At 41.5% G+C, this 72,089-nt stretch overlaps 1 protein-coding gene across 2 annotated transcripts; it reads right to left on the reverse strand.

Annotated features, from left to right (window-relative positions):
• Positions 1-29,823: 29,823 nt before the first annotated feature.
• LOC148646796 (uncharacterized) lies at positions 29,824-38,278 on the reverse strand. 2 transcript variants are annotated; one of them, XM_088608915.1, is made up of 5 exons: positions 38,163-38,278; positions 34,898-35,374; positions 33,486-33,962; positions 32,254-32,548; positions 29,824-30,126 (listed from the first exon to the last, which is right to left on the reverse strand). In XM_088608915.1, exons 1-5 carry the CDS (start codon positions 38,172-38,174, stop codon positions 30,092-30,094), a joined length of 1,296 nt encoding a protein of 431 aa, XP_088465041.1. In that variant the 5' UTR covers positions 38,175-38,278; the 3' UTR covers positions 29,824-30,091. The 2 variants fall into 2 exon arrangements, with proteins under 2 accessions (XP_088465041.1, XP_088465040.1); XM_088608914.1 differs by lacking the exon at positions 29,824-30,126 and having other exon boundaries at positions 31,325-32,548.
• Positions 38,279-72,089: the final 33,811 nt, after the last annotated feature.

Genomic DNA, 72,089 nt, shown 5'->3' on the forward strand with positions numbered 1-72,089 from the left:
ATTATATTCCTGTACTGCGGCAGGGCTGTGTAGGGCTGTTTCGCCTGCCTGTTCATGCGAGCTGTCTTGTAGCCTACTGGTCTACGTGCCTGACTAACAATACACAGGTTGTGTGTTCAAATCCAGCTGGTGCTGGACTTTTCTTTTAACAAACATTTCTTCGAAAAAATAGAATAGCGATATTATGGACAATCAATTGACTTTTATATTTCAAAATATCACAACATGATCGATTTTAAGTCATTTTTGATAACAATGAATAGTCACCTTCTTCCCTTCTGACAGCGGTTCCTGCTTCTATTGTGTGTGTGTGTGCAATAGAGTAAATTTTTATAGAGAAATGGAGGCTGGGCAGTATGCGTTACAATATAAACATTTATATTGATTTAAATCGTGTTCTGATTTAAATCGCAAACGCGTGTTTAATTATGTGTTTTTTAATCATAATCAGGCTAATGCATTTCTACATTTCTGTATGAACCAGCTTAGAGGTTCATACAGAAAGACAGCTTGTGTTAAATTGAGTGTAAGTTAATTTATGCTTCTAAAGTCATGGTCAGCATTTATTATTGTACTGTGCTGTAAACTTGTTCTGTGCCTAGTCACATTATTTTATAGCGTTTTTATTGCGTTATTAAATCCGGTGGCGCTGTGTGTTAGTTTCCTGACTACCATGTCACATGGTCTGTGATTGAATCCCATGGAACTATGACTTTATTTTTTAACAAACATTTCTTTGAAAAAATGAAACGTTTCCCTTGGTCAGAGATTAAATAAAACCTCACTCGCACCAAACAAATTTATATTTCTAAATATCACAACATGATCGAATTTAAGTCTTTTTAATAACAATGAATAGTCACCTATGCGTTACAAAATATACATTTATATTGATTTGAATCGCATTTTGATTTAAATCTTAAACGCGTGTTTAAATATATGTGTTTAAAGGTGATATACTGTATAAAAGCGCTGATTCTTATGGAGTGTGTTTTATTTATTTATTTTAAATAAGCTGATAAAGCTTAGACTAACTGTATTCTAGCCTGTATTACAACAGAACACTGGACAATGCAACGTAAATTGCAAAAATGCACTTGGAATCTGTCCAAGCCCTCCTACAAAACTTATTTAAACTGCGACACTGATCATTCATCTCTAAATAAACTTTATTTAATATAGCATTTTAAGCGAATAGGTAATTAGATTGCTCATAAACCTAATCGCTTTTTCTACATAAACACAGCGTGATTGCTCTCTGAAAATGCTTTTCCTTTTTTATTTAGGCTCAGATTTCAACTATAGATCGTATTATTATAAACTTTCTTGGAAAAATGTATTTTATGTAAACCATGTTTGCTATTAATTCATTTAGGGCTAAAAAACGTTCATTGTCTTCCAATTGAGTCGAGTTGACATTGGAAGCTTGCCACACCCGGACTGTTAAACCAACGCATTAGCAGGTCAAAGCCCATTGAGGGTATTGAGCCAGTATTGGCTTTAGTATTAGCCATACAGAACATTAAAGTGCCCCTTTTCCATTCAGCGGGTGCCTGAGCCGCTGTGTCCTATCTTCTGACAGTCGCCGTTGTGAATGTCTGTAGCGTGCATCTTATTTTTAGTACTATATTTTTGTATTATATTCCCTATTAATCAAACTCTAAGAGTATGTATCGGCTTGTCCCCTCCTCCCGCCCCTCTCTGTGTGCAGTGGAGCCTCCTGTCCAGCCAGCACGTGTCCACAGACATTCACAACAGCGACATACCATAAAACGTTTGCACATATAGTTAAATTATTAGTTGTTTTTCAGGAAGTTAAAAAAAACACTTGAATTACTTATCCAGTCTCTCGAAATAAAGTTATTTTTCAAGCAATGCAACAAACGTCGGGCAATGTGTTTTTTTTAATTCAACATTGACAGCCACATCTTAAATCTTGTCAGTCAGGTCTTTTTTTCTCTAGTTGAATTGTGGTTTACACATCGCACGACTTTAAAAGCTAGAAAGATAGGTTTCGATTCACATTAGCTGGCGAGTCTTGTTAACAAAAAAACTAATAATAATGTAACATGCCACTGTTTGTTCATGAACAAAGTTAAACTGAGATTTCCTTAGATACGCGATTAAAAAAAAATTTGAATCCACATTCCATAAGAATCAGCGCTTTTACAGTATATATTGCCTTTAAAGGTGGCTTCTCAAAACGCTTTACAGGATAAAAACAACCAAAACAGCAACAACAACAATATTGTATTTCATTGCACTTTGAAAACCAAGTAATAACTTAACTATATGTGCAAACGTTTCATACGTTAACTATAACTTAACTATACGTGCAAACGCCTGTGTACCCATAAGTATCTTATTTGCCTTGAGTCCTGGCTATGTCTCTCCCCCTCCATAGCCATCTCTCCCTCAATTCAATTCAATTCAAGGTGTTTTATTTGCATGACAGATGGGTACAAGCAGTGTTGGGTATGTATATTTTGATATTTACACCCGGCGCGGCACCGAGGGAGCGTCTGCATTTATAACTTAGTTTTTAAAATTAGTCAAGCAATATGAAGCATCTCCTTTTACTTTTAAGTCCCTTAAATACATTGAGCACAGCTTTCTCACCACTTAAGATTGCTTTTGATACCATCCTTACACAAAGCAGAAGGGAAGCAGAAGGGAAATCTTAGTGCCTGGGCATAAAAAGAATAGGAGCATACTGCAACCCGTGTGAAGTCCATAAACGATATTAATTTTGGAACTTAAACATACAGTACATGGCTGGTCTCGGTACTTTAAAGAAAACATAAACACCAGTATTCCATTTCTCCCTAAACATTTTAAGCATCAAAGTCTTTAACTAACGTGATACCGGAGTCAACAAGCATACTTTTAGAATTTGATTAAAAGGGAATATAATATGGAATCACGTATCTCAAGAAATTAATAACGATATACTGTAATTATATTCATGTTGCAAAAGAACTGCAACGGACATAAAAACTCCCTTGCTTTTAACAGAGCGTTCATAATTTCTTATGAACGAATAAAAGCATCTTATTAAAAAACGTGTTTGCTTTTGTCTGGGTATTTACTTTGTAATCTGTGGTTTACATCTACTGTATTGTTTTGAGATGCCACTTTTAAAGGTGATATGTAAAATAAAGTTTTTTATTATTGTTATAGAGAAACATGATCAGATTTTCCCTGGTTCCGAAAAAAGACGATTAAAATCTGTAATCTTTCCAATAAGTTTCTGCTTTGTGCTAAGACATTAACAAGTACAACCCCCCTCTCTGCGGGATGGCTGGCTGTGACGAATTAAACCGGTTTCACGGGTATTTTCAATGTAGGAAGTACAGTAGGACAGCACAAAAAAAACAGACATTGTGTGGTACAGCACGGAGCTCAGTCAATTCAAACAAGTTCAGTTTCAAAAGAACTGCAACGGACATAAAAACTCCCTTGCTTTTAACAGAGCGTTCCATAATTTCTAACTACGAAAATGATTTAAACTGCGACACTTATCATTCACCAAGAGCTCGAAATATCACAAGGATCCTCTAGAGCACAGCAAAGACTGTATTAATAGAATCGCGTATCTCAAGAAATTAATAAGATATAATTATATTCGTGTAATTCGTATAAATATATAATGCCAGCGAACTCTTGTTTTTATGTCCACTATAACTACGCTGGGCAAACGCCCAGTTCATCTGGCATTTTCTTTTACGCTGTGGGCATTCTCCTGGTCTGTGTCTTCTAGGATATAATGCCAGCGAACTTGTTTTTATGTCCACTATAACAGACAAACTCCTTTGCTTTTAACCGAGCGTTTAATAATTTCCTAAAATGAAAATGATTTACTTTATTTCCCTCACGGGATCAATAAAAGTATCTATCATCTGTCTAAACTATGGGACAGAATTCTGGGGTCTCCCCATACCAGAGATTATGGTAGGGCTTCAGAATGGTGATTGGCTGACACCATCTGACACCCCTCTGATTGGAGAAAAAAGACGTGCTGGTTCGCTATACATACAGTACTGTACCAGGAAGAGGATTTCTTTCTGTTCGAAACGTGTATTTTAAAAGTTTAAGAAGTAAAAACCTTACAGCGTACACAGATTTCGTTATCTTTGTCTTATGCATAATAATGTTCACCGCTCTGTCTAGCAAATTAATAATAAACTTTATTTTATATAGCGTTTTAAACGAATAAGTAATTAGATTGCTCATAAACCTAATCACTTGCTTTTTCTTTTTATTTAGGCTCAGATTTCAACTATAGATCGTATTATTAATAACCATAATAACAACCAACCAACAAAAACAACCATATAAACATAATACCAACCAAAAACATAGATAACAACCACAATACAAAATCAAATATATCAAACCATTATACTCTCGCAAATTCCTCCAATTATCATAATCCCCTTATGCAAAACCAAACCCTCCTCCCATCCCAGTTTATCCTCTTTATCATCCTCAAAATCTACCTCGATTTTCAACTTAAAGCATTACTGCTTACTGGGTTTTTGAGGGGGAGGTGTCTTTCGCTGGAAATCTCGCCTGCTTCTACTTTACTCAACCCCCTCTCTGCCGGAGTGCTGGCTGTGACGAATTAAACTGCTTTCACAGGTATTTTCAAAGTAGGAAGTACAGTGTTAAGTGGTAGCTGGGCTCCTCCCTCAATAGAATCGCTTTAACATGCTAATACGATGGTTTAACAGTCCGGGAGTGGCAAGCTTCCAATGTCAACTCGACTCGATTGGAAGACAATGAACGTATTTTAGCCCTAAATGAATTAATAGCAAACATGGTTTACATAAAATACATTTTTCCAAGAAAGTTTATAATAATACGATCTATAGTTGAAATCTGAGCCTAAATATAAAGGAAAAGCATTTTCAGAGAGCAATCACGCTGTGTTTATGTAGAAAATGTATGTAAAATTTATGTAGCCTCTATGACAGGCTTGCAGGAATGAAGTGCACGTTCAACAATAGACTGATTCATCCACGGTGCGACAGGGAGCGCTACAGGAGGTCATTCTTGCCGTCTGCCATAAGACTGTACAACGCATCCACCTTGCGTCTTGGCAGAGGCAACAGCGACAGTGACCTGTTTCTGGACTAAACGCATATACACATCTACTGCTACATCTGTTCTCTTTCTTTTTCTTTTTCCCGTTTACAACCACTTTTGTGCAATATATGCCAGGGACCTGTGCAATACATTTATATTTATATTTATATCTATGGTTACATCTATATTTATATTCATACGTGTGATACGATTTTCTGTGTACTGTTCTGTTCTAGTTTCCTCTTGTGTGTCCGGACTGTGAGTAACTCTTGTATTGTATTGTATGTATTGTACTATTAGTATATAATTCGTTACACTGTGGCTGTGTTGTGTGTGTTAAGCTGCTGTTGCACTGCAATTTCCCTCACGGGATCAATAAAGTATCTATCTATCTAAAAAGCGATTAGGTTTATGAGCAATCTAATTACCTATTCGCTTAAAACGCTATATAAAATAAAGTTTTTTTAGAGATGAATGATCAGTGTTGCAGTTTATATAATTTTCGTAGGAGGGCTTGGACAGATTCCAAGTGCATTTTTGCAATTTACGTTGCAATTTAGAGCTTTCTGGCAAGAGGAGACACCCAAATTATAATGTAACATGCCACTGTTTGTGCATGAACAAAGTTATACTACAATTTCCCTTAGATACGCGATTAAAAAAGAAATTTTTTTTGAATCCCCGGCGGAACACACCCATAAGAATCAGCGCTTTTATACAGTATATCGCTTTTAAACACATATATTTAAACACGCGTTTACGATTTAAATCAAAACGCGATTCAAATCAATATAAATGTTTATTTTGTAACGCATAAGTGACTATTCATTGTTATTAAAAAGACTTAAATTCGATCATGTTGTGATATTTAGAAATAAAAATTTGTTTGGTGCGAGTGAGGTTTTATTTAATCTCTGACCAAGGGAAAAGTTTCATTTTTTCAAAGAAATGTTTGTTAAAAAATAAAGTCATAGTTCCATGGGATTCAATCACAGACCATGTGACATGGTAGTCAGGAAACTAACACACAGCGCCACCAGATTTAATAACGCAATAAAAGCGCTATAAAATAATGTGACTAGGCACAGAACAAGTTTACAGCACAGTACAATAATAAATGCTGACCATGACTTTAGAAGCATAAATTAACTTACACTCAATTTAAACACAAGCTGTCTTTCTGTATGAACCTCTAAGCTGGTTCATACAGAAATGTAGAAATGCATTAGCCTGATTATGATTAAAAAACACATAATTAAACACGCGTTTGCGATTTAAATCAGAACACGATTTAAATCAATATAAATGTTTATATTGTAACGCATACTGTCCAGCCTCCATTTCTCTATAAAAATTTACTCTATTGCACACACACACAATAGAAGCAGGAACCGCTGTCAGAAGGGAAGAAGGTGACTATTCATTGTTATCAAAAATGACTTAAAATCGATCATGTTGTGATATTTTGAAATATAAAAGTCAATTGATTGTCCATAATATCGCTATTCTATTTTTTCAAAGAAATGTTTGTTAAAAGAAAAGTCCAGCACCAGCTGGATTTGAACACACAACCTATGCAGTGTTAGTCAGGCACATAGACCAGTAGGCTACAAGACAACTCGCATGAGCAGGGAGGCGAAACAGCCCTACACAGCCCTGTCGCAGTACACAAATATAATCATATCGTCATTAAATTCTTTAGATATGCGATTCCATATTATATCCCTATTAATCAAATTCTAAAAGTATGCTTGTTGACTCCGGTATCTCTTTAGTTAAAGACTTCGATGCTTAAAATGTTTAGGGAGAAATGGAATACTGGTGTGTATTTTTTTCTTTAAAGTACCAAGACCAGCTATATACAGTACTGTATGTTTATGTTCCAAAATTAATATCGTTTATGGCCTTCACACGCGTTACAGTATGCTCCTATTCATTTTATGCTCAGCTACTAAGATTTCCCTTCAGTGGTAAAATTCAATATCTACAACGGGCACAGTAAAGACGTTTACTGTACAGTAAGTCTTTCTACGACAGACCAACGGACCACGAGTGCCCCTGTCGGTCAACCAATCACGCACCGCGGTACCCCGCGTCATCTTACGTCGTGATACGCGACACCGCAGCCAATTACCTGCGGTACGTGTCTGTACCGCTCACTTTGAATGGCTGCATCTGTAGCCTGGTACCAACAGAAAGCTGGAGAAGGTCCTAAACTCCTGATCTATAATGCAACTAATCTTTATACTGGGATCCCAGGGAGTTTCAGTGGCAGTGGATCTGGGACTGACTTCACTCTGACCATCACAGGAGTCCAGCCTGAAGATGCAGCAGATTACTACTGTCAGAGTTGGCATTACCCCAGCAGTAAATGGGTGTTCAAACAGTGTTACACAGCCGTACAAAAATCTTCCTCAACAGGACTGCACAGCGACTGCACTGCTGCAGCGGGGACCTACTGCAGGTGCACTTACAAGTTTATTTTAAAACTATAAGAGATAATTTAATACAGTCACAGTATTCAAACAAGTGTGATTAAATGATCTCTTGTTTCAATAATTTTGAGTGTCAGGCTGGAGAGATACTGATTACATCTGAGATCTCTGATATTCAATGGGTTTTACTTTTCTGCTTATGAGAACTGTGTTCACTGGTGGCACCAAAAATTCCATTCATCCATTTTCTAACCACTTTATACACAGGGGAGCAAGGTCAAGATAAACACTCTTGCAAAAATAAACATTTTGGTTGCTATGGTGTGCTTGATATAACAGATATAGATACAAGAACAGAAAGAAAAATCCTAAGGAATACATATACAGTATACAGAAATCTTCCTCAACAGGACTGCACAGCGACTGCACAAACCGGACACCCCTGGACGCCCCATCATATCAGCATGTAACTGTCCAACTACTTACATCTCAGCCTTTCTCGACAGCCTCATGAGACCGCTGGTTGAAGATCTTCCCTCATACATCAAAGACACCAACCACGCGCTCCAACTTTTCAATGATTTCCAATTTCAGGGTACCAAATGCCACATTTTTACCATGGACATCACATCTCTGTACACCGTCATTCCCCATAATGACGGCCTTACAGCCCTCAAGCACACGCTGGACAAACGCACAGTGCTCGATCCACCCACCCACACCCTGGTACGCCTTGCAGAATTGGTCCTCACACTGAACGCATTCTCTTTCAATAATCTTTTTTACCAACAGGTCAGTGGAGTTGCCATGGGCACCAGAATGGGACCCAGCTATGCCAACATTTTTGTCGGCTGGGTAGAAGAACGCTTCTTCGCTTCCTACACTGGCTATGTCCCTGACCTCTACAAACGATATATTGATGACTGCGTCGGTGCCGCCACATGCTCCAACGATCAGCTTGAATTCTTCCTGCACCATTTCACCAACTTCCACCCGTCCCTCAAATATACGGTTAACATTTCTTCCACCACTCTTCCATTTCTAGACATCCACTTGTCAATCAGCTACCCCCGACTGTCCACTTCAGTTTATTACAAACCCACGGATTCACACAGCTACCTCCTGTACAGCTCATTTCACCCCAACCACACTAAAAACTCTCTTCCTTTTTCACAGTTCCTTAGGTTACGACGATTATGCAGCGACGATATCGACTTCGAAAACCAAGCCCTCGAAATGTACTCATTTTTTATCAACAGAGGATACCCCAGCAGTGTGATTGACAGGGCCCTTGCCCGAGCCAAAAACACCCCCCGGACCATCAACCCGATCAGGAACTCCCGCCGTAACAACCGCATTCCTTTGGTGCTTCCTTACCACCCTAACACACTTCCTATCCCCAGGACCATTAACCAGAACTTTTCCATCCTACAGGATGATCCCTCCATTGGGGCCCTCTTTTCTGATCGCCCCATCATCTCATATCGCCGACCACCTAATCTGCGTAACCTCCTTGTCCACAGCTCCCTTGACCGCCCTCAGCAACCATCCACACCAGGCACTTTCCCGTGCAAAAGAGCTTGCTGTATCACCTCCAAGTACACAGCCACCACCACACTCATTCAAGGCCCCTCAGGACAATTCCGGATCACCCAGACAGCATCTTGTACCTCCAGCAACCTTATTTACTGTATCTCTTGCAGTAAATGCCCAGCCATCTACATTGGGGAAACAGGAAGGAGACTCGGAGACCGCTTCAGAGAACACGTTAGGGCTGTGAAGATTAAAGATCTCTCCAAGCCCATTGTTTCTCATTTCACCTCTGACGGCCACGACCACTCTAATCTCTCCGTCTGTGTTCTCAAAGACGGTTTTCCGAACTCATACATCAGAAAGACCACCGAAACTAAAATTATTCTGCAGCTAGGATCACACATTCTCCCTTCCCTTAACGACAGATTACTGTTTTTTTAAATTTTCTCCATTCATTAGAAGTTTCATTTCACACCTCTCTGCACCCATTCTGACTTCACACCTCTTGATTAGCCCCTCTTTCTGTCCCCTGCTCCCGCCTCTCACTCCTCCTTCCTCTAAACCTTTGTTCTCCCGCTACTTTACCTTTGCCTACTGCCCTGTCTCTCTCACACCTGAAGAAGGCTCCACGGCCGAAACGTTGTGTTCTCTTTCTTCTTTTTTTCAGCATGGAATAAACCTATTACTTGTTCCTTTGCAGTATACAGAAGTTCAGCTAGGTCAGGGAGCCTTTTTCAGGTGTGGAGCCTTCTTCAGGTGCATACCTCCACGGACGAAACGTTGTGTTTTCTTTCTTCTCTTTTCAGCCTGGAATGAACCTATTCATTCCATGTATACAGAATACAATGTGATGCTACATTACTTGTATAACTTGCAAAGGGCGCACGGCAGGATACACTCTGGATGGGAAGCCAGTCCACTACAGTGCAGACAGATACAAACAGACACACACTCACACACTCACACTGGGGTAAGGTTTCCAGCCTGCAGCCTGTTATTCTACCAGTATGACTTCTGACTGCGGCAGGAGCACATGAAGGAAACCCACATGAACACGGAGAGAACTTGCAAACTCCACCCAGTCAGCACCCCGGGAATTGAATCCAGGGCTCCAGCGCTGCCAGGCAGCAATGCCATAACTCAAAAAATCATTCCTATAAACTGTAGTTTTACTCAGACCGCTCTCAGAATGACATGTGAGTGTGGAGCTCTTGTCAGCTTCATGATATTCATTGAACTGTGTATCACAGCTCTCTAACACTGAAGTCTCCTGCCCACTTTGTCATTTTACACTCTGCTGATGCTGAATTTTGTGCCCTTCATTCAATACCATACTGCAGCGCTTCAAAAAATGTTAGCAAAATCCCGTTTTGTTTATAATTTAGATTTTGAAAATTTCAAAGATATATTGCAGGGTTATATCTGCTTGCACTATTGATTCATTACTGTCCTTCATACAGTTTTTATTTCTTATACTTTAGAAGAAGCTAAAGAAATTCACTTGAAGTTTTATCAGCTCAGGAACACAGTGATGTCTGGATCTGGCTGTTAGTACAATGTACCAGTTGTCTCTTCCGTTCTTGTGGGGATGCAGTGGAGTTGGCTAGTTCTACCAGTCAGGCTGGTTGCCGTGGAAATGCAGTCTGACAGGAAGCTGGTTTCACCTGTGGATAACCACGTCTTACTGAACTTCGGTCTTTAAAAACAATCTTGCACAGTTTGATTTCCTGGGTTTGGCCACAAGGTAGACAGGTGGGTGAACTCGATTTGTCCATTCAACATGTCAATAAAAAGAAAGTGTCAAATTGTCTTATTTTGAAATATAAGGCAAAGATAAGAGTGGGTTCACCAACAAAAGATTTCCTCGGTTACAGAAAGAATATCTTGGACAGAATTCTGTATGTCATCAGTGTGACACTGGATATCTGGATGTTTTTCATTCAGATAAGTTAATCAAACAGAACCACAAGAATCAACAATGACTGCAATATTAATAATGACCACAAGAGGGGGACAGAACAGGTCATTGCTGTCTTCATTGTAACAGGACCAATGATTTCGTCAGTGAAACTACTGAGATTCATTATAATAAATCTTGTTTTTATGTTTATATTTGGAGAAGTGTTTCAGACATGCTTATACAAGACAATTACTGTTTAAAAACAGAAAGTTCAATAACTTGCTGTCAGTTTACATTTCATGAAATCCAGTCTACACTAAATGAAAGGACATTATGTACATAGTATCACATTGAAGTGTGAGGTCTGTTCCCCACAAAACCTCTTCTAATCTTCACATTTCTAATCTACACTATCCTCATGGGTTCCTCATGGAATCGCTGCTTCCTGGGGACACAGGGACTGCTCCAGTAGTCTTACTGCAAAGACCCAGATATCTGCATGTATAATGTATTAAAACAAATGTTTCACACACAGCCTGAGGAAGAAAAATAATTTAACATAAGATACACTTTATTGGCCAAATACAATTTTCTTGTATTAGCAATTCATCTTTTCACCTACCCCAACTTACACTCCATGAGACACACAGACACATATACAGTAGACAGGCAGACAGCTTGGGGTCAAAACACAGGGTTAGTCATTTATACAGCACCCCTGGAGCAGTTGGGGTTAAGGGCCTTTCTCAGGGGCTCAACGGAGCAGGATTCCTCTGCCGGCCGTGAGATTCAAACCAGCTGCCTTCCAGCCATAGGCGCAGATCCTTAGCCACAGAGCCATTTAATGGCTGAAACATCTGATTTACACCAGGACAGGCTCTGTGAAGACGAATAGTTTAGGAGTTATAGCCTCAGTCAGCAGAAACTGGCTCATATGTACTATTTTACTAACAGAATTACCTTACCAGGCTTATGGTAATCAACTTGTGGTCCTTTATACTGTACATGTTCCCAAAGTAAAGAGTTCCAATTAACACAGCCCATTTCAGTTCAGTGGTAACTCATTCCTCCCTCAGAGCCAGAGCCAGCCAGTCAAAACAAGTATAAGCTCCATTTTGAAACACAATGTATAGGAATTGTTTTCAGGTGCCAAGACAATTTGTGGGGAGCAGATATCGGTAAATATAATTTCACTGAAAATAAAGTCACTTTTTGTGCCAAAAGAGAGCGCACTCCCCCAGAGTCTCTCCAAGAAGTCGTCCCACACAGAAAATACTGGAACTGAAAGGAACTTAACCACCTGTGTCACTGAACATTAAGAAGACTTTCTCATCCTCTGCTCCTTATAAAGCTGCCCTCTGTCTAGTCCTGCTGTCCTGGCAGTGTTCATGCTTAACTGCTCATCTTGCTTTGTCACAACACACAGCACCAAGCCTGTGTATCCAGCACTGACTGGATACAAGTTCTGCTGAAGCCAGTAAGACAATTTGCATAAAAGAGACATTTTGCATTGACAGCACATGCTTCAGTGCTCTGGGAGTGTTTATAGCCCTGTGAGTTTAACACTTCATGACTAAGAGCTGCCTTCATGGCAACAGAACCCACAGCAACAATGATCTTCATCACCATCTTCATCTGGACACTTCTCATCTCTGCTCAGGGTAAGATTTAATACTTGGCTAGGTGTTGATGTGAACATTTTTTTTAAATTTGTGATGGAGTATATAGCAGTTGGCATATGATGTAAACAAGCTTTACAGATAAGTGTAAAATAGCTTAAAGAAATTAAAGCATTCTAGTTATTAAATTCCTGCATTTACTGTGTTTTTTCTTGTTTTCAGAATCCAGTGGACAGGTTACTGTGACTCAGACTCCAGCATTGAAATCTGTTCCCCCTGGACAGACAGTGACTGTGAGCTGTAAGACTAGTCCTGCAGTGTATAATAACAATTGGTTAGCCTGGTACCAACAGAAAGCTGGAGAAGCTCCTAAACTCCTGATCTATTATGCAACTACCCGTCAGACTGGGATCCCAGAGCGTTTCAGTGGCAGTGGATCTGGGACTGACTTCACTCTGACCATCACAGGAGTCCAGGCTGAAGATGCAGCAGATTATTACTGTCAGAGTGCTCACTACCTCAGCAGTAAATGGGTGTTCACACAGTGTTACACAGCCGTACAAAAACCTCCCTCAGCAGGGCTGCACAGCAACTGCACTGCTGCAGCTGGAACTTATTGCAGGTGCACTTACAAGTTTATTATACTACTGTAAGAGATCATTTAACACAGTCACAGTATTCAAAGAACTGTGATTATATTATTTCTCATTACAATCATACTGACTGCGAGACAGGACAGAGATACCAATCACATATTCAACCAAAACGTCCATCCGTCCATTTTCTTACCACAGAACCCAGTACAGGGGCCCAAGTCTTACAGTACAGTCTTACGGGAGTTTGAAATATGCGTTTTTAAAACCATATATCCTTAAGTATATTTTTGTTTGAATTATGTAGTGCGAGTCAAAATAACGAGCACCACATAGTTATGCAGTTGGCCGCTTGATGCGAGTGTCTCATTGGTGCACTGGGAATTTTTATTTTATACATGTGTTTTTATTTTATACATAGTACAAGTTGATGTATTGAAGGTATTTAGCGAATGCCACGTCCCATCATTCACATCTATAGTGTGTAAGCAGAGTCAAACTTACTCGTGCGGAATGCAACTATAGAAATTACCAATATTTTAAATAGGAAAAATGTGTTTAAAAATACACGAAATTTACAGTACACGTTGGTTTCCGGAATGCAACCTCCACGTAAATTGAGAACCCTCTGTAAAACTACATGACTTGAATTACTTGCAAAGGTTGCAAGGCAGGATACACTCTGGAAGAGAAGCCAGTCAGTTGCTAGGCAGACAGACACAAAAAGACACACAAACACTCACACTGGGGTCAATTTTCCCAGCAGCCAGTTATTCTAACAATGTATTTGGACTGTGAGAGGAGATCAGAGCACCTGGTGGGAAACCCATATGAACACGGGGAGAACATTTTGCACAAGCAAAATACAGAAATAAAAAGTTAATAAAGGTTTGGCAGTAAGGGATATTCCAATGGAATGTGATGATTAACATAGTATGATAAAAAAATTGAAAATGCATCAATGATATCATAATTAACAATTGGATTGCTCTGATTGAAAATAATTTTAAAAGCTATCTCTATTAGTGCAATTAGCACAACAGAAGCTTCTTTACATATAGAAGAAGATTCATACAGTGTGTCTAGATGCCTGGATGCTCATCAATTACCATACAGTCAGAATGGATGTGTGCAGTCTGGCCCACACCTGGAATAGAGGGACAGACAGAACACTAAAGAGAAGGAACTAAAGGAAAAAAGACACAGCACTCCACAACACTTGCCAATCATCATATATTAATAGTCCTGTGAATCACCACACAATTGGCAGTCATATCCCTAAAGCCCTATCAAAACCCACCTGAGATGTGGTCCCCAAGCTTCTGGTCTACATCTTAAATAACAAGTGGAACATCCTGGAAGATTCCCAACCACAATATTACGTCTTTCCAAAGTCCTTCAAAATAGATAGCCTTCCCATCATAAGATCTTTGGGAAGTTCAGATACACAAAAAAAATGTAAGTATACCAAACATTTTATTGACACACATTTGATAGTTCACGATATTGAAAGAATATTTACTTGTATGTGAGATATAAATGTGATTTAACTGTTTGATAATGATATAACCTACAAGGTTGACAACAGCCTTTATATTCAATATATGTTATGAGATATGAGATCATTTGAGTTAACATATGTGAAATGTATTAACTCTGATGTTATTAAGTCTTATCTTGGTAATCCCTAAGTGAAAGATCAATCTTTCTTATCACTGCCTATCATTTTACAAATATATTCTATTAAGACTGATAGTTTATTATGCATGTTCTGGTGTTGTATCAATAAGTTGTACACCATGTATGTTGTGCTGCAGCTGCTATTAAGCCCTGCAGTGAAATGACAGATTGAGCCCCAAGCGCAGGACTGCAGGGATCTTTGGGAGATCAGAGAGATGAGATGGAGGTGAGGCAGAGAGAAGGAAGCAGAGAGCGAGAGATGTCTGGGCTGACTGGGCTGAGAGAGTGAAGGCTGCAGTCTGCAGACTGGGACCTGACTGTGGAGAAGGTGGGGAGACCAGCACGAGAGGAGCTGTGTGGAAAGTAGACAGCAGGGTCACTGGGGAGAGTTCACCGGGAATAAACAGACAGAGGAATAGCAGGTTCTATAGCAAGGCCAGTGGAGAACTGGGATCCCCAAGTGCTGGCAAGAGGGCCTCTAGGGGAAGGCAAGTCTTTGCTGGATCAGTGCTTTCTGAATGCTTAGAGAAAGGACTATTGCTTTTAAGAGGTGTTTATGCAGAGTCTAAATGTGGTAGAGGTCTAACGTCAGAGTACTGATCTAGCAGTACATGCACTACACATTATATTCACAACAGACCCAACCCTTGCAGATATTGCACCTGTTCTCCCAGCTCAGGCCTTTTCTACTACATATTGTAATGCTAAGGGGTTCACGTGGGCACCCTCGCCTGCTGCCACATCAGGTCAGCCCCCCACCATCGGGGACTCGAACCCAGGCCTCCGGCATCACTCAACAGGGACCCAGCCTGTTGAGCTAAAGAGAGATCTCCCTTCACCCCAGCAGCTGTGGTCCTGCTATTACAGGGAAGGGCAGCGACATCACCGCTCTGGTAAGCCGGCTCTCACAATCAATGGTGGCCATATGCGTTACACTATTATATACACATAAAAGACCCAACCCTTGCAGAATGCACCTGTTCTCCCAGCTAAGGCCTTTTCTAACTGCCTGTGACAGGATTTGTATATAGGAAGGAGCTTTGCATACCTGTGCCGCCTCACTGCTCCAAACACTTTAAGACTCACAGTGTGGATCAGTCACTGTTCAGCCCTTTCAGAGTCACTGACACACAGGACAATGATGCCACTGATTCTACTGCTGGGGACAATGGGCCTTTTTGCTCAAGGTGAGGATTAAAACCAATACTTCTCTAATTCTATTATTTTTATTTTGTTTTAATTAATTTCACAATATTAACTGGTAAAAGTTAAAGTTTAAAGAATTGAATACATTTAGAATTAATCTAAAATGTAAAGAGCTTCAACAGAAGAGTAGCAGATGTGTTTTCTGAGGCACATTTATTTACACGTTCAAAAAAGTATGTATTATAATGAATTACTGGATAGGTGTTTACTTAAATATACTTTTTGATATCTGCAGTATACTGTATACCTGTTAAGATATTATGTAAATAAGCTTTACAGAAAGGCGTAAAATAGCTAAAAGAAATTTAAATTACTTTGTTTTGTATTGTTTTCAGAATCCAGTGGACAGATTACTGTGACTCAGACTCCAGCAGTGAAATCTGTTCTCTCTGGACAGACAGTCACTGTGAGCTGTAAGACCAGTCCTGCAGTGTATAATAACAACTACCTAGCCTGGTACCAACAGAAAGCTGGAGAAGCCCCTAAACTCCTGATTTATACAGCAACTAACCGTTATACTGGGATCCCAGAGCGTTTCAGTGGCAGTGGATCTGGGACTGACTTCACTCTGACCATCACAGGAGTCCAGGCTGAAGATGCAGCAGATTATTACTGTCAGAGTTACCACTACATCAACAGTAAATCTCTGTTCACACAGTGTTTCACAGTCATACAAAAACCTCCCTCAGGAGGACTGCACAGCGACTGCACTGCTGCAGCTGGGACCTACTGCAGGTGCACTTATAAGTTTATTTTGCTTTTACAAAAGATCATTTAATTCAGTCATACTATTATAATAACTGTGATTATATTATTTTTCATTTTTGTGGTGTGCTTGAAATGACAGAGATACAAAAAAGATTCATAAGTTACACATATATACAAAGTACAATATACAGTACAGTGGGTTCGCGTCTTACGAGAGTTTGAAATATGTGTTTTTAAAACCATAAACCCTTCAGTATATTTTTGTTTGAATTATGTAGTGCGAGTCAAAATAACGAGCGCTGCATAGTTACGCCGTTGGCCGCCCGATGCAAGTGTCTCATTGGTGCATTCGGAATGCTGCTACACAGTGATGCTATTGTTGAAATTGTGTTTCTCTCTCACATTTTCTCTCACTCTCTCTCGAATTCCATTTACAGTAAACATGACTGATGCTTACTTATATTTTAGGTATTTTCATGTACTGTATACATGTCTGTGTAAACTGTGTTTTTATTTTATACATGGTACAAGTTGATGTATTGAAGGTATTTAGTGTATGTCATGTCCCATCATTCGCATCTATAGTGTGTAAGCAGAATCAAACTTACGCGTGCAGAACGCAACTATAGCATTTACCATTATTTTAAATAGGAAAAATTTGTTTAAAATACGCTAAATTTACAATACGCAGGGATTTCCGGAACACAACCTTCATGTAAATTGAGAACCCTCTGTAAAACCACATGACTTGTGTTACTTGCAAAAGCTGCAAGGCAGGATACACTCTGGAAGAGATGCCAGACAGTTGCTAGGCAGATGGACACAAAAAGACACACAAACACTCACACCAGTGTCAATTTTTCCAGCAGCCAGTTATTCTAACAATGTATTAATGTATTTGGACTGTGAGAGGAGACCACAGCACCTGGTGGGAAACCCATATGAGCACGGGGAGAACATTTTGCACAAGCAAAATACAGAAATAAAAAGTTAATAAAAGTTTGGCAGTAAGGGATATTCCAATGGAATGTGATGATTAACATAGTATGATATAGTATAGTATGAATTTGAAAATGCATCAATGATATCATAATTAACAATTGGATTGCTCTGATTGAAAATTATTTTAACAGCTATCTCTATTAGTGCAATTGGCACAGCAGAAGTTTCTTCACATATAGAATCATACAGTGTGTCTAAATGCCTGGATGCTCATCAATTACCACACAGTCAGAATGGATGTGTGCAGTCTGGTCCACACCTGGAATAGACAGAACACTTAAGAGAAGGAACTAAAGGAAAAAAGACACAGCACTCCACAACACTTGCCAGTCATCATATAGTAATAGAACAAGTAATAGGTTTATTCCATGCTGAAAAAAAGAAGAAAGAGAACACAACGTTTCGGCCGTGGAGCCTTCTTCAGGTGTGAGAGAGACAGGGCAGTAGGCAAAGGTAAAGTAGCGGGAGAACAAGGGTTGGGAGGGAGGAGGAGTGAGAGGCGGGAGCAGGGGACAGAAAGAGAGGCCAATCAAGAGGTGTGAAGTCAGAATGGGTGCAGAGAGGTGTGAAATGAAACTTCCAATGAATGGAGAAAATTTAAAAGAACAGTAATCTGTCGTTAAGGGAAGGGAGAATGTGTGATCCTAACTGCAGAATAATTTTAGTTTCGGTGGTCTTTCTGATGTATGAGTTCGGAAACCCGTCTTTGAGAACACAGACGGAGAGATTAGTGTGGTCATGGCCGTCAGAGGTGAAATGAGAAACAATGGGCTTGGAGAGATCTTTAATCTTCATAGCCCTGACGTGTTCTCTGAAGCGGTCTCTGAGTCTCCTTCCTTCAGAATGCAGACAAAGAGTCCAACTTTCACAGTTTCAATGATCAGTTAAAATTAACAATTTGTTCACGAAATAGAAGATTTAGTTTGTTGCAGTAAGAATATCTCAGGCAGAATTCAGTTCTTCACCGACTCACTCTCTGGGTCTGGCATGTTGGAAAAAAGGTAAGCCCTGATTTGGACTGCTTGCAGTCACCTGGTGGGTAAAGTCAGAATTGCCAAGTTAGTTGGAGAGAGACAGTGAGTTTACCAATGAAATGAGCTGGGTGCTAACTGTTAAGGTACAAAATCACAGCTGAGGATTGATTAGGATGTTATCAGGTCCATCATCGAATGATCATGCTGAGGGTGTCTGATTGTCTTGGGCAGAAGAGCAATAGCAAACTAAGGGGAGCCAGGATGTAATAGCTCTAAAGTCAGAGTACTTATCTTTGCATACCTGTGCCGCCTCACTGCTCCAAACACTTTAAGACTCACAGTGTGGATCAGTCACTGTTCAGCCCCTTTCAGAGTCACTGACACACACAGGACAATGATGCCACTGATTTTACTGCTGGGGACACTGGGGCTCTTTGCTCAAGGTGAGGATTAAAGAAAAAAGTTCTCTAATTCTATTTTTTAATTTTATTAACTTTAATTTCACAATATTAACCAAAGTGTGAAAGAACATAGAATAAATTTAGAATAAATCTACAATTTAAAGAACTTCAATAGAAATGTAACAAATGTGTATATATACAAACATAAAAAGCATGTATTAATAATTGTTGTTGCTATTTCACTTCCAGTGTCCAGTGGGCAGATTGTTCTGACTCAGTCTTCAGCTCAGTCTGTTCTCCCAGGAAGCTCTGTCTCTATCAGCTGTACAGCCAGTCAGTCTATTAGCAGCTACCTGCACTGGTACCTCCAGAAACCTGGTCAGGCTCCACAGCTCCTGGTTTATGCTGCAACAAACCGTTATACTGGGGGTCCTGATCGATTCAGTTGCAGTGGGTCTGGAACAGTCTTTACACTGACAATCACTGGAGTCCAGGCTGAAGATGCAGGAGATTATTACTGTGGGCAGAGTGGTTACAGTTTTCCATTCACACAGTGATACACGTCTGTACAAAAACCTCCCTCAGCTCTACAGGAGCTGCTCTGACTCATCAACAGGAATCACAGAGGACTGAGGCTGAGAACAGCTGCAGAGCTGCTCCAACACTGAACAGAGCTGCGTTTTTACATTATTCATAAATGCTGTGTAATAAACACACAGAAAGGATGTGTAGATGTATTTAGGTATTAAACTTAATAGGCTATGAAAGCGAAAAATTACAAATAAAATAATGTTAATTAACATTATAGATAATAAGTAGGAACAAGTAATACAGTAGGTTTATTCCATGCTGACAGGAGAAGAAAGAAAACACAATGTTTCGGCTGTGGAGCCTTCTTCAGGTGTGAAGAAGGTGTGACACCGTAAGCAAGCTCCATGGCCAAACTGTTGTGTTTTCTTTCTTCTCTTTTCAGCATAGAATTAACCTATTACTTGTTCCTTTGCAGCCAACGCAAGCTGACACAGCTATCCATCTGAACTAGATAAATATAATCAAATAAAATATTTCAATATTTTAGCATAACTAGATATATATATTATCTTGTGATATTTGTTGTTAATGTAAAATAGAATGCAATCAACTCTGCTTCTATAGACAGATCACAGACGCTACTGTGAGACACCTGTGATCTGGATGTTTTTCATTCAGATGTGTTAATCAAACAGAAACACAGACTGCAGTTATAAGTATTGCCCACAAGAGGGAGGCAGAACTGGCCATTGCTCTCTCCAGTGTAACAGCACTATGATTTCGTCAGTGAAATCTCCTGAAGGAATCATTATAATAAATCTTGTTTTTCTCTTTATAAAATCAGACATGCTTATACAAGGCAATTACTCTTTAAAAAAAAAACTCAAAAACGTGTTATCAGTTCACATTTGACTACCAGTCCACAATAACTGAAGGGACATTATGCACATGAAGTCTCTGGGTTATTCACATTGAAGTGTGAGGTCTGTCCCCACAAAACCTCTTCTAATCTGCACATTTCTCATTTTCACTGTCCTCATGGTTTCCTCGTGAAATCACTTCTTCTTGGGGATACAAGACAGTAGTCTTACTGTAAAGATCCAAATATCTACATGTACTGTATAATGTATAAAAGCAAATGTCTCACTCTCACTCACAGCCTGAAGAAGAAAAATAATTTAACATACAGTAACATACACGTTATTGGCCATATACAATTTTCTTGTAGTAGGAATTCATCTTTTCACATACCCCAGCTTGCTCTCCATGAGGCACACAGACAGGAAGAGAGAAGACTGTGGTCAGAGCGCAGGGTTGGCCATTTATATGGTGTCCCTGGAGCAGCTGGGGTTAAGGGCCTTGCTCAGGGGCCCAATGAAGCAGGATTCCTCTGCTGGCTCTGGGATTCAAACCAGCAACCTTCCACCCACAGGCGCAGGTGACACCTGAAGAAGGCTCCACGGCCGAAACGTTGTGTTCTCTTTCTTCTCTTTTTTTCAGCATGGAATAAACCTATTACTTGTTCCTTTACATTATGGTAGTCACCTTGAGGTTCTTTGTAAGTGTTCCTAAAGTAAAAAGTTCCAGTTAACACAGCCCATTTCACTTCAGTGGTAACTCATTCCTCCCTCAGAGCCAGAGCCAGGCCACACTGATGCAGATTATAAACACTCTGACAGGTGATTAATGTGATATTGTGCAAAATACACATAGCATATACAAATACCCATACCAGATGCATATATAATCATAAATGTTGTGAGAAAGTAAGATGTGAGTGGGTTTAGGAACATAATTATCTACAGTCCAAAGATGTATCTGATCAACTCCAGAGACCTGCTCATTGTCAGTTATTAGTATCACCTCTAGATGTCACTACAAGATATTTAAATATAATAAACAGGTCACACATAAACTGAGCACTCATTTACCTCAATATACAGTACTAAAGTTACACCCATAACCAGTCTTCCTACGTTTGACAGGCCAGTTAAATCCTTTTTGATATAAAAACAGTTCAAACAAAAGCCATACTCCTTACTGGAGTCCCCCAGCAACTACATTTTAAACATTTTTTTATCTAATGAGAAATGAAGCAGGGCCAGTTACAATGCTCAAAACAATAACAGCTGTTTATATATAACTGATGTATTTTCTCTCCCTCTATTTCCACTGGTCCTTTTCCTAAAGAGACACTCCTGCTCTCTTCTACCTGCTTGAATTATCAACTAGTTATCCGCCCTTTTAGGTGAGTTTGGAAATCTACTTTAATTTTTATGCCTCAGATTTAAGAGGATCCTTATTCTTGGGGACATTAGTATACATATTGGCTCAAGTTCTTCCAGTTTGGCTAAGGGTTTTCTAGCTCTGTTGGGATGCTTTGATTTAATCCAGTTTGTTCTCAGCCCAACACATTACAAAGGACACACCTTAGATTTCATCATTACAATTGGCTCTTCAGTTTCTCACTTGAAAGAGCCATTTCCCTTGAACTAGGCCTCTATGATCACTCAACTATTCATTTATTTCTGGAATTACCTGTTTCTAACACTTCCCCCTTCATGCTCTGTAAATTTCTACAACTGGCAATCAGTTGATCAGTTTAGGTTCACAAATTCTGTTCTATCCTCCTTATCTTGTTTATCTGCCTCTGACCCTCTAGAGGACAAAATACATTTGCTTAATAGCACTCTTTTATCTACACTTAACACCTTTGCTCCTCTAAAAACTCGAACCATCTCTTTTTCTCACTCTGCCCCCGGTACACTGACCATCAATCAATGAAGTCAGTCTCCCTGAAACTTGAGTGTAGGTGTTGTCTTTCTGGCCTAAACGTACATTAGCATTCTTGGAAAGATTACTTGTCTAAATATAAGGATACGATAGAGACTGCTAGATCCACCTATTTCTCACATCATTGAGAATAACCAAAACAACCCCAGACACCTTTTCTCTACCATCAACCTAAGCCTAACTGCCCCATGACATTACCTGTCTCATCGCTACCTTGCAACACATTCCTAGATTTCTTTAGCTCCAAGATCCGGCATCACATTCTCACCACAGTGCGTGTCACTTCCACACCTCCTCACTGCTTGCCCAACTTTACTGGTTCCCTTCTCTCCACCTTCTCTCTTCTTGACTCTGTATCCATCAGAAAACTGGCTTCACATATGAAATCCAGCACTTGTATATTAGATCCCATCCCCACCACTTTATTTCAGTCATGTTTCACTTCTCTCTGCCCCATGTTCCTCAATATAATAAATGAATCCTTGAGCACAGGTGTTGCACCACTGGTCCTCAAATTTGCTGCTATTACCCCTATAGCAAAAAAGTCTAACATGGCTCTGGACAATCTAAATAATTTTCACCCCATCTCCAATTTACCCTTTCTTGCAAAAATACTAGAATGTGCTGTTACACTTCGGTTAAATAACCACTTATATGCAAATAACTTTTTCAAACCCCTCCGAACTGGATTACACAGATATGTTATGTAATAAATGTAGTCACCCTATTACTGAAGCCAAAACTAAAGGCCAGGTGGCCATATTTCAGTTTTTAGAAATGATTTGACTAATTATACACAACAGTCTTCTTATGAACACACTCTTAATACAATGAACCAAACTGAATTCCAGAACCCAAGGCTTTAGATACAGTTTACATCATTGTTAATTACTAAATGCAAACTAGTCAGGTTCCTAAAGGACTCTGGCCCACACTTAAATCAAAATCAAATGCTATTTGCCAGCCGTGCACAGCATCCAGTCACACTTGTGGCTCATTTCAGACCACCATGTAGTCTATGTGACATAACTGCTGGGCTGCAATATTGGTCATCAAGACAGAGATCACCACTGTCTCAAATCAAATTAGAGCTGCAACAACTGCCTAATTATGCAGTATCAAATATACAGATGCAGCCATTCAAAGTGCGCGGTACAGACACGTACCGGAGGTAATTTGCTAGGGCCTCGCGCATCGTGACGCGCGTTGACGCAAAATACCTTGGTACGTGATTGGTTGACCGACAGGGGCACTCTTGGTCCGTTGGTTGGTCGTAGAGAGATTTAAATGTCTTTACTTTGCCCATTTTAATATTGAATATTTATATGGAAATCTTAGTAGCTGAGCATAAAAAGAATAGGAGCATACTGTAACGTGTGTGAAGGCCATAAACTATATTAATTTTGGAACATAAACAAGTAAAAAAAAAGTATATGGCTGGTCTCGGTACTTTAAAGAAAAAATACACACCAGTATTCCATTTCTCCCTAAACATTTTAAGCATCGAAGTCTTTAACTAACGTGATACCGGAGTCAACAAGCACCAAACAAATTTATATTTCTAAATATCACAACATGATCGAATTTAAGTCATTTTAATAACAATGAATAGTCACCTATGCGTTACAAAATAAATATTTACAGTATATTGATTTGAATCGCGTTTTGATTTAAATCGCGTTTTGATTTAAATCGTAAACGCGTATTTAAATATATGTGTTTTTTGATTCACAATCAGACAAATGCAACATATACAGTCATTGATATCTTTGTCTTCTAAGTATCTTAATTAACTTTCAGCATAACTTTTTCCCCGTTTAAATTTATTTTTCTTGGGATCTTGGGATCAAACGTGGAAAGATTAGATTGTAATCACTTTTATTTTTTAAATAGAGTTTAGAAAAGTGTAACCTACTGTATGCTGAAAAGTTGTACACCACCTGCTATAAAGATACATATTGTAATACTTTCGGGTTCGGATAGGACAGACACAAGAACTCAGACTTGCGGAGTTAAAGCAAGTTAAAACCTTGATTTTATATATCACCTTTAAAAGTGGCATCTCAAAGCAAAGTAAATACCCAACACTGATTGTACCCATCTGCCATGCTAATAAAACACCTCAAATTTACATTTACTAAATTTACTAAAAGTATTTTCGTTTAAAATGACGGTTAGAAAGAATGTGGACCAGCGTAATACTTTGAGTTTACCGCTTGTCCAAAGTCATTCATTATTAATACTATTAGTAATATCTTTGGTAAAGGCTCTGATGCATAAATATTTCTGATAAAGGTAGGTTGTGTACTGTTGTCCAACTGAGCAATCTTGCTTTCATAAAATATACCAACTTTTTAATGACTGATGATTAACATGCTGTAATACACAGTTTAAATTTAAAAGCTCAAATGCTGTACATGAGAGGTTAAGCTTTATTGGCTCCTCCTGGCGGTTTTACAAGGTGATTCTGGATACTTTCCGGCATGACGTCAAATGACGCGATATACCGCGTGATACTGCGTTTTGATGCGACACGCCCACCGGAGTATACCCATTTTGAATGGCTGCATCTGTATAGGGTGTAAGTAGGGTCAAACTTATGCACGTGGAACGCAACTATAACATTTACCATTATTTTAAATAGGAAAAAGTTTCTTATAATACGCTAAATGTACAATATGCGCAGGTTTCCAGAACACAACCCTCAAGTAAATTGAGAACCCTATGTAATACCACATGACTTGCATTACTTGCAAAGGGTGCAAAGCAGGATACACTCTGGAAGAGAAGCCAGTCGGCTGCTAGACAGACAGACACAAAAAGACACACAAACACTCACACACTCACACTGGGGTCAATTTCCCCAGCAGCCAGTTATTCTAACAATGTATTTGGGTTGTGAGAGGAGACCATTGCACCAGAAGGAAACCCACATGAACATAGGGAGATCACAGGGAGAAAAAGCTAATTCCACACAGTTAGCACCCAGGAATTGAATCCAGGTTCCCAGTTCTGCCAGACAGCAGTACCATAAGTTAGAAAATCATTCTAAATGTGTTTTTACTCACACTGCTCTCAGAATGACTCATGAGTGTTGAGCTCTTGTCAGCTTCATAATATTCATTGACCATTGACCACTGACATGATTCATTGTGTATCACAACTCTCTAACACTGATGTCTCATCCCCACTTTGTCTTGTCACACTGTGTTAATGCTGAATTTTGTTCATTTACAAAGGACTTCAGAAGCTTCAGGAAAATCTTTATTTTTTATATTTCTCTAACGTTTTTTCTCTAAATTCATTATCTTCCACTGTTAACTGTTTTATGAATACATCAACGATACATTGTAAGTATCTCCTGGTACTACTGAAGCACTGCTGCTCTTCAGACAGTTTTTTTTATTTCTTAAACTTTAGAAGAAACTAAAGAAAGAAATTCCCTTGCAGTTTTATCAGCTCAGGAACACAGTGGTGTCTGGGTCTGGCTGTTAGTACAATGTACCAGTTGCCTTTCATGTCTCGCGGGGGCACTGTGGAGTTGGCTAGTTCTATCAGTCAGCTGGAAACGCAATCAGACAGGAAGTTGGCTTCACCTGTGAATAACCTCGTCTTGCTGAACTTCGGTCTGGCACAAATAGTCTGTGTTTTCCTGGGTCTGGCCACAAAGGTAGACAGGTGAGATAAATCAGTTTGTCCCGGCTACAGCTTATTGCTGAATATATTTGGACATTCAACATGTTGACCAATAGAATGAGTCCAACTTTCTTATTTAAAATTTAAGGCAAAGATAACACCTGGTTCAAGAACACAGGATTTCTTCTGTTGCAGAAAGAATATCTTGGAGACAATTCTGTACATCAAAGTTGGTGATTTGCTGAGATGCTATCAGGCTAGGTTCTAGTACCACCCTACAGATCTCTCACTGTTGGGTCTTCCTCTGGGTGATGAACAGTGACCTTGGACCTTATGATCATGTCCAGATGACTCTCTGCTAGACAACCAGCTGTCAGAGGCAAACATCCATCATGGAGAGTACTGGGTCATCACTGTCCTGTGAAAGACAAACTCCCTCACTTCCCCATACACAAAGAGCACCAAGTCATTCTGTGGCTGAGATCACAGCATGAGAGCCAAATGGAACTACTGTAGATGTTACAGTCCATCTTTCTAAACCAAAGGAGGGATGGATCCTATGTGGACTCTGTAGACAGGGCGGTATCCAAGAAGTTCCTCAATATTGAATTCACTATCCAAAAGATTTGGTCAGAATGGGGAATCAGAAGTCCTTTACCGAGAAAGTCCTAAAGTCACACAAAGCCACAATCTGAGAAACAAAGTAAAAAAAACAAAAGGGGTCCGGAAACACGAAGACAATCTAAATGAAATACCAATGGTAAGGGGAGCTCAATAGGTAAATGTAATACTGAGAGAGGAGGACAAAGTGAGTAGTGCTTAAATACATTGAGAGGAGAGGGTGTGTTGGTAAGTGAGCAAAGCGGTCGGTTATGCGGTTAGCGCTGTCTTGATCAGGACATCTGGGTTGTAACACGAAAGATGGGGCCTCTTTAGCTACATTCTTGTGCCCTTTCTGCTTGGTCAATACACACAAAGATGATTAGAAAAGTATTAGAATGATCGTTTGAAAAGCTCAGATATAAAAAATGGAATTAACAGGGGACTAATTAAACAGGTTTTACAATATACTGTACAGTAAATAAAAAAATAAAAATAATCAGAAACCTTGTATGAGGAAATTGCAATTAGGATGTACTTTTTATTAAAAATAATTACTATGATTTCAGATGAGAGTCACTGGTATTTATAGAATATCTGGCAAGTGGAAGGGGGTTCAGAAACTTACATTTTGTAGCAAAAACAAAATACAGAAATAAAAAGTTAATAAAAGTTTGGTAGTTAGGGATATTCCAATAGTATCTACTAATTAACATAACATGATAAGAATTTGGAAACATAATTGATATCATAATGAACAATCGGATTGCTCTGATTGAGAATGATTTGAAAAGCACAAGAATCAAACTTCACATATAGAATTATACAGTGTCTAGATGTCTAGATGCTCATCAATTGCCACACAGTCAGAATTGATGTATGCAGTACAGCCCACAACTGGAATAGAGGGACAGACAGAACAGTAAAGGAACTAAAGGGAAAATGACTCAGCACTCCACAACACTTGCCAGTCATCATATAATAATAGTCCTATGAATCACCACACAATTTGCAGTCATATCCCTAAAGTCCTATTAAAACCCACCTGAAATATGGTCCCCAAGTGTATGGTATGCATCTTAAATAATAAAGGGAACAGCCTTTACCAAACCACAACTTACGTATTATGTCTTTACAAGGTCCTTCAAAATAGATAGCCTTTCAATGGTAAGAACTTTGGGAACGTCAGACGTGAACAAAACTATCGTTTGTATGCCAAAAATTTGATACTTCAAGATAGTGAAAGCATATTTACTTGTATGTGTGAATAAATGTGACTTAACTGGTTGAGACTGATATAACCTAAAAGGTTGACAACAGCAAATTTATAGTCGATATACAGATCCTGCCATGCAGAATGTCACAGCTTTTTAAAAAAATACTCAGTTGTGGGGCTGCACTATTTTGTAAAACCACCAGGTGGTGAAAGTTTAACAGGGCGTGTGGAGCATTTGGGCTTTTGCCAGAAAATACCTGGTTTCAAATCCCATTCAATACTGAGGGATGATCTTTTTCAAATTACAGAACTTAAGTTGTATACTCTTTGACTTTTATTAATTTTACTGTATTACGGCATGGTAAATATTGATCTAATTAAAAAGGAGGCATATTTTATAGAAGCAAGATTGCTCAGTTGGATATATAAAATAGTTTATTATTATACTGTAGTTTGTGAAAGTAATGTGCCTCTTTCAGGTTCTTAATTAGTGTGGACTGTAGTTCAGGACATGTTAGTTGAAAACAAGTTTTTTTTATCTTTCTGTCTGTGAGAGAGGTAGTGTAAATATACTTATCAATAACTTTCAAAAATAGAATTGCCTTGCACGAGCACTTGTGAAACACTACAGAATTGATAAAGATGCCAGCTCATTGCCATTTAACTATTTCCAAACAGCACTAGAAGTAATAAAGCCATAATAACTTATTTTAGATTTTTTTAGCTTTTTAGATTGGTCCTGACATCGTTTCTTTTTTCACTCACACAAAACACAGTCACTTGCTCTATTCTGGTGAAGTTTTGTTATTGCAATATGTTCTTTAAAATGATAATGGAATCTACAGCAATAGACCTCACTAAAATGCACGCTGAATATAAAAAAACCATGTTACAAAGGATGAAAAGAGGTACAGTACAGAGTAGAACTGTTTAATCATAATAAGACTCTAGGCTAATTTACTCTACCAGGTGCCAGCAATTGCTTATTGCTTCTATTTTCAAACAAAAGGGGCAGGTAATTAGATCTGTTAGCCAACCTTTAAAACTGCAAAGGAATATGGTGAGGGACGTATGAAGCAGCATGAGAGAGATCACTGGCTTCAAACAGGCTGGGGGTGTAACAGAGGGAAACCTGGAGATGGTCAATGAGCTGAACCAGTTTTTAATAGGTTTGATTCGGGGCCTTCTGTGGCTCACCACCTATCCCCCCACAGCCACATGCTCCCTAAGCCCTCGCAGGTGCGACTGCCCAACACCTCCTCCATCCCCCCACAATCATGGCCATCTACAGCTACAACCCCCAACAGCTACTCACCCCCCATCCCCTGCAGCTGCCACTCTCCAACACCTCCACCATTAACACCTGAAGCATTGACAGCGCTATGAGCACCATCCCCCAGGCCAGGCTGACCATCACGGCTGACCAGGTGAAGAGGGAGTTGAAGAGGCTTCACCAGGGTAAGGCCACAGGACCAGATAACATTTGTTCCAGAGATTTGAGGGCTTGTGCCGATCAGCTAAGCAGAGTTCTCCAGCAACTCTTCAGCCTGAGCCTGCGCTTGGAGAGAGTCCCTGTGCTCTGGAAGACATCATGCTTGGTCCCATTACCAAAGAAAGGGCACCCCTCTGTCCTCAATGACTACAGACCACTTGCGCTGATTTCTCACTTCATGATGACACTGGAGAGGCTGGTCTTGTCCCACCTGAGACCCCGGTCAGTTCATCACTGGACACCCTACAGTTCGCCTACCAACCCAGTATTGGTGTGGAAGATGCAATCATCTACATGCTGCAAAGGGCCTACTCCCACCTGGACAAGGCTGGCAACACAGAGAGGATTACGTTTTTTGACTTCTCCAGTGCCTTCAATACTATCCAGCCCTTACTGCTAAGGAGGAAGCTGGAGGAGATGCAAGTGGGTGCCTCCATGTTCTCATGGATCACTGATTATCTGACAGGCAGACCACAGTTTGTGAGACTTCAGAACTGTGTCTGAGCAGGTAGTGAGTAACACAGGGGCTCCTCAGGGGGACAGTTCTTTCTCCGTTCCTCTTCATCCTCTATACTTCGGACTTTAAATTCAACTCAAAGTCGTGCCACCTGCAAAAGTTGTCAGATGACTCTGCAATTGTGGGATGTTTCAAGGGTGGGCAGGAGGAAGAGTACAGAGGACTGGTCAGCAGCTTCGTGGAGTGGTGTGGGGAGAACCACCTGCAATTGAATGTGGCAAAGAAGAAAGAGGTGGTGACAGATTTCAGGAGGAATGGGGTCCAACCTACTCGTGTCTACATCTATGGGAGTGGCGTGGAGATAGTGGACTCATACAAGTACCTGGGAGTGCACATCGATGATAGACTGGAATGGTCTAAGAACACTGAGGCCATCTTCAAGAAGGGTCAGAGCCGACTTTACTTCTTGAGGAGGCTCACGTCCTTCAGTGTGTGTAGCAAGATGCTACATATGTTCTATCAGTCGGTTGTGGCAAGCGCCATTTTCTACACGGTGGTATGCTGGCATTCTGGGATTAGAGCAGGGGCTGCTAACAGGCTGAACAAGCTCATCAGAAGAGCAAGCTCTGTCATTGGGTCTGACCTGGACCCCCTGGAGGTAGTGGCTGAGAGAAGAATGGTGTCCCATCTCCCATCCCCTCTTTGACATGCTTGTGAGAATGAAGAGCACATTCAGCAATAGGCTGATCCAACCATGGTGCGACAGGAAGTGCTACAGAAGGTCATTCTTGCCTTCTGCCATAAGACTGTACAACGCATCCATTGTGTGTTTTTGTGCAATATATGCCAGGGACTTGTGCAATCCATTCATATTTCTATTGTGCAATACAACTTTTTGTGTAATGTTCTGGTTTGTTCTTTGTATATTCTGGACTGTGAGTAACTCTTCTAAGTGCACTTCTCACTGACTGTGCTGATTGTATTGTATGTATTTTAGGGTTGTATTATTGTATAATTTCATTACACTGTGCTGTGCTGACTGTGTTAAGCTGCTGTTGCACTGCAATTTCCCTCACAGGATCAATAAAGTATCTATCTTTACTTAAACTTTCCAGTACAGTCTATCAGTGTTCGGTCATGCTGCGCAAGTTGTTTTGTGAAATGTCTCCTTCTAGTGGTTGGAAGTTGAAATGTCGTTTCAGAGTGTGAAGATTAGCTCCGGTGTTGTGCTGGGGACACCCAGGCGCGCCTGTCTCTGTGGATTGTGATTTATTTCAGACAAGGACACATCAGATCATCACCGCATTTTTCCCCAGATTACTACGGTGAGGAGTGTAGCTGCACACGCTCATTCAGCAAGCAGAGCACCAAGCAACAAGACAGCCCCCGCGGGACACACTGAACATATGCCATCTCATGTCAGCAAAGATCACCAGATATAATAAGAATGATTCAACAAATTTAATTTTCTTGTCATTTTATTTAATATACTTAATTGTATAATTGTTTAGCTGAAGGTATAGTGATACTGGCAACACATGCAGTAAAGCAATTGCTCTTAATATCACAGATCACGGGTTCATGGGCACCCCTGACATGGCCTTCCCCTTGCTAGGCAATAATGCAGCACAAGTTACTTTATAATGAATAGATGGAAAGGTCAGTGAGTTCCACTTAATGATGACGATTTTTGCATAGCTGACTGTCTGAACCTGCTCTGTCCTAATACACTTTAGAGTTGCTGAAGAAAACGGAATTAATTTTCTTTTATTTGTTCATATTAAGCATACAAAAAAAAATCAGCAAATACAGTCTGAAGAAACCAGGAGTGATAATGTCTGTGTGACACAATGCATACTATATAAGATTATTTGCAGGAATAGGAGGAAATAATATTTTGACATTACCAGATGATATTTGACAGTTTGATGGCAGCACAAAATATAGAGAAACTTAACGTTAAGTAGATATTATCCATGCTGATATTGGTAGATTTGTTTTATTTTTAATGTTTCTAATTCTTGATTATGTTGCACTGTGCATTCCAGCAAAAAGGAAAAAAAAAACAGCTTTATGAATTTCATATCTTCCTCTTCACTGGAATTATAAGTGCAAAAACAATGAGGGAGGGTATATGCTCCGTACAATCATGTACCACTGTGTGTGTGGCGTGTGAACAGTGTGGCGTTATGTGTCTGTGATGTACAGTGAGGGAGTACGTGTGCTCTGTACAGTCATGTGCAGCACAGCAGGAAGTTGCAGGAAGAGTCAGGATCATCTCGGGCCGCCTCTATGTTCTCCTTGCCCTGACGGGGGTTCCTGCACAGGAACTTCCCATTATCGGCTCTGAAGACAAAATACTCCCCGCAGGTGAAGACCTCAAACTCACAGTAGACATCAGCCTCAGCCTTGGCAGCCATGATGGAGTCAACCCCACCAACGCCCCCCCAGTTGATCCGACTGAGGTACACGCCTCTGAGGTCCTGCAGCAGCAGCTTCCCGCTGGGGGCCAACAGAGCCCTGAACTGGCTCCACTGGCCCCTGCTGGTCCCTGCAGCCTCAATGTTGCGGCCGACAGAGCTGTGCTCGGTGCTGCACCACAGCAAGCCATTGTCAGCTCTGAAGGACACCAGTGTGCCGCTGTTGATGCAGGGCAGGATTGTGCCCAGGCAGCTGGTGAGAGTCTAGGAAGGGAGATATACTATCATCACAAGCAGCAGTACTAGTGTCATAAAGCTCCACACCCTACCCGAGCAAAGAGCGCTTGTAACACGCAGTAAACAGTTCCTACACCATCAGCTTTACAGCAGTAACCCAAAAAAGAAAAAGCTTTAAACTTAATATATAAAGCATAATCATTATATGTCTTCAGAGTGACCAATGCTCACTGTGTGTCCAGTGGACTGGTTAAACACACTGGTCTGTATGTCCTCATAGTGACCAATACTCACTGTGTCAAGAGGGCTGGTTTAACACACTGCTCTATATATCCGGAAGGAATGGATACTTATATGTATTAGCAAAGTAATATCATAGAATGTTTTCAAGCTTCAGACTTTTCTTATCAATATTAATACGTTAAACTGAGGGAATGTGAGAATAACTGCAGACGTCTGAGTGCCTTTGAGGCTGAGTCCTCTTAAAAAGCCATTTTAAGAGGAAGCAGCTGGTAGTTTAACCCCAAGAGAATTAACAAAGTCACAGAGCAATTTTGAAGTGAGCCCAGAGCGAGTGATTATAATTTTTTTGCCATGTTGCATGATTTTCTTCTGTGTATGAGGTCTGCAAACAGGATATTGGTATATGTGGGTAGAAGTGCAGTGTAACCACCTTCCTGTTGAGAAACTCTGCTGACAGTGCCCAGTCAGAGAGGCTGTCCCAGCGTTGAGAAACCTCTACCACCTTTTCACCACAACGGTGTTGCCTGATTGTTTCTATTCCTCAAAAGAGAACTTTACCTTCTCCCAAGCTTTCAATGCTCATAGTGACCAGTGCTCACTGTGTGTCCAGTGGACTGATTTACCACACTGGTGTATAGCTTCTCACAGTGAATATATGGGCACTGCTAGAAATCAAGGGCTCTTTCTCTGTGTGAGAGCTCAAAAGAATAAACGGTCTTACTGCAGTCTGTGGTTCCACATCTGCTGGACCTCCGCAGCACAGCAGGAAGTTGCAGGAAGAGTCAGGATCATCTCGGGCCGCCTCTATGTTCTCCTTGCCCTGAAGGGTGTTCCTGCACAGGAACTTCCCATTATCGGCTCTGAAGACAAAATACTCCCCGCGGGTGAAGACCTCAAACTCACAGTAGACATCAGCCTCAGCCTTGGCAGCCATGATGGAGTCAACCCCACCAACGCCCCCCCAGTTGATCCGACTGAGGTACACGCCTCTGAGGTCCTGCAGCAGCAGCTTCCCGCTGGGGGCCAACAGAGCCCTGAACTGGCTCCACTGGCCCCTGCTGGTCCCTGCAGCCTCAATGTTGCGGCCGACAGAGCTGTGCTCGGTGCTGCACCACAGCAAGCCATTGTCAGCTCTGAAGGACACCAGTGTGCCGCTGTTGATGCAGGGCAGGATTGTGCCCAGGCAGCTGGTGAGAGTCTAAGAAGGGAGATATACTATCATCACAAGCAGCAGTACTAGTGTCATAAAGCTCCACACCCTACCCGAGCAAAGAGCGCTTGTAACACACAGTAAACAGTTCCTACACCATCAGCTTTACAGCAGTAACCCAAAAAAAAAGTTTTAAACTTAATGTATAAAGCAGAATCATTATATGTCTTCAGAGTGACCAATGCTCACTGTGTGTCCAGTGGACTGGTTAAACACACTGGTCTGTATGTCCTCATATTGACCAATACTCACTGTGTCAAGAGGGCTGGTTTAACACACTGCTCTATATATCCTGAAGGAATGGATACTTATATGTATTAGCAAAGTAATATCATAGAATGTTTTCAAGCTTCAGACTTTTCTTATCAATATTAATACGTTAAACTGAGGGTATGTGAGAATAACTGCAGACGTCTGAGTGGCCTTTAAGGCTGAGTCCTCTTAAAAAGCCATTTTAAGAGGAAGCAGCTGGTAGTTTAACCCCAAGAGAATTAACAAAGTCACAGAGCAATTTTGAAGTGAGCCCAGAGCGAGTGATTATAATTTTTTTGCCATGTTGCATGATTTTCTCCTGTGTATGAGGTCTGCAAACAGGATATTGGTATATCTGGGTAGAAGTGCAGTGTAACCACCTTCCTGTTGAGAAACTCTGCTGACAGTGCCCAGTCAGAGAGGCTGTCCCAGCGTTGAGAAACCTCTACCACTTTTTCACCACAACGGTGTTGCCTGATTGTTTCTATTCCTCAAAAGAGAACTTTACCTTCTCCCAAGCTTTCAGTCCTCATAGTGACCAGTGCTCACTGTGTGTCCAGTGGACTGATTTACCACACTGGTGCATAGCTTCTCACAGTGAATATATGGGCACTGCTAGAAATCAAGGGCTCTGTCTCTGTGTGAGAGCTCAAAAGAATAAACGGTCTTACTGCAGTCTGTGGTTCCACATCTGCTGGACCTCCGCAGCACAGCAGGAAGTTGCAGGAAGAGTCAGGATCATCTCGGGCCGCCTCTATGTTCTCCTTGCCCTGAAGGGTGTTCCTGCACAGGAACTTCCCATTATCGGCTCTGAAGACAAAATACTCCCCGCGGGTGAAGACCTCAAACTCACAGTAGACATCAGCCTCAGCCTTGGCAGCCATGATGGAGTCAACCCCACCAACGCCCCCCCAGTTGATCCGACTGAGGTACACGCCTCTGAGGTCCTGCAGCAGCAGCTTCCCACTGGGGGCCAACAGAGCCCTGAACTGGCTCCACTGGCCCCTGCTGGTCCCTGCAGCCTCAATGTTGCGGCCGACAGAGCTGTGCTCGGTGCTGCACCACAGCAAGCCATTGTCAGCTCTGAAGGACACCAGTGTGCCGCTGTTGATGCAGGGCAGGATTGTGCCCAGGCAGCTGGTGAGAGTCTAGGAAGGGAGATATGCTATCAACACAAGCAGCAGTACTAGTGTCATAAAGCTCCACACCCTACCCGAGCAAAGAGCGCTTGTAACACAAAGCAAACAGTTCCTACACCATCAGCTTTACAGCAGTAACCCAGAAAAGAAAATCTTAATATATAAAGCAAAGTCATTAAGAGCATCTGAACTGCTGCACACTAAATTGAAAACAGTTACAGGAGCTCAGGTTGTTACAGTACACAGGTCAGACTTTTTGAGTCAAGAAAAAACATAAGAATGCCATTCGGTTGCTTCTTTTTTGTTTCAAGTTCAAAGTTTAAGTGAATCTGAAACTTCTTCCCTTACTTTGTTAGGAATTCCCAAAGTTAGAATTCACTGTTTATTGATAACCTTTTTCTTTGCTAAACTGAAGCTTTAAGTAATTTACCTGCTATTGAGTGTAATTGATATCTGGAGAAGGCCTATCTCATGGCATAATCAAGATTTGTCAAAACAGTCAAGAACTCATTTGTTGTTAATATAAAAACATAAAATCTCAGTACAGATGTTGAAATGAGTACTGCAGTTCTGACACATCACAAAGGGATTTTTTTTGACAATTTGTACATCTGGTCCCGTGAAATCTAAAAACAAAAGTATCTGGTGTAGCTGCGAGGCTTGTTAAGAAGACAGAATTAAGTGTTGCTGTGCTTTCCCAAATGAGGCCCCATCTCTCTCTTCATCTCTGTGGTGCAGCCACAGAGAAACTATTCATGCAGGCTGATTTAAAGATGTTTTCTTTTAATAAGGGACAGCTCCCAAATGGGGATGCACTTAGCTAAGCCTGGCTATCATGATCAATGGTCATCCATTGGCGCCTATCTGTCTACGGAGTGCCAGATGGACATCTGGATTGCATTCTTAGGTGTCAGGAGCAAGTGACTCATATCTCACCTTGATCAACCAATCAGAAACTGGTAGGGCAGAGTAACCCACGTGGGACTCTGATGCCCATAAAACTTTCAGCCAATGAACGAGCTGAAGTTCCTCCAGGTAAAAACAGGCAACACAGAGAGCCTGTAGTGGACTTTTCTGAAAAAGAGAATTCTAAGGAATTCCCAGGAGCAGAAAGGCTCCCAAGGGCAGGACATTCTCGCAGCGCACCTTCTGACCATCCTGAGACTCAGCCTGGACAACCACGGAACGCCCAGTGTGTCCGAGTGCCAGAACTTTGCTTTGTTCTAAGAGTCGAGAGTGGAGGTTGTCAGAGAGTAACCAGAGGATCCACCTGAGGTTACCACCAGCAGCAAGTCTCGTGAACAGGTCGGAACTGTGGACAGCTGAATCACTATTCAGAACTAGCGCTTCATCAGGAATGAACTGGTCCTCTTCCTGACTTGCTGGGACCCACAGTCATCTTTTCTCCTGAGCACAACTCAGGAGCTAACACTAACTAGCCGATCAGTGAGCATCATCAGCGCACCGTCGCAAGCCGCACAGCACAGCCTGGCACGGAGCCAGAGAGCCCGCAGGAGATCTGAATCCCCAGAAATTGGATGAGTATTCAACTTCAATGCATTACAGCTCGAGAATTCAATTGTTATCCCAACCAGTTGATATCAACTTAATTCCTAAGAGTTATGTACTTGTTTTGACTATCTAGTGTAGAAGTTGTTACCAAGTTCACATACGAAATGGTCTAAATGAATGATATACTGAACGTATGTCCTCTTGATATATGTAACTCTTCGTGACTGACTGAATATATACCTTTTGTATTCTGATAACCCTCTCGATAAGATCTGTTAGGTTTATATGCATATTTTATGTATTAATAAATGTATTCTTGTGTATTAGTACCTGTGTGTGTGTGCGTTGTTTGAGTTATACCGCAAGGTTGGATTCTAAAGCCATTAAAAGAATCATTTTGTGACTTACGGCTACAATTAATAATTGTCCCAGTAAATGCCCAAACCCTACAGAACTAGTGCCTCGTGAGAGTACACTTCACTGGTAATTGATCTTATTTGCTAGAAGATCTGTATGAAGGAAATAGTAAAAGCAGTATAAGTATCAGATACTTTTAGAACTTAGAAAAAATAATTCAGAATTTAAATTGATCAATACGTTAAATATTAAATAGTATAATTAAAAAGTGATATTTTTACTTTACTGACTATAACAGAAATTTAAATTCAATTGCTTGGATTTTTTTGGCTTTGGTCACAACTTTTCAGAAAGTTTTTAAGAGTCTTTAAAATGGATGCAGGAACTCAGTAAGACTATTCAAAAGGACATCTCAGAGCTTTGCAATTAGAGAATCATCTGACAAGGATGCCTAATATCTCCTTTTCTGTTTTTATTAGTAACTCAGACTTTGGGTCTTCATATCAATAACAGCACTGTGAAAGTTATAAACATTTTGGGTAGAGAAAGTTAAAAAAATTTAAGATAGCAGATGACATAACTGTTTTTCATTAGGACAGAAGAGAGCTGTATGATGCAGTTTAAATTAAGGTTTAAATTTATTTTCATCTGTTTCAGGTTTATTTTTAAAATTAAAAAAGTGAACTATTTACTCGAAGATTTAGGAACAATTTGCTAAAATACCTCTAAAGGAAATGGCAACATACCCAGGTAATAAAATTTGTAAACAGCAAGAAGAAAGATGTAGCGTGAATTTTACACGCATTATACAGTAAACAAAACAAAAAAAATCAGTTCTCATTACATGACTGAAAAATCCTCAGGGCTGTAAACATTGTCAGTTACTTACAAGACACCTCGACTCAAAACAGAAATAATAATCACTTACAGACTGAGACATCTCTGCCTGGAGTCACCGTCCGTGGTGAAACTGTGTGCTGGTGTGGTATTTAACAAGCACTGCTTCCCTTCTGAAGAAGAGTGAATAATTATTTTTTTTCTGTTTTTTCTGTTTACAAATGTTGAAATCCACCAGGCCGCATCACGGCTACGCCCAGTCCGCACAGACTTCAGAAAACACATGCCCACGTTTGACAGCTACAAAGCAAGATATTTTCTCTTAAAGTTTTATGAACAACTGATAATTTACCTCTACAGAAAGTGGCAACATTCCTGGGTACTTATATCTGAAATTATCAAGAAGAAAGATGTAGATTGGATTTTGCACCCATTTTAAACAAAACAAAAGATTTCCATGCTGCCTAATTCCAGGCTTATCGCTGGCAGACGGTGTCTTCCTGTCAAGAGTAGAGTACATTCCTCATTTTGTGTGTGCTTCCATCTCACTGGACGTTCCTAAACATAATAGTGATGATTTTGACAAATGAATTCATAAGGTGGCTTGAACGTCTTACATTTTTAAACCTCAAATATAACTTTCCACTGGATTAGAAGTGATATTTAAAACGGTGGAACCCGACTCCCAATTGGTCTTTCAAAACATAAGTGATCTTGAAATAATTCGAGCCTGAAGGGTTCGTTTGTCCAGCCAAGCTTTATTGTATGCAGACAAGGAACCACAATGAGGACCATAATAGGTATAGTACCTATCGTAGCTCAAAGGGGATATGGCCCTACACAACTTATATATAGTGTGATAGCGTCGGTAGTGTTAGGAGGCTTCCTGAGCACTGGCAGAGCACATGTTGTCTTCTGTGCGGTGTGCCGGTGTGTAGTTGTCTGCAGAGGTTTCGGTTCTCTGGTACAGGAGAGAAATCTTTCTCTAATCGGAGAAATTAGTTTGTGTCGCTGGTGAGGGGAACACATTCGGTTCATTCGTTTGCGGGCGTGTGGGGATCTTAAATCGCAGCGCTGATTGGCGTCAGGTGTGGAAGCTACACATTCCCATGCCCGCTGAGTGGGAATCTTTGATGTACCTCCAGGAAATAGAAACCTTCCTTTCTCATCAGGAGTTAAGTGTAAACATTCACCGTTTGGGTAAACATTCACCATTTGAGGGTAAGTACGGTGGGGGGAAGCATCTGTGATCAAGCAAGCGTGATGGTCACACTTCAGCATGTAAAAGCTGTTAGCAGGCTCCATCAATCCCCCATTGGAAAATAGAAACATACATCTTCCATTTTCTACACAAATGCGGAGTCTGCTGTCTTTACTTCATACTAATGTACTATCCTAACATTACTATTGGACTGTTAGGACTGTGAGGCTGAACCTGGACATGGGGAACTACATATCCTAAATAACATGATCTGCCCCAATTAGTCGGTAACCATGGGTATGCACGTTTCCCACAAATAAAATACATTCCATAAGGCACTCCTAATCCAGCAGAAAACAAAAAAGCTGCACTAAACTTAGGACTGCTCTTATCCCACCCTGGGATCTGAAGAGTAGAATTTGAGAGACCAATATTAAAGGTGAGATTGCATTTACCCCAAACCATTATATGGTGATCTTCATGGTTCTCAAAACAAATCCCCCCCCCCCCCCCCCCCCCGCTTATTGTTTAGGGTGATATATGGGGGATTCCGGCTTAGATTGTATTGTGGGCCATAAGACGCAGCAAAACTGGTGCTAGGTTCTAGTCCCCGTTCCCTAAAATACTGCAGCGTGGTGCAGTTTACAGTAGTATCGTTACAGCAGCCATACTTGGTCATGTTAAAATCCCCTATATGATCTCTCTATATGATCATGCCTATAACGTCTTCAGGCACCACGGGACGGCCCCCATGGCTCCATACCTTGGTAGTGTAGTGCATACCCAACAGGCGCTCTGGTTTGTCTTTTCAGCCATCAGATAAGACAGGGCCAAAAAGGTGTTAACCCCATGTTCACTTTACGGGGCTGGTGTTCGTGTACATTCTGGATACAGATACACAATGTGATAACAGAAAACAAAATTAGAACAGTCTTCATGTTTCGGACTCTTCCTTTTCCACCGGAGGTTGGGCACGTCGACAGACGGAGGCATACAAGGGTTTTGCGGAGGGGGTCTTGCCACCTGCGTGAAAAAAACAGTAAAATGTTTGAGTGCCTATAGAGTTTCTATTTTTATTTTCTTGAGAAAAGTTGATACCATTTCCTGGACACCCCGTCCCCCATCAGTGTGCGGTGCCCAGGGAACAATCTGTAGGGGGGTGTCTGAAATTCTGGGGGGGGGGTGATATTTCGGTTGAAACGGAGCTGTACGGTGCAGCTACCCAAATGAAGTCTCGCAGCTATGCCATTGATTAGTGCTTCATGATAGTAGATAACGACTAGCAATCTGGTATTTGCGATGAAGTTCAGTTTCACATTTTTCGTCACCCTCGTGGTTTATATTGCCAGGAGCGAAAAGTTCCATAAGCGTTCATTTTTGCAGCTACATCGATGGAGGTTCTGAATCGTTAGGAAAAAATTGTTGTAAAACCAACAGAAAGCAAAGGCTGCTATAACTAGTCCTAGTTATATAACGGTTTTAAGTATAATGATAACTGCAAGGTTTTAGTCCACCTGAGCAAACATGATCGTAATGTTGACACTCACTAACGACACTGATATGTGCAGTTCCTGGACAGATAGCCCTCCTGCACATCAATCAGTCCGAGTGACTGTTAGTGTCATTTAGTGTTGTCTGACCATTGACAAAGTACAACTATTTTTTTAGGACGCAAATTAAGTTAGGTAAATCTTTTTGCCCAAAATTGAAGGGGCGACACTCCTCCCTCCCCCCGTGATGCCAGGCCTGTCCCCATCCTATTCCATAATGTCATTATATATAATACCATACTGTACAACAGTGAACGATCCTTACTAACTGCATGCGTTAAAATTGCACATCAGCACATAGCAGGGGGCACATAGCCGCGATGTATTATCACCATTTTGGACACATTTTTCAAATGTAGAAGATTGAAGTATTCGCAAATATCTCAGCAATCCTCTTTTGACGAGTAAGTATGAATGATAATAATACTATCTGAATACATACAGATCTTTCTTAATATTATTTTGATTAAAATAGTACGTGAATAAGCAAAAAATGGCACATAAAAATAGTGTGAATGGGGAAGATGACACAAAATCGTTTTGCCGTTTCTCTAATTATTCTTATTCTATGTTGTACTTTCAAACTTTGGGTACTCTTTAATTAGGACAGACTTTATTGCTCAACTGCTATGATGCAAGCAAAATTTTACACATTTATTTCAGCTTTGAGCTTAGTAAACTGTTAATTTTTTAGATTATACTAAAGAAGATATTAATCATCATTTATTTGGGAAGTAATATTATATAATTTGCTCCTAGCTGCGGTGCTGAAGTCCCACCCTACATCAACAGAAAAAGAAATAAAGGAGCACGCAATGTGTTACTTGAAGAATGCATATGCAAGGCAGGGGGCCAGGAGATCTGGACACTGAAAATAATAGGTTTCTGGTTCTAAATGTTAGGACAATTAGACAGGGTTTGCAAATAGTGGACAAAAATCGTCTTAACTTCCATTGTAAGATTTTTTTCTTGGAAATATAGAAGTTGTACATTTTAAAATTTATATTTGAATCAAAATGTGGTTTTGAGTTAGGGTGTTAATGTAATTAGTTTGTGTTTGTCATTACTATACTGTATATTGCCATGTTACCAGAATTTGTAGCTGAAGTTTAAGACTAGTTGTGTTTTTTATGATTATTGCCCATATGTTGATTGTTGATTGATTGTATACAATGTATAATTTGAAATGTGTATTTTCAGAATAAATTTCTAAACCAAATCATTGGCTTGATTTACTAGTGTCTACACCTGTAAAACCAATCTTTGATGTATAATAGACCTCTACCCATATACGTATAATAGTCCTCTAAAGTTATCCGTATAATAGACCTCTAACCATATACGTATAATAGACCTCTAAAGTTATCTGTATAATAGACCTCTAACCATATACGTATAATAGACCTCTAAAGTTATCCGTATAATAGTCCTCTAAAGTTATCTGTATAATAGACCTCTAACCATATACGTATAATAGTCCTCTAAAGTTATCCGTATAATAGACCTCTAACCATATACGTATAATAGTCCTCTAAAGTTATCCGTATAATAGACCTCTAACTATATACGTATAATAGACCTCTAAAGTTATCCATATAATAGTCCTCTAACGTTATCTGTATAATAGACCTCTAACCATATACGTATAATGAACATCTAATCATAGACGTATAATTGACTTATAACAATAGACGTATATTAGAATTTCATTCTAGACAAATTGCGGACCACATTTAGACATCTAAGGTATGAGTTTATTAGACGTATATTATACGTCTTTTGCCCACTGGGAATCTACCAGCACACTTAATATTATGTTTTGTCACTACGGACCATCCTGCTCTCTTCACTCCATCTTGATCTATGAATGAGGTACCATCTGTAAATAATATTAAATCCTCATTCCCCAAGGGGTGTTCAAAAATGTCCATGCTCTGATTTTCCTGATCTGCCCAAACTTCACAATCGTGTTCTAACAAATATTCCTCAGGTGGTTCAGGCAGCAGGGAAGCTGGATTCAGAGCTCCTTCTCGTTCTATTGTCAGATTAGGGGCCTCCAGTATGAGCTGATACTTACTCCATCTGGCAGCAGTAACTTGACTTACACGGTTGAGAGATAATATACTGTACTGTATGTACAGCATGAGGATATCTCACTATTAATTGTTGATCTAGTACTATACTATTTACAGCTTGCACTGTGAAACAGACAGCCTGAACTGCTCACAAGCAAGGTCCCCATCCCTTAGCTATATCATCAAGGGGGCCTGAGTAATAACCTACCGGTCTGTATCTGCCCCCATGTTTCTGAGTTAGCATAGCAGTCCAATACCCATTTTTCTCATTTACATACAGGTAAAAAGCCTGATCCGTCTGAGGGAACCCCAGTGCAGGAGCCTGCAAGAGAGCTTTCTTTAAATCCCTATAAGCCTCTTCAGCCTCGCTAGGCCATGGAATAGGGTCATTAGGTTTCCCTGCCCCCTTCAATAAATCAGTTAATGGTTCAGCTCTTTCAGCAAAAGCATCCACCCATTTCCGATTGAAATTGCACAGGCCCAAGAAGGAGCGCAGCTCCCTGACAGTCTCTGGGGGGGGGGCTGAGTTTTAATTGCTTTTGCCATGTCTTCTGTTAGCTCAAGAGATCCCTGACTTATATTTTGCCCTAGATAGATTATGGTATCTAGGCATATTTGGGCCTTGTCATAACTGGCTTTATGCCCTTTCTTAGTCAGGTGGTCTAGGACTACCTTCAGGTCCTCCTTGTAGGTTCTCTCGTCGGGAGAGGCAATCAATATGTCATCAACATACTGAATAACAACAGAGGCGAGGGGAGGCAGGTCTCTGAGGTGTGTTCTCAGTGCCATATGATACACCGTGGGACTGTTATGAAATCCCTGTGGTAGCCTAGTCCAGGTGTACTGTTCGCCATCCACTACAAATGCGAACCAGTCCTGCACCTCTGGGTGCAGGGGCACTGATCAGAACCCGTTAGCCATCTCAATTATTGAAAATTTCTTATGATCAGGGTTTAAGAGCTGAAATATTGTGGATGGGTCCGCTACCAGGGCTGCCAGTCTGGTAATACATTTGTTAGCTTCAGAATAGTCTACAGTAAAGCGCCAGGCCCCGCTGGCTTTCTTTACTGGCCAAATAGGACTGTTGCTGGAGCTATGAGTGCGCCTAATGATTCCCTGTTTTAACAGTTTTTGCACAATGGGCCGAATTCCATCCTCAGCTCCTTTCCTGTAAAAATTTTACGGGTGGTTTCCCGTAAAATTAGCTAGTTCCATATCCAAAAGGCCACACTCATCCTTATCTTTAGTCCAAATTGCATGATTTTTTACTTCGTCTTTCTGAAGAGACCAGATGTTAATATTGACCTGCCCTTCTTGCACCGTCAGAGAGATGCCCTGTAAATGTTTGAGGTCCTCCCATCCCAAAATATCCGGTGTTGGACCAACCCACATTGCCGAAATAGAGACCTGTCCTCCTTCCTCATCATTCATTTCTGCTCTAAGTGGTTTAGTTTCTTTGAGAGTAACTTTCCCCCCTACACTAGTAGCCTCCAGCCGCCTCCCTGTATATTGAACTTCACATCGTTGAGCATTTTTTTCAGACAAGCATGAAATTTCAGCTCCGGTATCCATAAGAGAGAAACATCCTCACTATTTATTTTACATTTCAGTTTCAATTTTTTTTCCCCTAATATTTGAGTGAGGTGTAGGGAGGCTACTAGGGGGTCTTCTGGTTTAAAAGATCCCGGAGCTGTTGCTTTTGCTCCTCAGTTAAATCTTTTAATTGTGAGAGAAGTCTTTTCTGCCCTTCCTTATCCATTGGATTATAGGGAAGATTTTGGTCTCTCATGTTTTGATACCTTTTATGACATTTTCCCTGAACATGCCCATACTTTAGACAATAATTACAGATGCAGCCATTCAAAATGGGTGAGGTATTTCGCGGCATACCGTGACACGCCCACCGGGGTATCACGCGGTTCACGTGTGTCACGTGACTAACTATCCGGCGTCGCCTTGTAAAAACGCCAGGGGGAGCTTAACCTCTCATGTACAGCATTTGAGCCTTTAATTTTGAAATGTGTATTACAGCATGTTAATCATCAGTCATTAAAATGTTGGTATATTTTATGAAAGCAAGATTGCTCAGCTGGACAAAAGTACACAACCTACCTTTATCAGAAATATTTATGCATCAAAGCCTTTACTGAAGATATTACTAATAGTATTAATAATGGATGACTTTGGACAAGCTGTATACTCAAAGTATAATTTCTTTAGCACATTTGTACAAGCACTTGGAATCTGTCCAAGCCATACTTTGTCAGGCATTTTGTTTTACTTCAACGGGCATAAAAACTTCCTTGCTTTTAACAGGGCGTTTCATAATTTCTAACTACAAAAATGATTTAAAATGCGACACCTATCATTCAACTAGAGCTTAAAATATCACAAGGAAAAATACACACCGTATCCATTTCTCCCTAAACATTGTAAGCTTCGAAGTCTTTAACTAACGTGATACCGGAGTCAACAAGCATACTTTTAGAATTTGATTAAAAGGGAATATAATATGGAATCGCGTATCTCAAGAATTTAATAACGGTATGATTATATCCGTGTACTGCGGCAGGGCTGTGTAGGGCTGTTTCGCCTGCCTGGTCATGTGAGCTATCTTGTAGCCTACTGGTCTAGGTGTGTGACTACCAGCTGGAAAGTTGTGTGTTTGAATCCAGCTGGTGCTGGACCTCTCAGTTTTATTTATTTATTTTTTAATCGCGTAACATAAACATATTACCGTATGCAAACTGTACTGTATACAATATGTATATGTATATTTAATGTCTTAACTGTGCCCGTTTAAGTATTGAATATTCATATCTAATTTTACCACTGAAGGGAAATCTTAACATAAACATACAGTATATGGCTGGTCTCGGTACTTTAAAGAAAAAAATACACACCAGTATTCCATTTCTCCCTAAACATTGTAAGCTTCGAAGTCTTTAACTAACGTGATACCGGAGTCAACAAGCATACTTTTAGAATTTGATTAAAAGGGAATATAATATGGAATCGCGTATCTCAAGAAATTAATAGTGATATAATTATATTCATGTTGCAAAAGAACTGCAACGGACATAAAAACTCCCTTGCTTTTAACAGAGCGTTCCATAATTTCTAACTACGAAAATGCCAGGTGAAAGGATTTGTAAACATATTTTGTTAAAGCAAGACACATAAAATACATTTTTCCAAGAAAGTTTAGCCTTTGTCACTAATGAAACCACTAAATAAAGACATAAATATAGAAATCTTAAGATTTGTTTTATTTAATGTTGGTAGCAGGATGAACTGTCAGAGTGTATATTTTGTCGCAAAGTTGCTGCAAGATGTTAACAGTGAAAAAGGTATTTAGAAATGAGTTATTTCAAGATGAAAAAGAAAACATACACGAAACATGGTTTCATTACGACCAGAATCGGTCTTGAGATATTTTTAACTTGATTTACAGTATTTGAGAGGTATGTCTTAACACCGATACTACAGTGCTTAAGTACTGCTCGCGTATATGTTTCTAGGTTTATATTATGCATTTCATACGGTCAAATTACTTTTGAGCAACTAATAAGAAGCGCGAAACGGTATGCGTTTTAGTTTCGTTTTGTGCTGGAACCCGTGGATTGATTAGACATATCAAGTTGTAGTTCGTCTTGAAAAAATGTTACGAGTACATCATCTATCAACAATTACACAGGTTCTGTTTCCATATTGCGGATTTTGGTTAGGTATTATCAAATCCAGTGGCGCTGTGTGTTAGTTTACTTAGTCCCATGTCACATGGTCTGTGATTGAAACCTGTAAAACCGGTTTAATTCGTCACAGTCAGCACTCTTCAGGTGTGAGGGTCTTCTGCTCAGAATGAAACGCTAAAATGTTTGTGTATATTCTAATGGTAGTGAGGGCAGGGTGTGTGGGAACAGGTTTGGTTGAAATTGCATTGGAAATCTATGTTCTTCACACCTGAAACATTTTCTCTGAAAGCATTTTCTTCGCAGTTTAACCGATCTTGTTACAGCATGTTACAGTTTACTATTATTAACCATATTAATTTTAAGTGCTTAATGTAAAATCTTGTAAAAATATATTTTCATTGTTCAAATATACATTAAGTCTGACTATCATATAATAAGTTAAATACAAAACTAAAGAAAAAATAGGGTTAAATATAATTCAAAATATTTTGCTAACAATGTTAACTGTTTATGAATAATAAAATGTATTAACTAAGGAGTAGGATGGCACAGATGTTAGTATGTTTTTTGTTTTATTTCTTTTTCATAAATACAACAGTAGTACCTGATGTCTCAGTGGCTTTCAAAATTAAATTATGCATGCAAAACTGTGAACTAGAAAGATAACTAAGATATCCATCCATTATATTCCATAATATCCATGAAATATATGGCGCTGAAATACAGTATGTGTGACGCAGTGGTGGCCTGACACGGTGAGGTGTGCTGGCAGCTGTGTGATGCAGTGGTGGTCGTGTATGTAGAGGTGCACTGGCAGCTGTGTGTTGTGACGCAGTGGTGGCCTGGCACGGTGAGGTGCGCTTGCAGCTATGTGACGCAGTGGTGTCCTGGCACGGTGAGGTGCGCTGGCAGCTGTGTGATGCAGTGGTGGTCGGGTATGTAGAGGTGCACTGGCACCTGTGTGTTGTGACGCAGTGGTGGCCTGGCATGGTGAGGTGCGCTGGCAGCTGTGTGGTGTGACGCAGTGGTGGCCTGGTACAGTGAGGTGCGCTGGCAGCTGTGTGGTGTGACGCAGTGGTGGCCTGGCACGGTGAGGTGCGCTGGCAGCTGTGTGGTGTGACGCAGTGGTGGCCTGGTACGGTGAGGTGCGCTGGCAGCTGTGTGGTGTGACGCTGTGGTGGCCTGGCACGATTACATGCGCTGGCAGCTGTGTGGTGTGACGCAGTGATGGCCTGGCATGGTGAGGTGCGCTGGCAGCTATGTGGTGTTAAGCAGTGGTGGCCTGACACGGTGAGGTGCCCTGGCAGCTGTATGATGCAGTGGTGGCCCGGCACGGTGAGGTGTGCTTGCAGCTATGTGACGCAGTGGTGGCCTGGCACGGTGAGGTGCGCTGGCAGCTGTGTGATGCAGTGGTGGTCGGGTATGTAGAGGTGCACTGGCAGCTGTGTGTTGTGACGCAGTGGTGGCCTGGCACGGTGAGGTGCGCTGGCAGCTGTGTGGTGTGACGCAGTGGTGGCCTGGTACGGTGAGGTGCGCTGGCAGCTGTGTGGTGTGACGCTGTGGTGGCCTGGCACGGTTACATGCGCTGGCAGCTGTGTGGTGTGACGCAGTGATGGCCTGGCATGGTGAGGTGCGCTGGCAGCTATGTGGTGTTAAGCAGTGGAGGCCTGACATGGTGAGGTGCCCTGGCAGCTGTATGATGGAGTGGTGGCCTGGCACGGTGAGGTGCGCTGGCAGCTGTGTGATGCATTGGTGGTTGGGTATGTAGAGGTGCACTGGCAGCTGTGTGTTGTGACGCAGTGGTGGCCTGGTACAGTGAGGTGCGCTGGCAGCTGTGTGGTGTGACGCTGTGGTGGCCTGGCACGGTTACATGCGCTGGCAGCTGTGTGGTGTGACGCAGTGATGGCCTGGCACGGTGAGGTGCGCTGGCAGCTGTGTGGTGTGACGCTGTGGTGGCCTGGCACGGTTACATGCTCTGGCAGCTGTGTGGTGTGAAGCAGTGATGGCCTGGCATGGTGAGGTGCGCTGGCATATAATGAATATATTCATGTGCATCCAACACACAGTTCAATGCTAGCAACTACACAAAATCTAAAATATGAGCTCTACTTGCCACTTACAATACCAACAGTACCAGCTAACTTTAGTAGTGACATTTTCATGAATCTTTTTAAAAATAAAATTTACAACATCAGACTTCAGAAACAATTAAACAGGCCTCAAAAAAGTCTGGTACAAACATTTTCAGCATGGTGAAACATGGTGAACATTTCCACCACTACGTCACACCACACAGCTGCAAGCGCACCTCAACGTGCCAGGCCACCACTGCATCACACAGCTGCCAGCGCACCTCACCGTGCCAGACCACCACAGCGTCACACCACACAGCTGCCAGCGCACCTCACCGTACCAGGCCACCACTGCGTCACACCACACAGCTGTCAGCGCCCCTCACCGTGCCAGGCCACCACTGCGTCACACCACACAGCTGCCAGCGCACCTCACCGTACCAGGCCACCACTGCGTCGCACCACACAGCTGCCAGCGCACCTCACCATGTCAGGCCACCACTGCGTCACACCACACAGCTGCCAGCACACCTCACCATGCCAGGCCACCACTGCGTCACACCACACAGCTGCCAGCGCACCTCACCGTGCCAGGCCACCACTGCGTCACAACACACAGTTGCCAGTGCACCTCTACATACCCGACCACCACTGCATCACACAGCTGCCAGCGCACCTCACCGTGCCAGGCCACCACTGCATCACACAGATGCCAGCGCACCTCACCGTGCCATGCCACCACATGCGTCAAACCACAGAGCTGCCAGCGCAACTCACCGTGCCCGGCCACCACTGCATCACACAGCTGCCAGCGCACCTCACCGTACCAGGCCACCACTGCGTCACACCACACAGCTGTCAGCGCCCCTCACCATGCCAGGCCACCACTGCGTCACACCACACAGCTGCCAGCGCACCTCACCGTACCAGGCCACCACTGCGTCGCACCACACAGCTGCCAGCGCACCTCACCATGTCAGGCCACCACTGCGTCACACCACACAGCTGCCAGCGCACCTCACCGTACCAGGCCACCACTGCGTCACACCACACAGCTGCCAGCACACCTCACCATGCCAGGCCACCACTGCGTCACACCACACAGCTGCCAGCACACCTCACCATGCCAGGCCACCACTGCGTCACACCACACAGCTGCCAGCGCACCTCACCGTGCCAGGCCACCACTGCGTCACAACACACAGTTGCCAGTGCACCTCTACATACCCGACCACCACTGCATCACACAGCTGCCAGCGCACCTCACCGTGCCAGGCCACCACTGCATCACACAGATGCCAGCGCACCTCACCGTGCCATGCCACCACATGCGTCAAACCACAGAGCTGCCAGCGCAACTCACCGTGCCCGGCCACCACTGCATCACACAGCTGCCAGCGCACCTCACCGTGCCAGGCCACCACTGCGTCACATAGCTGCCAGCGCACCTCACCGTGCCAGGCCACTACAGCGTCACACCACACAGCTGCCAGCGCACCTCACCGTGCCAGGCTACCACTGCATCACCCAGCTGCCAGCGCACCTCACCGTGCCAGGCCACCACTGCATCACACAGCTGCCAGCGCACCTCACCGTGCCAGGCCACCACTGCGTCACAACACACAGCTGCCAGTACACCTCTACATACCCGACCACCACTGCATCACACAGCTGCCAGCGCACCTCACCGTGCCAGGCCACCACTGCATCATACAGCTGCCAGGGCACCTCACCGTGTCAGGCCACCACTGCGTCACACATATTTCAGCGCCATATATTTCATGGATATTATGGAATATAATGGATGGATATCTTAGTTATCTTTCTAGTTCACAGGTTTGCATGCATAATTTAATTTTGAAAGCCACTGAGACATCAGGTACTACTGTTGTATTTATGAAAAAGAAACAAAACAAAAAACATACTAACAACTGTGCCATCCTACTCCTTAGTTAATACATTTTATTATTCATAAACAGTTAACATTGTTAGCAAAATATTTTGAATTATATTTAACCCTATTTTTTCTTTAGTTTTGTATTTAACTTATTATATGATAGTCAGACTTAATGTATATTTGAACAATGAAAATATATTTTTACAAGATTTTACATTAAGCACTTAAAATTAATATGGTTAATAATAGTAAACTGTAACATGCTGTAACAAGATCGGTTAAACTGCGAAGAAAATGCTTTCAGAGAAAATGTTTCAGGTGTGAAGAACACAGATCTCCAATGCAATTTCAACCAAACCTGTTCCCACACACCCTGCCCCCACTACTATTAGAATATACACAAACATTTTAGCGTTTCATTCTGGGCAGAAGACCCTCACACCTGAAGAGTGCTGACTGTGACAAATTAAACCGGTTTTACAGGTTTCAATCACAGACTATGTGATATGGGACTCAGTAAACTAACACACAGCGCCACTGGATTTGATAATACCTAACCAAAATCCGCAATATGGAAACAGAACCTGTGTAATTGTTGATAGATGATGTACTCGTAACATTTTTTCAAGACGAACTCCAACATTTAAAAAATGACTTGAATGTACTTGATATCTCTAATCAATCCACGGGTCCCAGCACAAAACGAAACTAAAATGCATACCGTTTCGCGTTTCTTATTAGTTGCTCAAAAGTAATTTGACTGTATGAAATGCATAATATAAACCTAGAAACATATACGTGAGCAGTACTTAAGCACTGTAGTATCGGTGTTAAGACATACCTCTCAAATACTGTAAATCAAGTTAAAAATATCTCAAGACCGATTCTGGTCGTAATGAAACCATGTTTCGTGTATGTTTTCTTTTTCATCTTGAAATAACTCATTTCTAAATACCTTTTTCACTGTTAACATCTTGCAGCAACTTTGCGACAAAATATACACTCTGACAGTTCATCCTGCTACCAACATTAAATAAAACAAATCATAAGATTTCTATATTTATGTCTTTATTTAGTGGTTTCATTAGTGACAAAGGCTAAACTTTCTTGGAAAAATGTATTTTATGTGTTGCGGAAAAAACTGACTTGCTTTAACAAAATATGTTTACAAATCCTTTCACCTGGCATTTTCGTAGTTAGAAATTATGGAACGCTCTGTTAAAAGCAAGGGAGTTTTTATTTCCGTTGCAGTTCTTTTGCAACATGAATATAATTATATCACTATTAATTTCTTGAGATACGCGATTCCATTTTATATTCCCTTTTAATCAAATTCTAAAAGTATGCTTGTTGACTCCGGTATCACGTTAGTTAAAGACTTCGAAGCTTACAATGTTTAGGGAGAAATGGAATACTGGTGTGTATTTTTTTCTTTAAAGTACCGAGACCAGCCATATACTGTATGTTTATGTTAAGATTTCCCTTCAGTGGTAAAATTAAATATGAATATTCAATACTTAAACGGGCACAGTTAAGACATTAAATATACATATACATATTGTATACAGTAAAGTTTGCATACGGTAATATGTTTATGTTACGCGATTAAAAAATAAATAAATAAAACTGAGAGGTCCAGCACCAGCTGGATTCAAACACAACTTTCCAGCTGGTAGTCACACACCTAGACCAGTAGGCTACAAGACAGCTCACATGAGCAGGCAGGCAAAACAGCCCTACACAGCCCTGCCGCAGTACACGGATATAATCATACCGTTATTAAATTCTTGAGATACGCGATTCCATATTATATTCCCTTTTAATCCAATTCTAAAAGTATGCTTGTTGACTCCGGTATCACGTTAGTTAAAGACTTCGAAGCTTACAATGTTTAGGGAGAAATGGAATACTGGTGTGTATTTTTTTCTTTAAAGTACCAAGACCAGCTATATACTGTATGTTTACGTTCCAAAATTAATATCGTTTATGGCCTTCACACGCGTTACAGTATGCTCCTATTCTTTTTATGCTCAGCTACTAAGATTTCCCTTCAGTGGTAAAATTCAATATCTACAACGGGCACAGTAAAGACGTTTACAGTAAGTCTTTCTACGACAGACCAACGGACCACGAGTGCCCCTGTCGGTCAACCAATCACGCACCGCGGTACCCCGTGTCATCTTACCTGCGGTACGTGTCTGTACCGCTCACTTTGAATGGCTGCATCTGTACATTGCTTATATTGTGTACGACTATTGTCCCCTGTGGACTTAGGCGATTTGTAATCCTTCCCCTTTGGGGGAGCACTTTGTTTGGGAGTAAAACACACTCCCATTTGAACCGTGCGTACTTTTGCATACATAGTTCTCTCAATTTTCCTTGCCTCATCAGCGATCTCTTCAAACAGTTTACTGTTATCGGTAGAGAGATCAGGGTACCGAAGCTGAAATACTTAAGCTATATCAAGTTTTAAACCATTCAAGAACTGTTGTTTAATTACTGACACTCTTTGTTCCATAAAATTGTGCTCCTCATCTTCTTGTCCTGAAAATTCTGCCCATGAATTGGCCAATATTTCAATATAGTCTGACACATCGTCAGATTCTTTTTGTTGATTTTGTTTTCCAATCAGTTTCGGGCAGATATTGACCGCACAGCCAATTTTTCAAATATTCCCAATCTCCCCTTCCTCTGTTTTTGAATAAATCTCTAATAGTTCCAGCCTTCTTTTCCCCAGCTCTCCTTAAAATCATTGTCACAGTAAGAGGGGTAATACCTTAAGTATCTTTGAGCTCCATCAAAGCTCTCCAAGTTTGTTGCATACCGTTTTTAGGGTGTGGGACCTCTTTCGCCCACCTATCTATATCTTCGGGTTTTGGGGAAGTAGTCTGTTTTCTATTCCCACCACCCCGGAGTCGCCGCATTCTAATAGTGAAGGTTAGAGGATCATCTTCGTCAGAACCCTGGTCCCCACTCGGTGTTACAGTTATACCAGATTGCTCTCCACAGGTATAAGAGCTGTCTCCTATTGGATAAAGCTGTGCTTCCCCCATTTTGTATTTTACCCGAAGATCCTCCTGGGGATCTCGAAGGTCGGAGCTATCATCAGTCCATCGAGGAAACTGTTCCCACCAATCCCCGCTATTGTCTTCGGTATGGTAGGATATAATTTAGCTACAGCTGAAGTCGAGGGGGTGGCCAGCTCCTCTCTCTCTGTCTGTGCATAAACCCTAACCATTTCAACTTTTTCAGCTAATCTCTTCTTCTAACTGATCTCTCTGTCCTAACAACACATCTTTCCTTTTGTTTAGTGCTGCTAATTTTTCTTGCAAGTCTCTTTTTCTAACCTCCCAGTCTGATCGTTCTTTAGTTCCTGTATAGTATCTCAGATGCCTTCTGGGTGTAAAAGTCTCGTGCCATTGGAGTACCTTGCTCACAGTACCAATTTGTGGAAACCAAATAATTCGAGCCTTTGTTCGTCCAGCCAAGCTTTAATGTATGCATACAAGGAACCACAATTTGGACTATAATAGTTATGGTACCTATCATAGCTCAAAGGGGATATGGCCCTGCATAACTTATATATATGTATGTTTCCCCTCTCCTGTCTTTGATGTAACTCCAGGAAATAGAAACCTTCCTTTCTCATCAGGAGTTTAGTGTGAACATTCACCATTTGGGTAAACGTTCATTTGGGGGTAAGTACGGGGGGGCATCTGTGATCAAGCAAGCGTGATGGTCACAGTTCAGCATGTAAAAGCTGTTAGCAAGCTCCATCAGTTTATTATGCATGTTTTGGTGTTGTTTCAATAAGTTGTATACCATGTATGTTACGCTGCAGCCGCTATTCAGCCCTGCAGTGAAATGACAGGTTGAGCCCCAAACGCAGGACTGCAGGGATCTTTGGGAGATCAGAGAGATGAGGGAGGTGAGGCAGCAAGCAGGAAGCAGAGAGCGAGAGATGTGTGGGCTGACTGGGCAGGGAGTGAGTGAAGGCTGCAGTCTGGTGGAAGGTGGAGAAGGTGGAGAGACCAGCACGAGAGGAGCTGTGTGGAAAGTCAACAGCAGGGTCACTGGGGAGAGTTTGACGGGAATAAACAAACAGAGGAATAGCAGGTTCTGTAGCAAGCCCAGCAAAGGACTGGGATCCCCAAGTGCTGGCAAGAGGACCTTCAGGGGAAGGCAAGTCTCCGCTGGATCAGTGCTTTCAGAATGTTTATAGGAAAAGCTGTTGTTTTTAAGAGACGTATATGCACAGCCTAAATGTGGTAGAGATCTAACGTTGGAGTATGTTAACTACATATTATATACACATAACAACAGACCTAACCCTTGCAGATTACATCTGTTCTCCCAGCTCAGGCCTTTTCTAACTGTCTGTGACAGGAAGGAGCTTTGCATACCTGTGCCGCCTCACTGCTCCAAACACTTTAAGACTCACAGTGTGGATCAGTCACTGTTCAGCCCTTTCAGAGTTACTGACACACACAGGACAATGATGACACTGATTCTTTTGCTGGGGACACTGGGGCTCTTTGCTCAAGGTGAGGATTAAAGAAAATACTTCTCTGTTTTTATTTTATTAACATTAATTTCACAATATTAACCAATGTGAGAAATAACTTTTATATAAATAAATTTAGAATAAACCTACAATTTAAAGTACTTCAATAGAAATGTAACAAATGTGTACATATTTATAAAAAGTATGTATTAATAATTCTTGTTTCTATTTTACCTCCAGAGTCCAGTGGGCAGATTGTTCTGACTCAGTCTCCAGCTCAGTCTGTTCTCCCAGGAAGCTTTGTCTCTATCAGCTGTAAAACCAGCAGCTCTGTTACCAGTAGTAGTACCAGCTACCTGCACTGGTACCTGCAGAAACGTGGTCAGGCTCCACAGCTCCTGGTTTAATATGCAGCAAACCTTCAGTCTGGGATTGGTTCACTGGCAGCCTTTACACTGACAATCACTGGAGTCCAGGCTGAAGATGCAGGGGATTATTACTGTGGGCAGAGTGGTTATACAGTAGATTTCCATTCACACTGTGATACACATCTGTACAAAAACCTCCCTCAGCTCTACAGGAGCTGCTCTGGCTCATTAACAGGAACCACAGAGGGCTGAGGCTGAGAACAGCTGCAGAGCTGCTACAATTGAAATGAACAGAGCTGAGTTTTTATATCATTTATAAACATTGTGTAATAAACACACAAAAATGATTTCAGATGTATTTAGGTATTAAGCTTAATATGCTATGATTTCGTCAGTGAAACAGGGTTCATTTCCCACAATGTTGAACTCAGGTCTCCCATTGCAGACATTTGTCTCCTCCTAGCTAGTGATTTAAAAACTGTTTAGTGCTTAGTTTGCTTTCTCAGCACCTGAAAGGTTATAGTCGGAAAGATCCTAATATTTTAATCATTTAAATATGTTACAAATAAAATCTCATGAAGGAATCATTATAATAATTATTGGTTTTCTCTTTATAAAATCGGACATGCTTGTAAGAGGCAATTACTCTTTAAAAAAAGAAAGCTCAAAAACTTGCTGTCAGTTCACGTCTTGACCACCAGTCCACACTAAGTGAAAGGACATTATGCACATGACGTCTTTGGGTTATTCACATTGAAATGAGGTCTGTTCTCCACAAAACCTCTTCTGATCTGCACATTTCTAATCTTCACTAATCTTCACTATTCTCACACACAGCCTGAAGAACAAAAATCATTTTTCTACATTAAACCATCCCTGATTTACACCAGGAGAGGCAGAGTGAAGAGAAATGACCAGCCTCTAAACAATAAGTTGGGTATACACGTATACAGAACTTTGATGAACGTCAAAGCTGAACTTGTTTAGTTCCTGTTTAGATTTCAATCAAAGTAGAGGAATGCAGAATATCCATCTCTCTCATAAATATTGTATATTTCATTTTTACTGCATTAGACAGACCGAAGCAATTACCTTCAATGTAAAAATCATTGGGACATTAATCATTTAATGCCACCAGAGAACAGCAATATTGATTTATAGTTTGCACAGCAAGCTAACTGATAGACAGAGGAATCAGGGCTAGAAGCTGTAGTCTCAGTCAGAAGGCAGATGGCTCATATGTAGTATTTTACAAACAGAATTAGTTTAGCAGGCATATAGTGATCACCTTGTGCTCCTTTGTAAATATTCCTAAAGTAAAAGTAATTTTAGGAATATTGTAAAATATTCCTAAAATTAACACGCCCCATTTTAGTTCAGTGGTAACTCATTCCTTCCTCAGAGCCAGAGCCAGGCCACACTGACGCAGATTAAAATACTCTGACAGGTGATTGCATGTAATATTGCGCAAAACACATAGCATGTACATATCAAAAACCCATACCAGATGAATATATAATCTTAAATTTCAAATGAGTATAAGACGTAAGTGAGTTTAGGAACATGATTATCTACCTGTCCAAAGATTAATTGGATCAACACCAGAGACGATTTTACTGTCAGATTTGAGTATCCCTTCTAGATGTCATAACAGGATTTTTAAAAAGAATAAACAGGTTACACATCAACCAAACATTCACCTCAACATACCAATGGCCAATTAATGAAGTGTCTATTTCAAAGCTACACCCAATGTCAGTCTTCCTACTTTCAACTGGCCAGTGAAATTCTTTTTGATATAAAAAACAATTAAAACAAAAGGTATACTTCTTACTGGAGTGCTAAAGCAACTACTTTTTAAACAAGAATTTTCCTAAAGAGAAATGAGGCAGGACTGGTTACAAACCTCAAAACATCCAAAGAATAACTACTGTTAAAATATAGCTGTTTAAATATAACTTCCACTGGTCTTTTTCCCAAAGAGACAATCCTCCTCTCTTCCACCTGCTCTAATTATCAGTTAAGTATCCCTGCCTACACCTCTAGTTAATTATAAGCCTCTCAGGTACACCCCAGCTGTGCGGTCCAGTCAAGAATGTACATTCCCTCACAACAAATATATATATATTAAAAATTACCCAAACCTATAATTCATATCGCTAGCTGCACCCAGAAATTTGGATTGTGGAAGTTGAAAAAAGAACTTTACAAAGCACAGGTTACAGTACCTTTCTGAACAGGTGGGAGCACTCACCCTGCAATCTGTGCAGCTCCTAATGCCACAGTATACCTAAGGGAACAATATTCTGTAAAAAAGGCACCATCTTTCAGATGAGACATGTTCCTGAGTCTCTGTGGTTTTTAAAAATCCCAGGGTGTTTCTTGGAAAAAGCAGGGGTGTTACAACTGTGTCCTGACCAAATTTCCCCCAGACTTTCACAAATCATGTCCTCCTCATAATCCCCATCTACAGTATGAACTGGCTTCATCAGTCTGCTCTCCTCCCCACTGAGAGCTGCTGTGTGGGGAGCGAACTGGCGCAGTCTGGTAACCGTAACATCATGGTATTGACTACTGGAGGGGAGTCCTCATGGCCAGAAAGCTTGTTCCATTTTCCCACAATCTTTTGTACAAAGACATGCCTTCTGTTCCTGGATTGAAATGCACTTCCACATATTCCCCCTTGTGTCCTCTGGTTTGTCTGCTGTGTTGACCTTCTCAATGTCTTTGAAGGTTTTGAGAACTTGGATAAAGTTCCCTCATAGTCCTGCATCTGGCTTCTCTTCTCTGTACTGATTCAAGAGCAGCAATATCTTTATTGGTACATGATGACCTGAACTGTATGCAATATTCTAAATAAGGCCTAACTAGTGCTTCATACAATTTTAATAGAACATCCCTTGATTAGAATAATACACTGTGAGTATACTGTATAGCCTAAAGTTGTGTTTGCCTTATTTATTGCTTCCTCACAACACCTGAATCTTTTTCATTTAGTAAGTAGTCCCTTCCAGCTCAGTGTTTCCTATTTTATGTTTAGACTTAATTTTTTATGACTGAAGGAAAGGGTTAAGAGCTTCTTCGGGCCCTTAACTGTTGCCTGGGCTGCTTGAGAAATAGCAGGTGTTGTAATACACCATTTGGCAGTGATCCAGCAGATGCCATTCATAAACAATAACAAGATGCTCCATGGCTGGTAGAGGATGAATATCCGGGATCATAAACAAGCTGCCGGTGTTCTTGTTTGATGTACGAATATGTCAATCATGGGTGATGTCAATCACCCCCTTAGGGGAAGGGTGATGGTGCTATTTATCGGGAATCTCTTTCATCTTCTGTGCTTACTCTTCTATTTAAACAGGGATACCTCAATTCATGTTTTGAATTTCACCGCTACTCTGTGGCTGTGGATACTCTATGGCTGTGTCATTCCTGTATGCTTACAGTACATAATAAACTCACTGTGTCTTTCTCACAACTAACCTAAGACTAAATTCCTTTTATACACTACTATACTTGCATAAAAACAGCTAATCTTGAGGTTTATCTAAATCTTTTTAAATGAAAATTTCTGCTTCAAAAATATTCACAAAGCTTTCTAATCTTTTTGTAAAATTGACTAATTTACTTTATATACAAGAATCCAAATTCTTCATATAAATTAGGGAGCAGGTCCTAATATACAGTAGTTCCCCTTGACTCATTTAATTACTGTGTATCACCCCAATTTCAATATTCCCTTACTGTCTGCACCCTGTGTTTCATGTTGTTTAAACCAGTTCAATCCATAACCACACATTTAACTGAGTGCCTTCTGTCTGTAAATTGAGAATTCATCTTTTATGAGGAACTTCAAAAATGTTAATACATCATATCATACGCTCAGTGTATGTCACATGTAAGCTTGATCTATTAGGTAGCTAAGAAAAACCTATCTTTTCTAGATCTATTGTGACTAGAATATTATTTCCATTTAGGTGATTAGTTCTATGAATCGTTTCTATAAGCTCACATGTTATAGAAGTGATGTGATCTGGTCTGTAATTGGGTCAGTATTGTCACCCTTGTGGATGGGCGCTGCATTAGCAATCCTGGGTACAGCCCCAGTGTTGACCTGCTGCTGGAAGAGCTCTGTCAGTGTCTTCTGAAGAACACCTTATTTCTCTGGGTTATGTTGGTGAGATGCCATCAAGGCCCGGAGTTTGATTTATTTTTGAGTCTCTCCTGTACCTGAAGAGCAGTTGAAATGTTTTGAGGCAGGTTGTCTGCTTCTTTAGTGAAAACCCAAGTGAAGATGCCATGGCTTTTTCATGGTTTGGCCACCAGAGAGCAGTGTGGAGACACTCCAGATGTTCCCAGATTCACAGAGAAGAGCATTAATTGACACACAGGATTATGGAGGAAGCAGGGATACCCATGGGCAGCCCCAATTTCTCATATTAAGGATCAGAAAACAGACAGAAGTGGTCTGTCTAGGTTAGGGTGAGGCTCTCTCTGTCAAGCAGACAGTGAGTAGCAGAGTCTGGCGGTTTGTGTTAGACCCTCACTGTCAGGTTTGTCAGTGAGAAACAGAGTCTTGTGGGGAGACTCCTGATCCCATGAAAAATCACCCCTGAAGGGGCCAGTTCTAGCAGCAGCCCCAGATCGGAACTGAGAAGGTAGTGAAAGCTGAAGGTTCCAGGGTTGTGGAGAGAGGAGTCTAGGAGTACAGGAGCTCAGACTTGTACGGTCAATGAGAGCTGGAGAGAGGTTGCTTTCCACTGCTAATCATTAATTATTAATGATTATATTAATTAATAATTAATAGGTTAACCTATTACCTATGTGAAGAAAGGCATATGGTATTCTTACAGAACAAATTCAAGTTACAATTATTAAAAAGGAAGCAACATCTATCCCTCTATCACTGAAGCCAAAATAAAAGGCGTGTAACCCCAGTGTCCTGGCCAAATTTCCCATTGGCCCTTATCAATCATGGCCTCCTAATAATCCCCATCTATGAATTGGCTCTGCTCTCCTCCCCACTGATAGCTGATGTGTGGTGAACGTTCTGGCACACTATGGCTGCCGTTGCATCATCCAGGTGGATGCTGCACTTTGGTGGTGGTGGAGGGGAGTCCCCATTAGTGTCCAGAAAAGCGCTATATAAGTGTAAGCAATTATTATTATTATTATTATTATTATTATTATTATTATTATTATTATTATTATTATTATTATTATTACAAAAAGGCCAGCTGGCTTTACTTCAGTGTTTATAAGTGATTTACACAGTTTTATACCATATTTAATTACTAAATGCAAACCTGTCAGTTTCCCAAAGATAGCTTTATGGCTAGATCTTGGAAAGGGGCTTCAGGAAACAGTAAATAGGATCTCAGTTACTTTAAAATTATTGCAAATCATAACTTGCAAATTACTGCATTTAAACCTTTGCAGAAAGGACTTGTAGAAATAAATATGTAATTCAGTAAGAAGTAAGTCTACTCAACAATGGTAACAAAGGAGGTGATATCAGTAAGGCTGAGCAGACGGGAAAGTATTGTAGCACCCTCACCCGGTGGTGAAGAGGAACTACACCTAGGCACTCAGGGTACCGCGAAGCAGGCTGGGAGTTGTAGCCAGGGGGAGTCTGAGGGTCAGAACAATGACCAGCAGCTGACCCTGCTTATGTAAATAGTGTTATATTAGTTTAAGTGTTCTGTGTAGCTTTGTAAGTGTGTAGTCTTCTGTTAACGAGTTACCACCCTTAACCTGTGTACCTGTTCCCCTATGTGTGTGTAAATCTTGTGTTTGGTGTGGTGTTGAAGAGAGAATAAAAGTGGTTGCTTGTTTTTCCTACCATGTCTCCATATGCTGTTTGTCCTGTGTGAACTCAAAAATGCTGCATCTGTGTCAGAAGCAGGCAGGATGGACAATCTGTGGCAGATGCTAGCTGACCCAGAAAGAGACCAAACCTTGGGGCAGTGAACACCCAAAGCCTGAGCAACTCCTGGGTGTAACAGGTGGCCACAGCCCTTACGAGGATTACCCAGTGTAGCGGCAATGCTTGTTAGTAAGACAGAATTAAGCATTGGTATGCTCCTAAAGTAGGCCCCATCTCACCCTCCATCTCTGTGGTGCAGCCACAGAGAAAGAATTCATGCAGGCTGATTTAAGATGTTTTCTTTTGATAAGAAACAAGCTCCCAGACGGGGATGCAATTAGCTAAGCCTGGCTATCATGATCAATGGTCATCCATTGGCGCCTATCAGTCTAGGGAGTGCCGAATGGACATCTGGACTGCATTCCTAAGTGTCAAGAGTAAGTGACTTATATCTCACCTTGACCAACCAATCAGGGACTGGCAGGGCGTGGTAATACCACGTGGGTCTCCAATGCCCGCCAAACTCTCAACCAATCAGCACACATCTGGGTCTTGGTCAAAAAGGGAGTGCAAGCTCAGTTCTGGGCTCTCCTTGGCCATTTTCGCGCATCCTCAGAGACAATCACGTGACAACTGCTGTTGTCTGCAAAAGGACTTGGACTTTGTTCTAAGCGCGAGGCCGAGGATCCCGTACGTACTCAGAATTCTACCAACGTGAATGCTACGCTTGATCAACGGCAGCCTACAGTTGGACCCTCGTCGACAACCTGAATAGCTTATTCAGAAGCAGCGCTGGACCGGGAACGAACCAGTTTCTTCCCAGGCAAAAGAGTGACTTGTGAGGACTCGCCGTCACACTCTGTGCATAGAGACTTTCTACTAGCCAGCCGGACTGCTGGTAGATCCCCTCGGAGCAACGACTGCCCTGCGCGCCGCAGTTAGATTCCTCCGCCCGTCCTACTCCGAGCTGCACCTCGACTGGTTGGCCAGTAGCCAGAGGACGCCGACACAACGCCCATTGGACAAACGCTGGAACAGAGGCTGCAACAGAGCCTGTCAGCTGGTTTGGTGTTCGTGCCGGGAATTCCAAATCCATACACAGTGGATAAGTAAACCCCATGTTCTACATTGCGTCTCGAGAATTCAATTGTACCTCAACACAAGTTGTTATCAATTTAATTCATGAGTAATGTATTTACTTCTGAGTTTAGAGTAACAGTGGGTAATAACACTGATTAGCGATTTGGTAACCAAACGATATATATTGACATATATTCTCTGTTGTGTATCTCTTTGTGTTTGCATCTCTTCGAGATTATATACCTTGTATATTGATAACCCTCACAGTAAGGTCTGCCGCTCGTATCCAGGCAGACTAGTATATGTTTGGTGCACAGTTTATATTAATAAATGTATCTCGTGTATTGAACCCATGTGTGTGCGTTGTTAGTTGTTCTGACGATTGATTTTCTAAAAGCCCCAACGAACAACCTCGTGATTACTGCTACAATTAATAATTGTCTCAGTAAACCCATCAAACCACTACATTTAATGGCGTCCCTGTGCGGGCGAGTTTAGAATGAAATGAGAATCAATCGCACAGAATAACTGATATTGCTGTGAGTTCAAGTTCAGCACAGCACCGCGGCTTCTATACGCGAATACCGGGTGTGCTGATAACTGCGTAAAGAAATCCCCCTGTTTTCTAGCGTTTAGTGTAACGCGTGCTGATTGGAAATCCATCTGCTCGGGTGTTTAGATTCCATACTGTATTTTGGTAAAAGGAAAAAAAAAGTAATACTCTTAAAGTTTCTCTGACATAATGACAATGGCTGCTAAAATGTCTGAAGTGGAGTTGCTTATAAGTACTATTTCTAGCGACGACAATCCTGGTTATTGGAGCTGTTGTAACAGAAGAAATAAGGTTCTTGATCCCGAGATGAAGTGAAACAGATGAGTTTATTGCATGCAAGGAACAATAAAGCGGAAGTCTTGTTTCCCGCAAGAAACAACAAAACCGAAGTATTGTTCAACGTACTGTTACAAACTTTTGGGTTATATAGTGTTTTCTTCTCCGTTTCTGACGTCACTCGGTCTGATGGTAAAGAGGGGGGTTCATGGTATTTGGCCAGTTTACGATGTTCTGGGCAAATGGTCAGTTCAACATTACACCCAGGGGGGTTCCTAGTTTAACATTACACCCAGGGGGGTTCCTAGCTTGCATCTGCAATCCTTATCAGTTAACCCCCTTTCCTGCCATAAACCCCAGCTTGTGACTTAGAAGTCTAAACCCCCTACAGAAAGGATTAAATTCAAACCCCCGTCTTCACATCTTTCTTCAGAGCGGTATTGAAAAGTTGAACTTTGATGATATTGAGAAGCTGCAAGTAGATTTAGTAGCTAAGGTAGCGAACCAGCTTAACACAGGAGGGTCCGTGAACGCAGTTCAGGTCCTATCGAGTTTCGCCTTAAATCTAGCTACGCGCTATGGGGAAGGCAAGGGCTCAGGCAGAGCCTATCATAAGGCTGGACGAAGGGAGTCGACTGCAGCCCGCTTGGCCCGGCTTGAACAAGCCCTGCTTGAGAGATCAGGACAGGGTAAACCTTCCGCATGGAATGCCGGAAGCGTGAATGAGCTGAGGGGGACCACGCCCCTTCTCACTGGAGGAGGCGGGGATCTGTCCCAAGCCCCTCCCTCAGTCTATCTGATTGGGTGGGAGGGTTCCTGCCTGGAAGAAGGCTGTGACTCTGAGTTGGGCGCTGACCCCGCCCCTGAAGTCAAAGAAAAGACAGGCTTCCAACAATTCTTAGGGAATCTCAGCCAGAAAGGCAAAGTAAGGCGTATTTATATCAAGGTTTCTCTTGGAAACGTCTTAGATAGAGAAGCACTGATTGACACTGGGGCTGAAATTAGTTTGATATCAGCCGATCTACTCAGCGAACTCAAACGAGTAGCGAAAGGAAAAGGCATCAGACTTAAGGTAGAACCGTGTAAGATAGATATTTCCAGCTATACCCAGGATCATGCCAGGATCACACACTTAGGTTCGGGCCAATGAACGTGGTGCATCCTGTTTATATCTCTAGGTTTAAAACAGAGCCACTACTCATTGGCCAAGACCTGCTTGACAGGCTGGAGCCTCTGGTGGACTGCCAGCGTGGAAAATTGTGGACTCAGGTCAAAAACCCTAAGCCTGTTGCACAGCAAAAAGGGGGGTTCAGTGGTTATGCTGTGATCACACAGTGCCCACTGAACACTATAGCTGAGTTGGAGGTTCCTCCTGGTTCCTCTGGATGAGAAATAAATGTCTCTTCTTGCTTTCCAAAACTACAGGGAAGTTGTGCCCTGGCCAAGGTCCCAACAGCCTCCATGCCACAGGAGCGGTGCTCCGAGCAGCCGCCTGATCCACCAGGTAAAGCACACCCCTTTCACATCCCTAAAGAGGAGCGGATCTCCCCACTTGGTGATGAAAATGAGCTTTCCCTGTGCCCCCTGGCACCCAAGAGGGGTCAGGACCACCACCCCGCAGTGGTGGAAGGGATCCAGATGGCAAGAGAGCAGGTTGGTGATGTAGCCCTCACCCTTAGCCCTGAGAGGTCCTCTATTAGTGGGGATCTGCTTGAGCAGCTGTCACAGGGCCACCGCCAGGTGCCCCTGGTGCAACATTCACAGGTTAGACAGGAGGTCCAGCTGGACACTGGGACCACTGCGCTGTGGACACACCTGATCCCAGATGCCGATTCCCTCTGCTGCGACCCAGGGAACCTGCAGTCAGGTAACATTATTTCTCACAACTACCAGGTAGTGAGAGAGACTGACCTGATTGTTCCTGCCTCAACGGCAGGGTTTCCAACACACCCAGTCCCCAAGAAGGGACAGGGAATGAAAGCCGAGCCGGTTTTCTTACAGCCACCAGCTCAGTCTGTCAGTCTGAGTCTGACCAACAGTGGTTCAGCCATACTGGAGCTGGATGGTCAAGCCACCCGCCTGCCAGTGCAGGACATCGCAAAGAGGGGTGTCAGAATCCCCGCCTGCACTGACATGGGCCTGGTGGGTGATAGCGAGTTCAAAGACAGTGAACTAGCTATCCCAGTGCTGGGGCAGCTCCCTGAACCCCTAGCGAGGGAAGGGGGGAGCGAGCAGGTGTCCTACACCCACGCCCAGCGAACGATTGTAAACATGCCGATAGAGGGATTCCTCAATCAGGAGGGGTGCAGGGTGGACCTGAACAGTGAGAATGGGGTAACAATCCCAGATCACTCAGGTGCTCCAGATGACCACTCAGCCGAGGGTCAGGCATGCTCCACCACTGCACCGCCCCCTGCAGGGTTCCTAGAGCACAGGCATGAACAAATCGAAAAAGCAGATGCCCTGGAAATGGAGGAGCAGCATCAGCAGCTGTGTCAGATCTCCCCAGATTTCCAGGATGTTGGTGCCCAGGATGCCACATGGGATACTGAGAAAGACACCATGTACACGCTGCGCCAGCTTAGAAAGGCGACAGTCACTCAGAAGGAGATGGCTGGGATCAGCCACCGTAAAAAACTTTTGGGAGGACTGATTGCTGCCGCCACTGTTGTGCATTTGCTCTTTTTGGTAGGTTTGTTTGTTTCCGGCACTCTCACCCTGACTGCCCCAAGAAGGCAGGTGTCAGAAATGCCAGAGGGTAGTGACAGACTGTATCATCAGCAGCAGCGGCTGGAAAGCCTAGGGAAAACCTTACAGGGCACAATATTAGCAGTAAACCTTCATGCAGCAGTGTTAAATAACACCCTCCACACCGTGGGCAGGATTGTCGACGTGTTACAGTGGGACTATGCTTATGTGCAACAGGTCAGAATGCTGATGCAGGATCTGCTTAGGGAGCTTAGTGCCACGGTAACTAGTCTAGCCATGGGACAGATTCCAACCTACTTGGTTCCACTGTCCTTAGTAGAAGAAGTACTGAGGACCACCACTTCCGAGATGGTGCAGCCATTGCAAGTACATCCTTCATACAGTCTAGGCAGTGTAATTCCCATACATGTCAATCCCGAAGCCAAGGAAATAGGTTTCCTGTTGAACCTTCCCATCGTGAGTAGCAAGGATATCTATAGACTCAAGTCTATATCGAACGTTGGCTTCTGGAGGGGGGACATGCATGTGAAGTTGACCACCCCACCGCTCGTAGCTTACCAGGAGGATGATCCAAATTTGTACCTTGTTCCAAACCTGGAACTGTGTATGTCAACCAAGGATATCCACTGGGTATGCCCAAGTAAGCCATTCCTTAGGGACACAACTCAGAGGTTGTGTGGTATCAGAAAGGGGGCTGCCACTGAAAAGTGTAAAGCCACAGTGATGAGCAAAAGTGAGGTTAACGAACCCCAGTTTGAGCAGGTGGGAAAGAAATGGCTGGTCAGCACACCACAGTTAACTGTTACAATAACCTATGACAGACATGATACAGCTACCGAAGTGCAGCTACCCAACCAAACAGTTTTTCTACAAGTTCCTGAAGGAGCTATAGTGCATCTCAACGATTTAGCACTATATCACCTGGAGTCAAAACTGTATGAAACAAAACTCGAGATTGTGGACGCTTTCAGAGGACACAGCGTTGACTTGGATGAGAGAATCCAAGAGACAGTAAGCCTTGAGGGTGTACAGTTAGTCAAATTTGTTCTCAACGACACAAACTTAAAAACTACGCTGGTAGGTCCCAAGCACAGTCGTTGTGGATCCTCTGGGGCGCTGGGAACAGTAAAAGTGGTCATCTTGACACTGCTGCTGGGTAGCTGGATCATGGCTGGGGAAATGTGTTGGATGCTGTTCTCTTGTATCAAAGCCTTGCGGGGTAGTTTGAATGAGACCAAGGGAGCAATGGTGTATCACCGAAAACAGGTAACCACTCCCAAATGTCTGCCTGCTGCAGAGCTATCCGATGCTGATAGTGAACTGCCGGAAGTTTAAGGTCTAGGGCTAATGATGATGCCTGATGCCTCATTTCTATGTACCTTATAACTGAGAGCAGGTATACAATGTTCTTTCCAACACTATTTCCTGTACAAATTCTCGAGAGGTAATGTGAATATTGGGTGGTAGAATCCACCGTGGTACAACAGACATCACTTAACTCTGTTTTTGTTTTGAAGGCAACAACGCCTCAGGACCTCGTGACCTTCAAAAAGGGGGGATATGTAGCGGCAATGCTTGTTAATAAGACAGAATTAAGCGTTGGTATGCTGTCCTAAAGGAGGCCCCATCTCACCCTCCATCTCTGTGGTGCAGCCACAGAGAAAGTATTCATGCAGGCTGATTTAAGATGTTTTCTTTTAATAAGGAACAAGCTCCCAGACGGGGATGCACTTAGCTAAGCCTGGCTATCATGATCAATGGTCATCCATTGGCGCCTATCAGTCTAGGGAGTGCCGAATGGACATCTGGACTGCATTCCTAAGTGTCAAGAGTAAGTGACTTATATCTCATCTTGACCAACCAATCAGGGACTGGCAGGGCGTGGTAATACCACGTGGGTCTCCAATGCCCGCCAAACTCTCAACCAATCAGCACACATCTGGGTCTTGGTCAAAAAGGGAGCGCAAGCTCAGTTCTGGGCTCTCCTTGGCCATTTTCGCGCATCCTCAGAGACAATCACGTGACAACTGCTGTTGTCTGCAAAAGGACTTGGACTTTGTTCTAAGCGCGAGGCCGAGGATCCCGTACATACTCAGAATTCTACCAACGTGAATGCTCCGCTTGACCAACGGCAGCCTACAGTTGGACCCTCGTCGACAACCTGAATAGCTTATTCAGAAGCAGCGCTGGACCGGTAACGAACCAGCTTCTTCCCAGGCAAAAGAGTGACTTGTGAGGACTCGCGGTCACACTCTGTGCATGGAGACTTTCTACTAGCCAGCCAGACTGCTGGTAGATCCCCTCGGAGCAACAACTGCCCTGCACGCCGCAGTCAGATTGCATTTGTCTGATTGTGAATGAAAAAACACATATATTTAAAGACGCGTTTACGATTTAAATCAAAATGCGATTTAAATTAATATAAATGTTTATATTGTAATGCATAGGTGACTATTCATTGTTATTAAAATGACTTAAATTCGATCATGTTGTGATATTTAGAAATATAAATTTGTTTGGTGCGAGTGAGGTTTTATTTAATCTCTGACCAAGGGAAACGTTTCATTTTTTCAAAGAAATGTTTGTTAAAAAAAGTCATGGCTCCAGTGTGATTTGGTCAACCGTATGACGTGGGAGTCAGGATCTAACCCACAGCGCCACATGCAGAGTGCTGAAAAAGCACTACAGAAACATTATCAGCAGACAATGTACAGCGTGTACTATTCTTGTGTTGCGGTACATGAATATAATTATATCGTTATTAATTTCTTTAGATACGAGATTCCATATTATATTCCCTTTTAATCAAATTCTAAAAGTATGCTTGTTGACTCCGGTATCTCGTTAGTTAAAGACTTCGAAGCTTACAATGTTTAGGGAGAAATGGAATACTGGTGTGTATTTTTTCTTTAAAGTACCAAGACCAGCAATATACTGTATGTTTATGTTCCAAAATTAATATCGTTTATGGCCTTCACACGCGTTACAGTATGCTCCTATTCTTTTTATGCTCAGCTACTAAGATTTCCCTTCAGTGGTAAAATTCCATATAAATATTCAATACTAAAACGGGCACAGTAAAGACGTTTACTGTAAATCTTTCTACGACAGACCAACGGACCACGAGTGCCCCTGTCGGTCAACCAATCATGTACCGTGGTACCACGCGTCATCGTGCGTCACAATGCGCGACGCTGTAGTCAATCACCTCCGGTACGTGTCTGTACCGCGCACTTTGAATGGCTGCATCTGTATGTAGCTTTTTAAAAATCTTTAGAAGACAAAAGTCCAGGATTATCATGGTACTCCATGCTGATGGGACATCAATCTATAGGTCTCAAGTGAAATCAAATGCAACGAAAATGTTTTCAGTAGAACTAGGAAGAGAAATTGTCTTAGCAGGTTTCTGAGAAACTGTCATAAAGTTTCTCCTAGTTTATCATAGATAGGACAATTGTCCTGTCAGCTGTCTCTGTTTCTCTTTATTCTGTCTCCTGTTCCCTCTTTCTTCCCACTGTCCTTGTGAGACATCTGTTCATCTTGAGACCAAAGCAATCAGGTCAACTGAGGAAGTTGACCTCAGGCTTCCTCACTCCCTGAGTTTTTCTGTTTTACAGGTTTTGAACTCCACTCAGTCCATTCCTTTAAGGATTGTCATAGAATGCATCTACCCATTTCTATATACCCAGAAACACAAAATGCAAATTAAACTGAAATGACTACTCAACAACTTATCAGGTCACAAAGAGAATAACATACATTATATGAAATAGATACAACTCAGAATTAAATCTCACTTCCTGCAACATGAAATTCAATCTCCCTATTCTAGAAATGCACCAACTAGGAAAACTGAAAATTCCACAATATAGGAAATCAGAATTTCACTAAAGATGGCAAACTCTCTAAAATAAAGCTCAAATTACTTAGTCAGAATCTGGTCTTAATGACTGAAAACAAGGACCAACCACATGGCACACGTAAAGAGGAAAGGGGCAAGGGTATTTCTTCTCTCTGTATCTTTTCTGTTTCTCTCTGTCTTTTTCTGTTTAACTATTTTAATGGTATGACTGTTGATCCACCTTTGATCATCTGTGTTTTCTTACCTTTTAGCTCACTTGCAGCCAGACAAACACCTCAATTGTTCCAAACATTGTGTATAAGGCCTGAAATGAAGCAAATAGAATGTGCACTGCCAACTTTTTTATGGTCACTACATGCTTGTAATCTGTACAGTACAGATGCAGCCATTCAAAATGGGTGGGGTATTTTGCGGTAAACCGCAGTGGGCGTGTCGCATCCCACCAAGAGAGGGAGAAGGCGCGGAGCTCAGCAGTACAGAACGAACGTTGTGCTGCCTGGAGCGCTTAATGGCACCAATTGCGTCTGCATTTATAACTTAGCTTTTAAAATTAATCAAGCAATATGAAGCATCTCTTTTTACTTTTTAGTCCCTTGATTATCATTAAGCACAGCTTTCTCACCACTTAGACTACTTTTTGATACCATCCTTAGACAAAGCAGAAACTTGTTGTACTTTCTAATGACATACAAGTGGAAAGATTACAGATTTTAATCGTCTTTAATTTTGTTACGTTATACATTTTGGAAACGTTTCATCTATACAAACAACACAAAACTATTCTCAATTGTATTTCTGAATGTTATGTTACACTTAGTTCACTGTTTTAAATACATCTAATTAAGAAAGTTAGGTGTTACCATAAACTATTAGCAATCAATAATATTAAATTTAACACTGTAATACGTTGTTGCACTTTCCCCCGCATCTTGTAAAAATATATTTTCATTGTTCAAATATACATTAAATCTGACTATCATATAATAATTTAAATACAAAACTAAAGAAAAAATAGGGTTAAATATAATTCAAAATATTTTGCTAACAATGTTAACTGTTTATGAATAATAAATTGTATTAACTAAAGAGTAGGATGGCACAGTTGTTATTATGCTTTTTGTTTTGTTTCTTTTTCATAAATACAACAGTAGTACCTGATGTCTCAGTGGCTTTCAAAAGTAAATTATGCATGCAAACCTGCAAACTAGAAAGATAACTAAGATATCCATCCATTTATAATGGTGGCAAAGTGGTTAGCATTGCTATCTTGCAGCACTGGGGTCCTAGGTTCAATTCCTGCCAACCTGTGTGTGGGGTTTGCATGTTCTCTCTGGGTTACATGGTTTTTCTCCATATGTGTGATATGACTCCCTTTGCACTCGTACAAAACATACTGGTAAGTTAATTGGTTTATGGGAAAACTGGCCCTGGTGTGTGTGTGTTTGTGTCTGTCTGTCCTGTGATGGACTGGCACTATATCCAGGGTGTATTCTGCCTTGTGTCCGTTGCTTACTGGGATAGGCTCCAAATCCTCTGTACTGGATAAAGAGATTAGAAATGGATGGAAGTAAAGGCACTATGTGGATGGAACTATACACAGTGTTAGAAACCCACTATGAAATGGCAGCATCTCACTGAGAATAAAATATTTTATAGTGCTGCCTTAAGGAAACAGACTTTCCACCTCTCTTGCACATCAGTATCCATACCTAGTTATTTAAACAAATTGCCTCTAATTATAAACATCTTAATATGCTGGCTCTGTGGATCCGCATCAGCTATGTTTGCCCATTCCTTCAATTCATGTGCATCCAACACACAGTTCAATGCTAGCAACTACACAAAATCTAAAATACAATCCTCATTTCAGTATCTATGTAAACATACAGTCTGTTAACTTCATCATCTTCATCAAAAGTATGCCTAACCCCATTAGGAAGTGTTCTTCTTATCAGTGTATTCCTCAACTTTCCCAAAATTATTTTTTTCTTACCAAAATCTCTAGTCTTTTATCCTGCAATAACTCAGCCAACACTTACATCTCCTAAAGCTGCTTTAATTTCTTTAAATCACAAATATCATATGTAAACACTGGCCATGTAATACTCTGCATTGTGAAATAATAGTTTATTTTAAAGGAAACTAGAGAAAATAGGAACTAGAGAAATCAAGAAAGGCTTTTTTTTCTAGAATTAATAAATGCACATCCTGTTCACTGGGGAAATTTAATCCACACGGAGCAATCTTCAATATGTTCAGAATATGACAGCGAGAATCCTAAGAGAGATGCATTACACCTGTCTTCAAGTC

This window comes from Lepisosteus platostomus, chromosome 16, assembly GCF_059453375.1.
Source record: "Lepisosteus platostomus isolate fLepPlt1 chromosome 16, fLepPlt1.hap1, whole genome shotgun sequence".
Taxonomy (NCBI): domain Eukaryota; kingdom Metazoa; phylum Chordata; class Actinopteri; order Semionotiformes; family Lepisosteidae; genus Lepisosteus; species Lepisosteus platostomus.

Excerpts from the sequence above, each read along its gene's own strand:
- LOC148646796 (XM_088608914.1), bottom strand. Across the intron at positions 33,963-34,897 it reads ATGTGGAACCACAGACTGCA|ACTCTCACCAGCTGCCTGGG; the intron begins GTAAGACCGTTT and ends CTCCCTTCTTAG. Across the intron at positions 32,549-33,485 it reads ATGTGGAACCACAGACTGCA|ACTCTCACCAGCTGCCTGGG; the intron begins GTAAGACCGTTT and ends CTCCCTTCCTAG.